Source organism: Prunus mume, linkage group LG6 (assembly GCF_029339155.1).
Source record: "Prunus mume cultivar Tortuosa linkage group LG6, ASM2933915v1, whole genome shotgun sequence".
In the NCBI taxonomy this organism is placed as follows: Eukaryota; Viridiplantae; Streptophyta; class Magnoliopsida; order Rosales; family Rosaceae; genus Prunus; species Prunus mume.
In genome coordinates this window covers 23,412,702-23,484,790 of record NC_142703.1, presented here as the reverse complement: position 1 = coordinate 23,484,790, position 72,089 = coordinate 23,412,702, and the positions used below count along the sequence as shown (strand labels likewise).

At 39.8% G+C, this 72,089-nt stretch overlaps 1 protein-coding gene, 2 non-coding genes and 3 pseudogenes across 3 annotated transcripts; 2 read left to right on the top strand and 4 right to left on the bottom strand.

Annotated features, from left to right (window-relative positions):
• Positions 1-26,025: 26,025 nt before the first annotated feature.
• On the top strand, positions 26,026-28,636 carry LOC103339139 (uncharacterized; annotated as a pseudogene).
• Positions 26,612-26,718, bottom strand: LOC148916511 (small nucleolar RNA R71). Its single transcript, XR_016128417.1, has one exon. It is a non-coding gene; the product is annotated as a small nucleolar RNA R71 (small nucleolar RNA).
• Positions 28,637-35,570: 6,934 nt separating the features above from the next.
• Positions 35,571-41,112, bottom strand: LOC148916510 (uncharacterized; annotated as a pseudogene).
• Positions 41,113-44,854: 3,742 nt separating this feature from the next.
• On the bottom strand, positions 44,855-45,295 carry LOC148916509 (uncharacterized). The gene is made up of 2 exons (XM_089055150.1): positions 45,100-45,295; positions 44,855-45,054 (listed from the first exon to the last, which is right to left on the bottom strand). The coding sequence occupies exons 1-2, from the start codon at positions 45,293-45,295 to the stop codon at positions 44,855-44,857; spliced, it is 396 nt and encodes a 131-aa protein (XP_088911276.1).
• A 2,271-nt stretch (positions 45,296-47,566) lies between these two features.
• LOC148916508 (uncharacterized) lies at positions 47,567-49,095 on the bottom strand (annotated as a pseudogene).
• Positions 49,096-49,625: 530 nt separating this feature from the next.
• LOC148916507 (small nucleolar RNA R71) lies at positions 49,626-49,733 on the top strand. Its single transcript, XR_016128361.1, has one exon. It is a non-coding gene; the product is annotated as a small nucleolar RNA R71 (small nucleolar RNA).
• Positions 49,734-72,089: the final 22,356 nt, after the last annotated feature.

The window sequence follows — 72,089 nt, the reverse complement described above, 5'->3', positions numbered from 1 at the left end:
TTGAAGAAATCCAATCTCTAGAACTATGGAATACACCTACCACTCCATTTCAAAACGAACTTCCTACGAACTCGAATTTCAGATTTCATGGACCAATCGATATTGGATTGAGTCCAAAACTTGGGGAACATGATAATATGGTGGGAGGAGTCATTTGGTTGGTTTTGAGTGGAATCCAATGGCTAAACTATGCAATACACCAACCATTCCATTTCTAACGAATTTCCTACGACCTCTTTGTCAGATTTGATTGTCCAAAACTTGGGAACATCATAATAGGTGAGGAGTCATTTGTCTGTTTTGAGTGGAATCCAATGGCTAAAACAATATAATACACCAACCACTCCATTTCGAACAAACTTCCTACGAACCTGAATTGTCCGATTTCATGGACCAATCGATATCGGATTGAGTCCAAAACTTTGGGAACATCATAATATGGTGGGAGGAGTCATTTGTCTGTTTTGAGGAATCCAATCTCTAAGAACTGGAATACACCAACCACTCCATTTTAGAACGAACTTCCTCACGAACTCAATTGTTCATTTTCCAACCGATATCGGATTGAGTCCAAAACTTGGGGAACATCATAATACGGTGGGAGGAGTCATTTGGTTTGTTTTTTGTGGAATCCAATACTAAAACTATGCAACACAACCACTCCATTTCGTAACGAACTTCCTAACTCAATTGTCCGATTTCAGGACCAATCGATATCGATTGAGTCCAAAACTTGGGGAACATCATAATATGTGGGAGGAGTCATTTGGTGGTTTTGAATGGAATCCAATGGCTAGAACTATGCAATACACCAACCACTCCATTTCGTAACGAACTTCCTACGAACTCAATTGTCCGATTTCATGACCAATCGATATCGGATTGAGTCCAAAACTTGGGGAACATCATAATATGGTGGAGGAGTCATTTGTTGGTTTTGAGGAATCCAATCTAGAACTATGGAATACACCAACCACTCCATTTCGAACGATCTTCCTATGAACCAATTGTTCGATTTCATGGACCAATCGACATCGGATTGAGTCCAAAACTTAGGAACATCATAATATGGGGGAGGAGTCATTTGGTTGGTTTGAGGAAATCCAATCTAGAACTATGGAATACACCAACCACTCCATTTCGTAACGAACTTCACTTCCTACGAACCTCAATTGTCGATTTCATTAACCAATCGATATCGGATTGAGTCCAAAACTTGGGGAACATCATAATATGGGGGAGGAGTCATTTGCTGGATTTTGAGTAAAATCCAATCTCTAGAACTATGCAATACACCAACCACTCCATTTTAGATGAACTTCCTACGAACCTGAATTGTCCGATTTCATGACCAATCGATATCGGATTGAGTCCAAAACTTGGGGAACATCATAATATTGTGGGAGGACTCATTTGGTTCAATTTGAGTGGAATCCAATGGGTAAAACTATGCAATACACCAACCACTCCATTTTAGAACGAACTTCCTACGAACTCGAATTCGATTTCAGACCAATCGATATTAGATTGAGTCCAAAACCTAGGGAACATCATAATATGTGGGAGGAGTCATTTGCTGGTTTTGAGTGGAATCCAATGGCTAAAACTATGCAATACACCAACCACTCCATTTAAAACAAACTCCTTTAACCTAATTGTTCGATTTCTGGACCAATCGATATCGGATTGAGTCCAAAACTTGGGGAACATCATAATATGGTGGGAGGAGTCATTTGTCTGGTTTTAGTGGAATCCAATGGCTAAAACTATGCAATACACCAACCAATTGCCGTAACGAACTTCCTATGAACTCAATTGTTCGATTTCACGGACCAATCGATATCGATTGAGTCCAAAACTTGGGGAACATCATAATATAGTGGGAGGAGTCATTTGGTGTGTTTTGAGGACAATCCAATTTCTAGAACTATAGAATACACCAACCACTCCATTTCAGAACGATCTTCCTATGAACCTGAATTGTCCAATTTCATGGACCAATTTATATCCGATTGAGTCCAAAACTTAGGGAACAACATAATATGGTGGGAGGAGTCATTTGTTTTTTTAGTAGAATCCAATGGCTAAAACTCTATAATACACCAACCACTCCATTTCGAACTAACTTCCTACTTAACCTCAATTGTCGATTTCATGACTAATCGATATTTGATTGAGTCCAAAACTTGGGGAACATCATATATGGAGGAGGAGTCATTTGGAGGATTTTGAAGGATAATAAAATTCCGAACTATTAAATACACCAACCACTCCATTTCAAAACGATCTTTCTATGATCCGAATTGTCCGATTTCATGGACCAATCGATATCGGATTGAGTCCAAAACTTGGGGAACATCATACCATGGTGGGAGGAGTCATTAGTTCGCTTTGAGAGGAATCCAATGGCTAAAACTATGCAATACACCAACCACTCCATTTCATAACGAACTTCCTACGAACCAATTGTCCGATTTCATGGACCAATCGATATCGATTGAGTCCAAAACTTAGGGAACATCATAATATGGTGGGAGGAGTCATTTGGTGGTTTTGATGAAATCCAATCTCTAGAACTATGGAATACACCAACCACTCCATTTCGACGAACTTCCACGAACCAATTGTCCGATTTCATGGACCAATCGATATTGGATTGAGTCCAAAACTTAGGGAACATCATAATATGGTGGAAGGAGTCATTTGGTTCATTTTGAGTGGAATCCAATGGCTAAAACTATGCAATACACCAACCACTCCATTTCAGAACGAACTTCCTACGAACCTGAATTGTCCGATTTCATGGACCAATCGATATCGGATTGAGTCCAAAACTTAGGGAACATCATAATATGGGGGGAGGAGTCATTTGGTTGGTTTTGAGTGAAATCCAATCTATAGAACTATGGAATACACCAACCACTCCATTTCGTAACGAACTTCCTACAAACTCAATTGTCGATTTCACAACCAATCGATATCGGATTGAGTCCAAAACTTGGGAACATCATAATATGGGTGGGGAGGAGTCATTTGGATTTTGGTTTTAGAGAAATCCAATCTCTAGAACTATGGAATACACCAACCACTCCATTTTAGATCGAACTTCCTACGCACCTGAATTGTCCAATTTCATGGACCAATCGATATCGGATTGAGTCCAAAACTTGGGAACATCATAATATTGTGGGAGGACACATTTGGTTTGATTTGAGTAGAATCGAATGGCTAAAACTATGCCATACACCAACCTATCCATTTAACAAACTTCCAATAACTCAATTGTCGATTTCATGGACCAATCGATATCGGATTGAGTCCAAAACTTAGGTAATATCATAATATGGTGGGAGGAGTCATTTGGTGGGTTCTCTGCGAAATCCAATGTCTAGAATGATTTAATACACCATCCACTAATCCAGAATGAACTTCAACCCGATATGGGGAGCTATTTGTTGGTTTTTGAGGAAATCCAATCTCTAGAACTATGGAATACACCAACCACACCATTTCGTAACGAACTTCCTACTTTACCAATTGTCGATTTATTGACCAATCGATATGGATTGAGTCCAAAACTTGGGGAACATCATAATATGGTGGGAGGAGTCGCTTATTGGATTTTAGTGAAATCCAATCTCAGAACTATGGAATACACCAACCACTCCATTTCGAATGAACTTCAAACTAACTCAATTTTCCGATGGATCAAGCCACATGTAGGTTAGTCTACCAGGCTGCACTTCTAGTAACTTCAGTGCCACGCATTCCTTCATGATCAAGCCACAAGCCCTTTTTCAGATCACCTGCTCCATATCAAATAAACCATTACATGAGCCATACAAATTCATACATTCTAGGATTTATCCATTCATAAAGAACTCACTCAAATACATCACAATATCACCTTCATACGACGTGATTTAATTTTACCAGATGGTCCTGCAACACACCGGCTATCCTAAGGTGACAAAGGACCAACATTAATAATAATATCAATTTCATACGGTACGGCATTTACCCGAACAGATGGTCTCACAACACGCTTGCTACTCCACGACACATGCGATTTCAACTTTGGGTCCGCTACATTCACCATTCCACACATTAATCATATCTCTCATATACGACGTGACGCACCTGCCTCGTGATGGGGTCTTGTCAACATGCCAATACTCTACGAACATCGGACCAACTTTGCCACAGCATTTTCACCAACAAGACACACCATATCTCTCATACGCTGAGACGCATTCTACCACGATGGGGTCCATAATATCCGGGAGGTACATGTGAAAAAGGAGGAAATCAAACTATATTCTATACTCTTAATACCTTTAATGTTACAACATAATTATAGTTCATCACATATAACTTTTTATATTTGTAAATCTCAACCTGTATAGCATCCGATAATTCCGCAATTTAAATCAATGAATTATCCTAAATTCTCATAACTCCATTATGAAACAAGACCGCCACATGGGTCATATTAACCTTCCAGATGTATCACTAAGGAATTCTCTCACGGCCAACCCTGTCGAATTACCCAACTCTTATCAACAATGAGGCCACACCGACGAAATACGCAATATGCGCGAGTATCCGCTGGGACTTAAAGGTATCCAAATTGTAACCGAGATACCTATGCGCCGGATAACGAGGATCACATTAGGACAAAAATGCCTCCTCACTTCATGTTCAATGCCGCCACACCACCTAATATCATGGTGGTGTCCGAAGCGATATCGATCATTTAAACTTCCAAATCGAGACAAGACCTACACCAGGTAATACACCAACGGAGTCACTTTTTGTTCTGGACGACCAAAACTACCGTAGTGGCTGAATCTCCTCAAACCTAATAAACCCACCAGATCGAGTTGCTCACGCTTACAAATTGATCAATTCCTACCCAATGTGCAGCTAGAGCTCCGAAAATAGGTGAGAAACCATACCACATGCCTGAATGGGTGGCCGGACATGAGAACAAAGCCTAACTAAGTTTCAAGTAAACTGAGCTTTTTCTTCGATTTTCTGGTGAAATGTCGACTACCGCTGTGGGACCAGACTAGGTGGGAAGAGGACTGCTGTCCGGTCATTTTTGTACGCTCCCGACGACTTATGCCGGATGAGCTGAACACAGCCAAAACGTGGCCGGTCAGGGGCGGTCGCAACTGGAGAGAGGACGGGGAGAGAGAGAGAGATCCGAGGGCATTTTCGGATTTTTATCAAAATCCCTTCCAAATAATTACGATCGCGGCAATCGAAGTTTCATTCGATCAGAATCCTCTGCATAACTCCGATTCGAAGCCACCACGGTCTACGATCATCCACTGCGGTTTCACGCATCTGCATGTACCGAATTCCCAATTTGCTTCCTGAAAGAAAATGACTAAAATAATTCTATCCCACGAGTATTCTCTTTTCGATCAAATTAATTAAAACAGGGATAATTTGAGTTAAAAGGCATGGTGGGAGGAGTCATTTGTTCATTTTGAGGAATCCAATGGCTAAAACTATGCAATACACCAACCACTCCATTTCACAACGAACTTCCTACGAACCTGAATTGTCCGATTTCAGGGACCAATCGATATCGGATTGAGTCCAAAACTTGGGAACATCATGACATGGTGGGCGGAGTCATTTGGTGTGTTTTGAGTACAATCCAATTTCTAGAACTATAGAATACCAACCACTCCATTTCAGAACGATCTTCCAACGAATCAGAATTGTCCGATTTCATGGACCAATCTATATCGGATTGAGTCCAAAACTTGGGGAACATCATAACATGGTGGGAGGAGTCATTTGTTCTGTTTTGGTGGAATCAATAGCTAAAACTATGCGATACACGCTAACCACTCCATTTTAGAACGAACTTCCTACGAACCTTAATTGTCCGAGGTTTCGTGGACCAATCGATATCGGATTGAGTCCAAAACTTGGGGAACATCATGATATGGTGGGAGGAGACATTTGGTGTGTTTTGAGTACAATCCAATTTCTAGAACTATAGAATACACAACCACTCCATTTCAGAACGATCTTCCTAAGAACTAGAATTGTCCGATTATGGACCAATCTATATCGGATTGAGTCCAAACTTGGGGAACATCATAATATGGTGGGAGGAGTCATTTTTGCTTTGAGTGAAATCCAACGCCTAGAACAATACACCAACCACTCCATTTCGAACGAACTTCCTACGAATGAATTTTCCGATTTCATGGACCAATCGTTATCGGATTGAGTCCAAAACTTGGGGAACATCATAACATAGTGGGAGGAGTCATTTGGTTCGTTTTGAGTGGAATCCAATGGCTAAAACTATGCAATACACCAACCACTCCATTTCAAACGAACTTCTGACGAACCTGAATTGTCCGATTTCATGGACCAATCGATATCGGATTGAGTCCAAACCTTGGGGAACATCATGACATAGTGGGAGGAGTCATTTGGTGTGTTTTGAGTGGAATCCAATGGCTAAAACTATGCAATACACCAACCACTCCATTTTAGAATGAACTTCCTACGGACCTAAATTGTCTGATTTCATGGACCAATCGATATCGGATTGAGTCCAAAACTTGGGGAACATCATGATATGGTGGGAGGAGTTATTTCATGTGGGTTTTGAGTACAATCCAAATTCTAGAACTATAGAATACACCAACCACTCCATTTTAGAAATTCCGACGAACTAGAATTGTCCGATTTCAGGGACCAATCTATATCAGATTGAGTCCAGAACTTGGGGAACAACATAATATCGTGGGAAGAGTCATTTGTTGATTTGAGTTAATGGAATCAATGGCTAAAACTATGCAATACACCAACCACTCCATTTCAGAACGAACTTCCTACGAACCTGCATTGTCAGATTTCAAATGGACCAATCGATATCGGATTGAGTCCAAAACTTGGGGAACATCATAAAATCGTGGGAGGAGTCATTTGGTTCGTTTTGAGTGGAATCCAATGCCTAAAACTATGTAATACACCAACCACTCCATTTCAAAACGAACTTCCTACGAACCTGAATTGTCCGCAATTTCATGGACGAATCGATATCGGATTGAGTCCAAACATTGGGGAACATCGTAATATGGTGGGAGGCGTTATTTTGTCTGTTTTGAGTGAAATCCAATGTCTAGATCTGGATCATACACCAACCATTCCATTTCAAAACGAACTTCCTACGAACCTGAATTGTCCGATTTCATGGACCAATGGTTATCGGATTGAGTCCAAAACTTGGGGAACATCATAATGTGGTGGGAGGAGTCATTTGGTGTCTTTTGAGTGAAATCCAATGTCTCCAGAACTATGGAATACACCAACCACTCCATTTTGAATGAACTTCCTACGAACCTGAATTGTTCGATTTCATGGACCAATCGATATCGGATTGAGTCCAAAACTTGGCGAAAATTATGATATGGTGGAGGAGTATTTGTGTGTTTTGAGAATCCAATTTCTAGAACTATAAATACACCAACCACTCCATTTCAGAACGAACTTCTACGAACCTGAATTGTCCGATTTCATGGACCAATCGATATCGGATTGAGTCCAAAACTTGGGAACATCATAATATGGTGGGAGGAGTCATTTGGTGGATTTTGAGAAATCCAATGTCTAGAACTATGGAATACACCAACCACTCCATTTCATAACTAACTTCGTGATTTAACCTAATTATCGATTTCATGGACCAATTGATATCTGGACAGTCAAAACTTGGGAAACATCATATATGGTCGGGAGGAGCCATTTGGAAGATTTGCAGTGAAATCCAATGCCTAGAACTATGGAATACACCAACCACTCCATTTCATAATCGACTTCAATGCCATTTCACTTAATCAATTGTCGTTGAGTCCATGGACAATCATAGTATGGTGGGAGGAGTCATTTTGGCATTTTGAGTATAAACCAATTTCTAGAACTAAAGAACACACCAACACTCCATTTCAGAACAAACTTCCTACGAACCTGAATTGTCAGATTTCATGGACCAATCGATATCGGATTGAGTCCAAAACTTGGGGAACATCATAACGTGGTGGGAGGAGTCATTTGTCTGCTTTGAGGAATCCAATGGCTAAAACTATGCAACACACCAACCGCTCCATTTCAGATCGAACTTCCTACGAACACTGAATTGTCCGATTTCATGGACCAATGGATATCGGATTGAGTCCAAAACTTGGGGAACATCATGATATGGTGGGAGGAGTCATTTGGTGTGTTTTGAGTACAATCCAATTTCTAGAACTATAGAATACACCAACCACTCCATTTCAGAATGATATTCCTCTCGAACTAGAATTGTCCGATTTCATGGACCAATCTATAACGGATTGAGTCCAAAACTTGGGAAACATCATAACATGATGGGTGGAGTCATTTGGTTCGTTTGGAGTGGAATCCAATAGCTAAAACTATGCAATACACCAACCACTCCATTTCAGAACGAACTTTCTACGAACCTGAATTGTCCGAATCGTTGACCAATCGATATCGGATTGAGTCCAAACCTTGGGGAACATCGTAATGGGGTGGGAGGAGTCATTTTTTCTGTTTTGAGTTAAATCCAACGTCTAGAACTATGGAATGCACCAACCACTCTATTTCAGAATGAACTTCCTACGAACATGAATTTCCCGATTTCATGGACCAATCGTTCTCGGATTGAGTCCAAAACTTGGGGAACATCATAACATGGTGGGAGGAGTCATTTGGTTCATTTTGAGTAGAATCCAATGGCTAAAACTATGCAATACATCAACCACTCCATTTCAGAATGAACTTCCGACAAACCTGAGAATTGTCCGATTTCATGGGCCAATCGACATATCGGATTGAGTCCCAAACTTGGGGAACATCATAACATGGTGGGAGGAGCCACTTGGTGTGTTTTGAGTACAATCCAATTTCTAGAACTATAGAATACACCAACCACTCCATTTCAGAACGATCTTCCCTACGAACCAGAATTGTCCGATTTCGTGGACCAATCTATATCAGATTGAGTCCAAAACTTGGGGAACAGCGTAATATCGTGGGTGGAGTCATTTGGTTCATTTTGAGTAGATTCAAATGGCTAAAACTATGCCATACACCAACCACTTCATTTTAGAACGAACATCCTACTAACTTGAATTGTTAGATTTCAGGGACCAATCGATATCGGATTGAGTCCAAAACTTGGGGAACATCATAACATGGTGGGGGGAGTCATTTGGTTTGTTTTGAGTGGAATCCAATGGCTAAAACTATGCAATACACCACTCCAATTCAGAACGAACTTCTACGACTGAATTGTCCGATTTCATGGACCAATTGATATCGGATTGAGTTAAAAACTTGGGGAATATCATAATATGGCGGGAGGAGTCATTTGGTGGATTTTGGAAATCCGATCTCTAGAACTATGGAATACTCGAACCACTCCATTTCGTAAGCGATCTTCCTACGAACTGAATTATCAGATTTCATGGACTAATCGATATCGGATTGGGTCCAAAACTTGGGGAACATCATATTATGGCGGGAGGAGTCATTTGGTAGATTTGCAGCGAAGTCCAATCCCTAGAACTATGGAATACATCAACCACTTCATTTAAGAACGATCTTCCAGCGAACCTGAATTTTCCGATTTCATGGACCAATCGTTATCGGATTGAATCCAAAACTTGGGGAACGTCATAACATGGTGGAGGAGTCATTTGGTTTGTTTTGAGTGGAATCCAATGGATAAAACTATGTGATACACCAACCACTCCATTTTAACGATCTTCATGAACCAGAATTGTCCGATTTCAGGGACCAATCGATATCGGATTGAGTCCAAAACTTGGGGAACATCATAACATGGTGGGAGGAGTCATTTGGTTCGTTTTGAGTGGAATCCAATGGCTAAAACTATGCAATACACCAACCGCTCCATTTCAGAACGAACTTCCTACGAACCTGAATTGTCCAATTTCATGGACCAATCGATATCGGATTGAGTCCAAAACATGGCGAACATCATGATATGGTGGGAGGAGACATTTGGTGTGTTTTGAGTACAATCCAATTTCTAGAACTATAGAATACACCAACCACTCCATTTCAGATCGAACTTCCTACGAACCTGAATTGTCCGATTTCATGTACCAATTGATATCGTATTGAGTCCAAAACTTGGGGAACATCATAATATGGCGAGAGGAGTGATTTTGGATTTTTGAAATCCAATGTCTAGAACTATGGAATACACACCACCCATTTGAAAGAACTTGTACGAACAATTGTCAGATTTCATGACCAATTGATATCTGATTGAGTCCAAAACTTGGGGAACATCATGATATGGGAGGAGTCATTTGGATGATTTGGTGAATTCAATGTTGATTCAACCTAACAACTAAATGAGTTATTAAAAACAGCAACTTTAATTCTCGCAAGTAACAACCGTTTATTATATAGCTTATGTAAATACGATCGATCCCAGAGAGAATGGTAAAATTTGGTTCAAGTTAAATTACTTAGAATGCTTGAAAACCATAGAACAAAGAAACTGACTAACTAGCAAAGGCAAGGTCGAATTCAACAATGCCTCTTGCTAATTACTCAAGGTCTAGGACAGAATCCAGCACCACACACACTTAAAATGGGGGTTTTGTTGTTGAAATGAAAAGAAGAACGTGAAATGAAAGTGCTCAAAAGTAAACACTGCAGCAATCAAGTTGTGAAACAAAGATTGAGAGGTGTTAGAGCCTTGGAATCTACCACTAGTCTTCCTATCCAAGTTATGAATGCATAGAAATTGACTCAAGCTTCATCAACAATAGATTATCGCATACATGCCTATGGTATCTAGGTGCAGGATGCATGATTCTCCTAAGGCATGTGCTTATGCATGGTATCTACACAACACGTAATCTCTAATATGCAACCTAAGCATGGTATCTACTTAGGATAAAGCATACAAGAGTCATTAAGCTCCTTGAGAATATGATAATCACACAAGTCCTAGAACATGATATCTGTCCTAGTCAACCTATGGTTATTAACCTCTTGAATGATTCTTAGGCCATTCATGTGTTGCTTGTGAAAGGAGAGTAGAATTGGTGAATTCGAACCACTCCAATCTCTGGAACTATGGAATACTCGAACCACTCCATTTCGTAAGAACTTTCCTACGAACCTCAATTGTCCGATTTCATGGACCAATCGATATCGGATTGAGTCGAAAACTTGGGGAACATCATAATATAGTGGGAGGAGTCATTTGGTGTCTTTTCAGTGAAATCTAAGGTCTAGAACTATGAAATACACCAACCACTCCATTTCAGAATGAATTTCCTACTGAACTCAATTGTCGATTTCTTGGACCAATCGATATCGATTGAGTCCAAACTTGGGGAACATCATAATATGGCGGGAGGTAGTCATTTGGTGGGTTTTCAGTGAAATACAATCTCTAGAACTATGGAGTACACCAACCACTCCATTTCAGAACGAACTTCCAACGAACCTAAATTGTCCGATTTCATGGACCAATCGATATCGGATTGAGTCCAAAACTTGGGGAACATCATAATATGGTGTAAGGAGTCATTTGGTTGGTTTTGAGTGGAATCCAATGGTTAAAACTATGAGTACACCAACCACTCCATTTCAGAACGAACTTCCTACGAACTTGAATTGTCCGATTTCATGGACAAATCGATATCGGATTGAGTACAAAACTTGGGGAACATCATAATATGGTGGGAGGAGTCATTTGGTTGGTTTTGAGTAGAATGCAATGTCTAAAACTATGCAATACACCAACCACTCCATTTCAGAACGAACTTCCTACGAACATGAATTGTCCGATTTCATGGACCAATCGATATCGGATTGAGTCCAAAACTTGGTTAATATCATAATATGGTGGGAGGAGTCATTTGGTGGGTTTTGAAAGAAATCCAAAGGTCTAGAAACACCGAATACACCAATCACTCCATTATAGATCGAACTTCCTACGGACCTGAATTGTCCGATTTCAGGGACCAATCGATATTGGATTGAGTCAAAGACTTAGGGGACACCATAATGTCTAGAACTATGGAATACACCAACTACTCCATTTCAGAGAACTTCCTACGAACCTGAATTGTCCGATTTAATAGACCGATCGATATCGGATTGAGTCCAAAACTCGGGAACAACATAATATAGTGGAGGAGCTCATTTGTGTGTTTTAGTGAAATCCAATGTCTAAAACTATGGTAGACACCAACCACCCATTTTAGAACGAATCTGCATTTAACTCAATTTTCCGATTTCAAGGACCAATCGATATCGGATTGAGTCCAAAACTTGGGAACAACATAATATGGTGGGAGGAGTCATTTGGTTCGTTTTGAGTGGAATCCAATGGCTAAGATCATGCAATACACCAACCACTCCATTTCAGAACAAACTTCCTACGAAATAAATTGTCCGATTTCATGGACCAATATATATCGGATTGAGTCCAAAACTTGGGGAACACGATAATATGGCGGGAGGAGTCATTTGGTTGGTTTGACTGGAATCCAATGTTTAAAACTATGCAATACACCAACCACTCCATTTAGAACAAACTTCCTACGAACCTGCAATACACACCAATTGTCCAAATTTCATGGACCAATCGATATCATTGAGTCCAAACCTTGGGGAACATCACAATATGTATGGAGGAGTCATTTGGTGGGTTTTGAGGAAATACTATCTCTAGAACTATGGAATACACCAACCACTCCATTTAACTAACTTCCTATTTGAACCCTGAGACACAGATTGTCCGATTTCATTGGCCAATTGATATCGGATTGAGTTCCAAAACTTGGGGAACATCATAATATAGTGGAGGAGCCGTTTGTTGTGTTTTTAGGGCAATCCAATGTCTAGAATTACGGAATACACCCACCACTCCATTTCAGAACGAACTCCCTATGAACCTGAATTGTCCGATTTCGTGGACCAATCAATATCGGATTGAGTCCAAAACGTGGGGAACATCATAATATGGTGGGAGGAGTGATTTGGTGGGTTTTGAGTGAAATCCAATCTCTAGAACTATGGAATACACCACCGCTACTTTTTAGAACGAACTTCCTACGAACCAATTGTCCGATTTTATGGACCAATCGATATCGGATTGAGTCCAAAACTTGGGGGACATCATAATATGGTGGGAGGAGTCCTTTGGTGTGCTTTGAGTGAAATCCAATGTCTAGAACTATGGAATACACCAACTACTCCATTTCGGGATGAACTTTCTACGAACATGAATTGTCTGATTTAATGGACCAATCGGTATCGGATTGAGTCAAAACAAAACGGGGAACAGATAATATAGCAGGAGGAGTCGGTTGGTGGTTTTGAGTGAAGTCCAATGTCTAGAACTATGGACTCTCATACACCGACTACTCCATTTCGCTAACGAATCACATTTGTTTAACCTGAATTTTCCGATTTTAAGGACCAATCGATATCGGATTGAGTCCAAAACTTGGGGAACAACATAATATGGTGGGAGGAGTCATTTGGTTCGTTTTGAGTGGAATCCAATGGCTAAAACTATGCAATACACCAACCACTCCATTTCAGAACGAACTTCCTACGAACCTGAATTGTCCGATTTCATTGGCCAATTGATATCGGATTGAGTTCCAAAACTTGGGGAACATCATAATATAGTACGAGGAGCCGTTTGTTGTGTTTTTAGGGCAATCCAATGTCTAGAATTACGGAATACACCCACCACTCCATTTCAGAACGAACTCCCTACGAACCTGAATTGTCCGATTTCGTGGACCAATCAATATCGGATTGAGTCCAAAACGTGGGGAACATCATAATATGGTGGGAGGAGTGATTTGGTGGGTTTTGAGTGAAATCCAATCTCTAGAACTATGGAATACACTGACCCTACTTTTTAGAACGAACTTCCTACGAACACGAAGTATCCGATTTTATGGACCAATCGATATCAGATTGAGTCCAAAACTTGGGGGACATCGTAATATGGTGGGAGGAGTCCTTTGGTGTGCTTTGAGTGAAATCCAATGTCTAGAACTATGGAATACACCAACTACTCCATTTCAGGATGAACTTTCTACGAACATGAATTGTCTGATTTAATGGACCAATCGGTATCGGATTGAGTCAAAAACTCGGGGAACAGTATAATATAGCAGGAGGAGTCGGTTGGGTGTTTTGAGTGAAGTCCAATGTCTAGAACTATGGAATACACCGACTACTCCATTTCGAACGAATCTGCGTACGAACCTGAATTTTCCGATTTCAAGGACCAATCGATATCGGATTGAGTCCAAAACTTGGGGAACAACATAATATGGTGGGAGGAGTCATTTGGTTCGTTTTGAGTGGAATCCAATGGCTAAAACTATGCAATACACGAACCACTCCATTTCAGAACAAACTTCCTACGAACATGAATTGTCCGATTTCATGGACCAATATATATCGGATTGGGTCCAAAAGTCAGGGAATATCATAATATGGTGGGAGGAGTCATTTGGTAGGTTTTCAATGAAATCCAATGTCTAGAAATACGGAATACACCAAGCACTCCATTATAGATCGAACTTCCTACGAACCTGAATTGTTCGATTTCAGGGACCAATCGATATCGGATTGAGTCCAAAACTGTGGGGACATCATAATATGGTGGGAGGAGTCCTTTGGTGCGCTTTGAGTGAAATCCAATGTCTAGAACTATGGAATACACCAACTACTCCATTTCAGGACGAACTTCCAACGAACCTGAATTGTCCGATTTGATGGACCAATCGATATCGGATTGAGTCGAAAACTTCAGAGAACATCATAATATGGTTAGATGAGTCCTTTGGTGTGTTTTGAGTGAAATTATATGTCTAGAACTATGGAATACACCAACCACTCTATTTCAGAACGGACTTCCTACGAACCTGAATTGTCCGATTTCGTGGACCAATCAATATCGGATTCAGTACAAAACTTGGGGAACATCATGATTTGGTGGGAGGAGTTATTTGGTTGGTTTTGAGTGGAATCCAATGGCTAAAACTAGGCAATACACCAACTACTTCATTTTTAACGAACTTCGTACAAACTCAATTGTCGATTTCATGACCAATCGATATCGGGATTGAGTCCAAAACTTGGAGAACAACATAATATGGTGGGAGGAGTCATTTGGTTCATTTTGAGTGGAATCCAATGGCTAAAACTATTCAATACACCAACCACTCCATTTCAGAACAAACTTCCTACGAACATGAATTGTCCGATTTCGAGGACCAATATATATCGGATTGAGTTCAAAACTTGGGGAACATCATAATATCGTGGGAGAAGTCATTTGGTTGGTTTTCAGTGGAATCCAATGGCAAAACCTATGCAATACGCCAACCACTCCATTTCAGAACGAACTTCCTACGAACCTGAATTGTCAGATTTCATGGAACAATCGATATCGGATTGAGTCCAAAACTGAGGGAATATCATAATATGGTGGGAGGAGTCATTTGGTCGGTTTTGGTGAAATCTAACCTCTAGAACTACTGGAATACACCAACCACTCCATTTTATTGAACTTCCGACGAACTCGAATTGTCCAATTCATGGACAAATCGATATTGGATTGAGATCAAAACTTAGGGAACATTATAATACGGTTAGAGGATTCCTTTGGTGTGTTTTGAGTGAAATCATATGTCTAGAATTATGGAATACACAAACCACTCCATTTCAAAACGAACTTCCTACGAACCTGAATTTGCCGATTTCATAGGCCAATCGATATCGGTTTGAGTCGAAAGCTTGAGGAACATCGTAATATAGTGAGAGGAGTCATTTCGTGGGTTTTTGTGAAATCCAATCTCTAGAACTATGGAAACTCCAATCGCTCCTTTTGAGAACGAACTTCCTACGAACCTGAATTGTCGATTTGATGGACCAATCGATATCGGATTGAGTCCAAAACTTGGGGAACATCATGATTTGGTGGGAGGAGTCAGTTGGTTGGTTTTGAGTGGAATCCAATGGCTAAAACTATGTCATACACCAACCACTCAATTTCAGAACAAACTTCCTACGAACATGAATTGTCGATTTCATGGACCAATATATATCGAATTGAGTCCAAAACTTGGGGAACATCATAATATGGCGGGAGGAGTCAATTTGTGGGTTTTCAGTAAAATCCAATCTCTAGAACTATGGAATACACTAACCACTCCATTTCAGAACGAACTTCCTACGAACATGAATTGTCCGATTTCATGGACCAATCGATATGGGATTGAGTCCAAAAATTGGTTAACATCATACTATGGTGGGAGGAGTCATTTGGTTCGTTTTGAATAGAATCCAATGGCTAAAACTATGCAATATACCAACCACTCCATTTCAGAACGAACTTCCAACGAACCTGAATTGTCCGATTTCATGGACCAATGATATCGGATTGAGTCCAAAACCTGGGGAACATCATAATATGGTGGGAGGAGTCATTTGGTTGGTTTTGAGTGGAATCCAATAGTTAAAACTATGCAATACACCAACCACTCCCTTTCAGAGCGAACTTCCTACGAACCTGAATTGTCTGATTTCATGGACCAATCGATATGGGATTGAGTCCAAGACTTTGGGAACATCATAATATGGTGGGAGGAGTCATTTGGTTGGTTTTGAGTGGAATCCAATGTCCAAAACTATGCAATACACCAACCACTCCATTTCAGAACGAACTTCCTGCGAACATGAATTGTCAGATTTCATGGACCAATCGATATCGGATTGAGTCCAAAACTTGGGGAAAATCATAATATGGCGGGGGGAGTCAATTGTTCGATTTCGTGAACCAAGCAATATTGGATTGAGTCCAAAACATGGGGAACATCATAATATGGTGGGAGGAGTCATTTGGTGGGTTTTGAGAGAAATCCATTGTCTAGAACTACGGAATATACCGACTGCTACTTTTTAGAACGAACTTCCTACGAACCTGAATTGTCCGATTTCATGGACCAATCGATATCAAATTGAATCCAAAACGTGGGGAACATCATAATTTGGTGGGATGAGTCATTTTGGCGGTTTTGAGTGGAATCCAATGGCTAGAACTATGGAATACACCAACTACTCCATTTTAGGACGAACTTCCTACGAACTGAATTGTCCGATTTAATGGACCAATCGATATCGGATTGAGTCGAAAACTCGAGGAACATTATAATATAGTGGGAGGAGTCATTTGGTGTGTTTTGAGGTGAAATCCAATGTCTTGAACTATGGAATACACCAACCACTCCATTTTAGAATGTACTGCTTCGAACACAATTTTCCGATTTCAAGGACCAATCGATATCGGATTGAGTCCAAAACTTGGGGAACAACGTAATATGGTGGGAGGAGTCAGTTGGTCTGTTTTGAGTGGAATCCAATGGCTAAAACTATGCAGTACACCAACCACTCCATTTGAGAACAAACTTTCTGAACATGAATTGTCCGATTTCATGGACCAATATATATCGGATTGAGTCCAAAACTTGGGAACATCATAATATGGTGGGAGGAGTCTTTGGTTGGTTTTGAGTGGAATCCAATGGCTAAACCTATGCGTATACCAACCACTCCATTTGAGCGAACTTCCTAACTGAATTGTCGATTTCATGAACCAATCGATATCGGTTGAGTCCAAAAGTCGGGAATATCATAATATGGTAGGAGGAGTCATTTGGTGGTTTTTAGTGAAATCTAATCTTTAGAACTGAATACACCAACCACTCCATTTGATTGAACTTCGACGAACTAGATTGTCCGATTCCATGGACAAATCGATATCGGATTGAGTCCAAAACTTAGGGAACATCATAATACGGTTAGAGGAGTCCTTTGGTGTGTTTTGAGTGAAATCATATGTCTAGAACTATGGAATACACCAACCACTCCATTTAAGCGAACTTCCCTACGAACTGAATTGTCCGATTTCATGGACCAATCGATATCGGATTGAGTCCAAAAGCTTGATGAACATCATAATATAGTGAGAGGAGTCATTTGGAGTGTTTTGAGTGAAATCAATGTCTAGAACTATGGAATACACCATCCACTCCATTTGAGCGGACTTCCTACGAAGAATTGTCCGATTTCATGGACCAATCAATATCGGATTGAGTCCAAAACGTGGGGAACATCATAATATGGCGTGGAAGAGTCATTTGGTGGGTTTTGAAATACAATCTCTAGAACTATGGAGCACCAACCACTCCATTTCGAGCGAACTTCTCTGAACTGGAATTATGTCCGATTTCATGGACCAATTGATATCGGATTGAGTTCAAAAACTTGGGGAACATCATAATATAGTGAGAGGAGTTATTTGGTGTGTTTTTAGTGCAATCCAATGTCTAGAACTATGGAATACACCGACCACTCCATTTCAGAACGAACTTCCTACGAACATGAATTGTTCGATTTCGTGGACCAATCAATATAAGACTGAGTCCAACACGTGGGGAACATCATAATATGGCGGGCGGAGTCATTTGGTGGGTTTTCAGTGAAATACAATCTCTAGAACTATGGAGTACACCAACCACTCCATTTCATAACGAACTTCCTACGAACCTGAATCGTCTGATTTCATGGGCCAATTGATATCGGATTGAGTTCGAAAACTTGGGGAACATCATAATATAGTGAGAGGAGTTATTTGGTGTGTTTTTAGTGCAATCCAATGTCTTGAACTATGGAATACACCGACCACTCCATTTCAGAACGAACGTCCTACGAACTCTGAATTGTTCGATTTCGTGGACCAATCAATATCAGATTGAGTCCAAAACGTGGGGAACATCATAATATGGTGGGAGGAGTCGTTTGGTGGGTTTTGAGTGAAATCCAATATCTGAAACTATGAAATACACCGGCCGCTACTTTTTAGAAAGAACTTCCTACAAACCTGAATTGTCCGATTTCATGGACCAATCGATATAAGATTGAGTCCAAAAGTTGGGGAACATCATAATTTGGTGGGAGGAGTCATTTGGTTGGTTTTCAGTGGAATCCAATGGCTAAAACTATGCAATACACTAACCACTCCATTTCAGAACGAACTTCCTACGAACCTGAATTGTCTGATTTCATGGACCAATCGATGTCGGACAAAGTCCAAAACTTGGGGAACATCATAATATGGTGGGAGGAGTCATTTAGTTGGTTTTGAGTGGAATCCAATGGCCAAAACTATGCAATATACCAACCACTCCATTTCATAATGAACTTCCTACAAACCTGAATTGTCAGATTTGATGAACCAATCGATATCGGATTGAGTCCAAAACTTGGGGTACATCATAATATGGCGGGAGGAGTTATTTTGTGGATTTTGAGTGAAATCCAATCTCTAGAACTATGGAATACACGAACAACTCCATTTCAGAACGAACTTCCTACGAACCTGAATTGTCCGATTTCATGGGCCAATCGATTTCGCATTGAGTCGAAAACTTGGGGAACATCATAATATAGTGAGAGGAGTTATTCGGTGTGTTTTGAGTGAAATCCAATGTCTAGAACTATGGAATACACCAACCACTCCGTTTAGGAACGAACTTCCTGCTAACCTGAATTGTCCGATTTCATGTACCAATCGATATCGAATTGAGTCCAAAATATGAGGAACATCATAATGTGGCGGGAGGAGTCATTTGGTTGGTTTTGAGTGGAATCGAATGGCTAAAACTATGCAATACACCAACAACTCCATTTCAGAATGAACTTCCTACGAACCTGAATTGTCGATTTCATGGACCAATCGATATCGGATTGAGTTCAAAACTTGGGAAATATCATAATATGATGGGAGGAGTCATTTGGTGGGTTTTCAGTAAAATCTAATCTCTAGAACTACTGAATACACCAGCAACTCCATTTCAGATCCTACGAACCTGAATTGTTTGATTTAATGAACCAATCGATATCGGATTGAGTCCAAAACTTGGGGAACATATAATATGGTGGGAGGAGTCATTTGGTTCTTTTTGAGTGGAATCCAATGGCTAAAACTATGCAATACACCAACCACTCTATTTCATAACGAACTTCCAACGAACCTGAATTGTCCGATTTCATGGACCAATCGATATCGGATTGAGTTGAAAACTTGGGGAACATCATAATATAGTGGGAGGAGTCATTTGGTGTGTTTTGACTGAAATCCAATGTCTAGAACTATGGAATACATGATAACTCATATATTTATACATTTATACCATCCATTTCTAGTTTATTTGTGATGTTTTTGAGTTAAACATGTTGCGTTTTACCCTATTTTGTGTTAGTATGCAGTTGCATCTACTTTAGGATCAAGTTGAAGGCAAAAGAAATGAAAACATTCCATTTTTGGGGCTGGTCCTTATTCAAACGTGGAAACAAGTTTTGTGACCTGTTTTGAAGTCCAAATAAAGAATCCAAGGCGAACCTGGCTTGTTTGAAGACTAAGAGCAGAATGGGAAAGCAATGGGGATTTCTAGCCTGATTTTGAGGTGCTAAATAAGGCAAAACCGTGCAAAATAAAGTCTGATTTATTAGGATATCTTTGGAATATCTGGCAGCCTCTTTTACCCCATAAAACTTGCCTTTTAGCCACTTAAACCCTAGCCGCCCATATATTTCCACCATCAAGACTCATTGCAGGAGGTGTTTCTTGGAGAAGTTCAAGATCGAATTAGTTCAAGGGTTTCCCCTCATGAATTTATTTTCACTCATGTTGTTTATTTTCGTTTTAATCTTTTTGAACATGATGTGTAACTAAATTCATAGCTAGGATTTTGATGTAGCCTTGCAACATTGATCTATGTTTCTAAGTTAAAGTATTCTGTTCATCAATCTGTTTCTTGTTTCATTCACCGAATCTATTGTTATATTTGTTTGTCAATTTTAATGTTTGATAACCATTAGGTTGCCTACAGATTATCTAGTCAAGGTTATTGTAAACATCATGCTTAATCTTGGTAGACATGTGAATGAGGGAAGAGAATGCTATGCAAACATCCTGCGTGTGTTTTCTTGGTTCTTTAACGTTTTCTTGCATGTTAATGACTCTTAACCTGGAACCAAAGTTGAACATCCCAATTAGGTTGCAGATTAGGAAAATTTTATCAAAACCACACATCATATGGCTGATCATATATATGTAAAACGAACTTTGGAAACAGGTTGGTAGTTAAATACGGTTTAACTTTATAAACATGGAATTGGTTTTGCAATGGTGAACTCGAAATCCCTGGTCTCATCCCTATTCTTCTTACATCAATATCTCATTCGCTGGTACATTCTTCTTGCATTTTAAGTTATTTTTCATTTACAACACAAACTACCCTCAATTTGTCACTTTCACTTTTAGTTATGGTTCTTTCAAAACTAGTAATTTCTAGATGTCTAATCGGTCCCTGTGGTTCGACACCCTTACATGTACCATTATACTAACAATATACTGGCACTTGAAAGGAACACAACAATACACCAACCACTCCATTTCAGTAACGAACCTGAATTTTACGATTTCAAGGACCAATCGATATCAGATTGAGTCCAAAATTTGGGGAACAACATAATATGGTGGGAGGATTTTGTTCGTTTTGAGTGGAATCCAATCGCTATAACTATGCAATACCCCAACCACTCCATTTAACAAACTTCCTACGAACCGAATTGTCGATTTCATGGACCAATCGATATCGGATTGAGTCCAAAACTGGGAATATAATAATATGGTAGGAGGAGTCATTTGGTGGGTTTTCAGTGAAATCAATCTCTCGAACTACGGAATACACCAACTACTCTATTTCAGATCGAACTTCCTACGAACAATTGTCCGATTTAATGGACCAATAAACATCGGATTGAGTCCAAAACTTGGGGAACATCACAATGCGGTGGGAGGAGTCATTTGGTTCATTTTGAGTGGAATCCAATGGCTAAAACTATGGAATACACCAACCACTCATTTCCGAACGAACTTCCTACGAACTGAATTGTCCGATTTCATGGACCAATCGATATCGGATTGAGCCTAAAACTTGGGGAATATCATAATATGGTGGAAGGAGTCATTTGGTGGGTTTACAGTGAAATCCAATCTCTCGAACTACGAATACACCAATCATTCCACTTCAGATTGAACTTCCTACGAACCTGAATTGTCCGATTTCATGGTCCAATCGATATCGATTGAGTCCAAAACTTGGGGAACATCATAAAATGGTGGGAGGAGTCTGTAGGTTGGTTTTTAGTGGAATCCAATGGCTAAAACTATGAAATGCACCAACCACTCCATTTCAGGACTTCCTCTTTGAATTGTCTTATTTCGTGACCAATCGATATCGGATTGAGTCCAAAACTTGGGTAACATCATAATATGGTGGGAGGAGTCATTTTGGTGGTTTTGAGTGGAATCCAATGGCTAAAACTACGCAATATACCAACCCCTCCTTTTCGTAACGAACTTCCTCTGATTCGATTGTCATTTCATGGACCAATCGATATCGATTGAGTCCAAAACTTGGGGAACATCATAATATGGTGGGAGGAGTCATTTTGGTGGTTTTGAGGAATCCAATGGCTAAAACTATGCAATGCACCAACCACTCCATTTACTTCCTACGAACTCAATTGTCCTATTTCATGGACCAATCGATATCGGATTGAGTCCAAAACTTGGGAAGATCATAATATGGTGGGGAGTCATTTTGGTGGTTTGAGTGAGGAATCCAATGGCTAAACTATGCAATATACCAACCTCCTTTTCGTAATGAACTTCCTACGACCTCAATTGTCCGATTCATGGACCAATCGATATCGGATTGAGTCCAAAACTTGGGAACATCACAATGCGGTGGGAGGAGTCATTTGGTTTGTTTTGAGTGGAATCCAATGGCTAAAACTATGGAATACACCAACCACTCATTTCCGAACGAACTTCCTACGAACCTGAATTGTCCGATTTCATGGACCAATCGATATCGGATTGAGTCTAAAACTTGGGGAATATCATAATATGGTGGAAGGAGTCATTTGGTGGGTTTTCAATCAAATCCAATCTCTCGAACTACGGAATACACCAACCCTTCCATTTCAGATTGAACTTCCTACGAACCTGAATTGTCCGATTTCATGGACCAATCGATATCGGATTGAGTCCAAAACTTGGGGAACATCATAAAATGGTGGGAGGAGTCTGTAAGTTGGTTTTTAGTGGAATCCAATGGCTAAAACTATGCAATGCACCAACCACTCCATTTCAAAACGGACTTCCTACGAACTGAATTGTCCTATTTCATTGACCAATCGATATCGGATTGAGTCCAAAACTTGGGTAACATCATAATATGGTGGGAGGAGTCATTTTGGTGGTTTTGAGTGGAATCCAATGGCTAAAACTGTGCAATATACCAACCCCTCCTTTTCTAAACGAACTTCCTACGACCCTGAATTGTCCGATTTCATGGACCAATCGTTATCGGATTGAGTCCAAAACTTGGGGAACATCATAATATGGTGGGAGGAGTCATTTTGGTGGTTTTGAGTGGAATCCAATGGCTAAAACTATGCAATACACCAACCACTCCATTTCAGAACAAATTTCTACTAACCTGAATTGTCAGATTTGATGGACCAATCGATATTGGATTGAGTCCAAAACTTGGGGAATATCATAATATGGTGGGAGGAGTCATGTGGTGGAGTTTCAGTGAAATCCCGTCTTTAGAACTATGGAATACACCAACTAGTCCATTTCAGAACGAACTTCCTATGAACCTGAATTATCCGATTTCATGGACCAATCGGTATCGGATTGAGTCGAAACTTGGGGAACATCATAATATATTGGGAGGAGTCATTTTGTGTGTTTTGAGTGAAATCCAATGTCTAGAACTGTGGAATACACCAACCACTCCATTCCAAAACGAACTGTGTCCGAACCTTAATTTTCCAATTTCAAGGACCAATAGATATAGGATTGAGTCCAAAACTTGGGGAACAATATAATATGGTGGGAGGAGTCATTTGGTTCGTTTTCAGTGGAATCCAATGGTTAAAACTATGCAACACCCCAACCGCTCCATTTCAGAACGAACTTCCTACGAACTTGAATTGTCCGATTTTGATCAGTTCACAGTTGCATATCATTTTGTACCTTTCTAGCTTATGATTTGGTTATGTTACTGAGTCAAACTTGTGCTTTTAATCCCTTTTCTGTTTATCATTCAGTTCATTGGGCCTTAGGTAGAATGGTTCCTTTGGATAAGAAAAGATGCAAAATGGTGCAAACACGGGCAGACTGAGTTAGCAACTCATTTCGGCCTTACCATCTTTTCCCTAACTTGGGTTGGCCCAAATAATATGTGGTTGGAAAGATGAGAGTCTGAACTTCAGAATGGACTATTCAAATGTATCAATTGATGAAATGGACCCCAATCCGTGGGCCCATCAAAATTCACATCAAATCAGCCACACATGGGAGACAAGACAGCATGGAAACTCATAAGGCATGGGCAGCTGACATTCCTAGAGGCATGGGCTACATATCAAATCAGCCAACATGGGAGACAAAGCAGCATGGGAACCTAATGGGCAGCTCAGGCAATTGGGAACAGCTAGGAATGGGTGTGCTTCACCAGCCAAAGGGGAGTACGAAATTGCTCTCTATAAATAGAAAGATGTACACTCATTCAAGACAGAGTCACTCCATTCAGCCTAAAATTCACTTCAGCCATCCTCTAACACTCCCATCCTTCCCCAAACACTCTATTCAGTCCCAAATCACCAAAACAGCTCCAACAAGCCTTCCTTCCATTTCCCTACGAATTTCCTCTTTCTCTACTGCCATCACCACTCACCCAAACTCATCTCAAATCACCTCTTTAGTTTCCATACTCTAGATGTGAGGAAGCTCTTGGAGCACCATTAGACGTGGAGAAGCACTTGGAGAAGTCTTGGACACCACAAGTAACTTTGAAATGGGTTTTTCCACTCTTATTGCATTCATTATGTTTTCTCATTTTTGTTTAAGTTTCATTTCCATTATGAGTAGCTAAATTCATAACTAAGACTTCGATGTAACCTAACATGAATATTCTGGGTTTATAAGTTGATGTTTTGAGTTTCAAGTTTGATTCATGATTCATGTTCTTATTCATTATGCTTATCAGTTAATATGCTTGTTTGGATAATTGATCACCATTAGAACTTGTATATTGGCTATCTTGGTTTGAATCAAGAGTAGACACCATGGTTTGATTCGAATTGAACTATGAATAAGAAAAGTATGTATGGACATTCGACAACAGGGATTAGATACATGCTTGGTTGTTTAAATTGTTCTTCTATGCTTAATGAGTTCCTAATGCTTAATTTAGGTTAGACAACAAATGATCAAGTTTGGGAATTAGGGACACAAGGTCAGGACCAGACACCATGGCCTAATCATACTTTAGCTAGAATCAATCTTTGAATCCGAATTAGACTTGTCACTTGACTCCTTATAACCCATAATTGAATTGTTATGGTGAATCGAATGCCCTAGTCTCCCAATCTGTTTTCCAGCCCACAAAAATACTCTTTGTTACATTCGCTCACTTTGCTTTTGTTTGAAATTTCGTTTTGCCTCATTTGTTCAACAATTACAATCACTCTTGCTTTAAATTTTATTTTAGACTTAACCTCCTACTTTCTTGAATTTGGTAATCTAAGTACATAACTAATTTTAACTTCTCAGTCCTCGTGGTACGAGCTCGTACTTGTCTTGCTGTATTACAAATTGGCCCGTACAATTGCTAGTTAACATTTTAACAACAAATTTTGGTGCCATTGCCGGGGACTGAATGAAAGTTCTTCCCTGGTTATGTGTCCAAGGTTACCCTATTCTTTAAGTAGTACTAATTAACTCAAGTTATTTTCTGTTTCAGGTAGTTTATGTCTAGAAATCCCTTACTTGAACAAGTGAGGTCTTCATTCCAACGTTCGAGATCTTTGAACATAGGACCATCTTTGCAACCAAACCGGGTGATCTCTGAAATTCAGAATTGTCTAGAAAGAGAGTTGGCAACTGCGAAAGAGGAAGCCATTACCACACTTGAAGGTCTTGCTATCCACACTGACCTCCTAGGTTCTTCACCTTCAAATTCGGAATCAAGTTCAGACCAAGAAGAAGAAGAAGAGGTGGCTGCCAATGAGTTCATGGGAGACCTTGATATCCCAACAATTCCAGCATCCCCTTCAAGCATCTTGCTGCCCACCGCAGCTTGAAACTATGAGCTTAAATCTTCTCATCTTAATATGTTGCCTTCCATTTGTGGTTTACCTAATGAAGATCCATTAACCCATATAAAGGATATTTTTAATGCTGTGAGCTCTTTTCCCTTGACAGGTGTGATGGAAGATCAACTTCGAATGAGAGTGTTTCCTCACACTTTGAAAGATAAGGCGAAATATTGGTTGATTTCATTGAAGACTGGTTCACTCATGACTTGGGGAGCCATTCCTACGCAAAAAAACTGACATGCTTAGGGACAAGATCTTACTATTTGCACAACAAGATGATGAGTCATTTTGTGAAGCATGGGAGAGATTCAATTGGCTGCTCAATCAATGTCCTCATCATGGGATTCCATTGAAGCTTCAGATGCATATGTTTTATAAAGGACTAACCCCCTCTAGCCATAATATTGTCACTAATTCTGCAGGTGGTTCTTATAAGACTAAGACTCCCGAAGAAACATATGAACTCTTTGAGGAGATAGCAATGGAGACCCAACACACCGATACATGAGGTAAACGTATTGCTGGTGGTTCTAATGATTCTTCCAGTGTGCAGATTTCCAAATTGGAACAAAAGCTAGATGCCCTCCTTGCATTGAACTCAAGAAACCCTTCGAAGGAAGTGTGTAGCATCTGGGAAACTCATGATCATCCTACCATTTCTTGTCCCCTTGGGGCTGCATATCCAGAATTTGTGCAAGAGCAAGCTAAGTTGGTGAATTCCTACAACCGAGGTCCAATAAATCATCCATATTCTCAAAGTTATAATCCAGTTTGGAGGAATCATCCAAACTTTTCATGGAGGAATACACAGAATCAAGTGAATCCCCCTTCACTCCAAAGGCCACAACAATCATCATCGTTGGAGGATATAGTGAAGCAAATAGCAATCAACCAATCCAATTTCCAGCAAACTACACAAGCTGCCATCTCCAAGTTGGAAGTCCAATTTGGCCAGATAGCTACTGAAATAGCTCAAAGAGAACTCGGGAAATGGCCAAGCCAAACCGTGATCAATCCAAAACCAAGAAGCCAAGGCCATTCATGTGCTCAGATCAGGTAATATTGTTGATAACAAAGTTGGTTCTGATCTATCAAATGATGTTGTGGTTGTAGAGGATGAAGATGAAGAGGAAACCACAGCTGTGGAAGCAGAACAACCCAAAACGTCCCAATCTGCTCCTAAGGCCAAATCTGATTCTCAGGAACCCAATCCATTTTCAATTGCATAAAAGAGATGACAAAATTTGTGCCATCACATCTTCATCAAGATAGATACATCCCACCGCCTCCATATATTCCACCGATTCCATTTCAGGCCGTTTGAAGAAAGCAAATCAAGATAAGGCTTTTAAAGAGATTTATGATATTTTGAGTGAAGTTAATATCAATTTGCCCTTGCTTGATGTTGTTAAACAGATTCCTGCATATGGAAAGTTCATCAAGCACTTGATGACTCACAAGCTCAATTTTGCTCCAAGTGAAGAAGTAAAGCTCAACAATAATGTGAGTGCTGTGTTGCAAAGGAAGCTTTCACCAAAACTAGAAGATCCTGCAGCTTTGACATTCCCATTAACATCGGAGATAAGATGGTTGGAAGAGCCATGTTGGACTTGGGAGCAAGCATCAATGTAATGCCATATTCAGTTTATCAGGAGCTTGGCTTAGAAGGGATAAAGAAAACCTCAATTCGTCTTGAAGTAGCTGATCATTCTATCAAATATCCAAAAGGTATTGTAGAAGATATTTTAGTTCAAGTTAATACACTCATTCTTCCGGCTGATTTTGTAGTGATGGATATGGAGGATAACCCATATGGAGACCGTGTTGATCCCATTCTCCTCGGGCGACCATTCATGGCCACTGCAGACATAGTTATCAAAGTGAAAGATGGCACCCTCTCGTTTTGGGTGAAACTGTTGAATTTAAAGTGTTTGATGTTCTCTCTCAACCTTCTATCACTCTTGATACTTGTTTTTCAATTGATGTTGTGGATCATGAGGTTTCTTCTAAAATTGTGCATAAAAAGTCTAATGATGCTCTAGTAGCAGTCCTAACACAAGAAGAGGAAGATCACTATGAATCAGAGTTCCAAGAAGTGATGGTTGCCTTAGAAGTGTTTCAGCCATACCCACCATCCTTTAGGCCACCACTTGAGCCTCTTGGACCATCCTCCACAAAACTGGAGCCATCCATTGTTACCCCACCAAAGCTAGAACTTAAACCTCTACCCAATCTTCTTCCATTGTTACCTCACCTCATATGAAGAGGACAGCTTAATTGAAGTTCTGAAAGAGCATAAAACAGCCCTTGGATGGACCATAGCAGACATGAAAGGAATTAATCCAAGCATGTGCATGCACCGAATTTTAATGGAAGAAGACAGCAAACCATCTCGTGGTGCACAAAGGAGGCTAAATCCCAATATGAAAGAGGTGGTTAGGGCTGAAGTTTTAAAGCTACTTGATGTGGGGATCATCTACCCAATTTCAGATTCTAAGTGGGTGAGTCCTGTGCAAGTTGTTCCAAAGAAGTCCAGAATCACCGTTGTAAAGAATGAGAAGAATGAGCTAGTTCCAACACAAACTATCACCAGTTAGAGAGTTTGCATTGATTACAGGAAGTTGAACACATCCACAAGAAAATATCATTTTCCCTTGCCTTTTATTGATCAAATGCTTGACCGTTTATCTGGCCATGCTTACTACTATTTTCTTGATGGATTTTCAGGTTATAACCAAATTCCCATTGCTTCGGAAGACCAGGAGAAAATCACGTTCACGTGCCCATTTGGTACGTTTTCTTATAGAAGGATGCCATTTGGTTTGTGCAATGCTCCAGAACTTTCCGAAGATGCATGATGGCAATCTTTTCTGATGTGGTGGAACGATTCATGGAGGTATTTATGGATGATTTTTCAGTTTTTGGATCATCTTTTGATGATTGTCTTCACCACTTGTCTCTAGTGCTTAAAAGATATCAAGAAACAGATCTGATTTTGAATTGGGAGAAGTGTCACTTCATGGTAAGACAAGGAATTTTGCTAGGCCATGTTGTTTCAAGCAAGGGAATTGAAGAACAAGCTTCCCCATGTGATTCATTATGCGAGCCGGACCTTGAATGATGCCCAACTCAATTACTCCACAACAGAGAAGGAGTTGCTTGCTGTGGTTTTGCTTTAGAAAAATTTCGTTCTTATCTTGTTGGTTCTAAAGTAATTGTTTATTCTGACCATGCTGCTCTTAAATACTTGCTCACTAAGAAGGATGCCAAATCACGCTTGATCGATGGATTCTCTTCTTGCAAGAGTTCGATTTGGAGATTCGAGACAAGAAGAGATGTGAAAATTTGGTGGCTGACCTTGAGCAGAATTGTGGTTGAAGAGCAAGGAGAAGCTGTACTACCCTTGAATGAGACTTTCCCGGATGAACAACTATATGTTGCCCAAGTCAAAGAGCCATGGTATGCTGATTTTGTTAATTATCTTGCTTGTGGTGTTCTTAGAAATGATCTAACTTATCAGGCCAAAAAGAAGTTCTTTTCCATGGTGAAACATTATGTCTGGGATGAACCTTTCTTATTCAAGCATTGCCCACATCAACTCATTAGAAGATGTGTTCCATAAGAAGAACAAGAAAGCATCCTTAGGCATAGACACGAATTGGCTTGTGGATGTCACTTTGGAGCTAAGAAAACAGCATTTCAAATTTTGCAATCAGGTTTCTTTTGGCCTACTCTATTCAAAGACACATTTAATTTTTGTGTTAAGTGTGACAGGTGTCAAAGGATGGAAACATAAGCCGCAGGAACGAAATGCCATTGAAGAACATACTCTTTGTGGAACTCTTGATGTATGGGGTATTGATTTCATGGGACCATTCCCATCTTCCTTTGGATATACCTACATACTTGTTGTTGTTGATTATTTGTCTAAATGGGTGGAAGCCATAGCCACCAAAACCAATGATCATAAGGTGGTGCTGAAGTTCTGAGGACAATATTTTAAGGTTTGGTACTCAAGTCATTCGTGATGAGGCAGCCATACTGCAACAAGATATTTGAAGCACTCATGAAGAAGTACAACATCACCCACCGAGTCTCTACACCATATCATCCTCAAACTTCTGGTCAAGTAGAAATAAGCAACAGAGAAATGAAGCACATCCTAAAGAATGTGGTGAATAGTACAAGGAAAGATTGGGCTGCCAAGCTCAATGATGTATTATTGGCTTATAGGACTGCATATAAGACTCCCATCGGAATGAGCCATATCGTCTTGTGTTTGGGAAAGCTGTCACTTGCCAATGGAGCTTGAACACAATGCTTTTTGGGCCATCAAGAAGTTGAATTTTGATTTGGACAAGGCCGGCCATGTTAGAAAGTTTCACTCAATGAATTGGAAGAAATTAGACATGAGTCCTATGAGAATGCAAGGCATTACATAGAATAAACCAAGAGTTACCGTGACAGGAACATTCAACGGAAAGAGTTCACCAAAGGTATGTCAGTTCTTTTGTTTAACTCACGCTTATGCGTCTCTTTCCAGGAAAATTGAAGTCTGGGTGGCTTGGCCCATTCACCGTGGTCAATGTTTCTCCCTATGGAGCTGTGGAGATTCAAAACCCTAAAGATGGCTCGACTTTCAAAGTTAATGGACAACGTTTAAAGCCATTCTATGAGGAGTGTCAGTTGGAATTCAAACTGGTCATGTGGTGGATCATCTTCCATTCATACAATCAAGTTAGCTAATCGCATAATGTCTTGCCAAGACATTAACTAAGGCGCTTTTTGGGAGGCAACCCATGTGTTCAAGAATAAGGTGCTTGGTAGCGGTCGACCTAATCGCATCAAGAGGGAGTTTCTCTAATCCTTGGTCTTAAACTTTCCCCTTATTATTTACATGTTCTCACTCATCTTTCTTATGCTTTAACATTGATGACAATGTTCAATTCATGTCTGTGGGTGAGGTTTTCAATTTTTGTTCATTTGTTTTTACAATTTTCGTTCGCTTGTCACTATTTTATTTATTTTTATTTTTATTTTTTATTTTATTCTTATTTTTTTAGAATTTCATACAATCAATGCTATGGAGCTGCCATTGAGATTTTCATATCAGAAATTTTACACTTCACAAAGCTTTTGCTCTTAGAATTCTGGTGGCTAAAGTACCATGCTCAGATTCTTGAAGGAGAATAGTGGAGACTACCCTAGTGAGCCATTTGGAGCCTAATTGCATTCTTGAGAGGGTTTAAAGTGTTTCTATTCCTCATCTCTACTTATTTTCTTCAATTCACTCTAAATGATCTCATTGTTCCATTTTGATTGAATACTAAGGATGATTCTCTTCGCAGATATCAGGTGCGTGCTCTCATTCATGAATGAACTCATTGAAGTGATGCTAGGCTATGTGTGTATAACCATTCTCTGTGCTTTCTTTTACCCTACCCATTTGTGTGTTCCATCAGCTCTCTTGCAGCCAAACACCTCAAGCCTTTTTCTTCTATCACCCTCATAATTCCCATAACCTTGTATCTCAATCTGAGATATTTAACCTATTATAGCCATACTCTATAGCTTATAAATATACCAAGGTGTGCCAAGATAAAGTTTGAAGCAAGGAAGTTGCTGCCACATGCCTAAATGTGAATTGGTGTGAATCTGTGCAATGAAGTTAAAGAAGAAGTAGATCAAGTCAGCAAATAAGAAAGATAAAGAGGAAGTGTTTTGATTTGATCTAAATATGAAATATAAGGTCTATACCATGATGCTATGAAATTGCAGCCATACCATTCTAAATCAATGATACCTTGCAGATCAATGAAGAATGCAACCTTGGTATGTTCTTAAGTTAATCGTGTTCCTTCCAACTCCTCATAATTCCCCTAACCTTAGCCTTTCATTACAACCTTGTGAAAGACCTAGCTGATCTTTGAGGATGTATTCATGAGTGCTGGTATGTATGTGGCGTGAGAAATAACTAACGCACAAATTAAACCCTATAATTTATGCAATCATAGTACGAGTAAGTAGGGATCGTTCTATTCCGGGGATTAGGAGGGATGCTAATCAACACAAATTAGACTTATTAAATTGGAAACTAAGTTAAGGGAACAATGATTGGGGGGAAATTGGATGATTTAGAATAAAGTAAAACTGACAGCAGCAAACAACTAAGTTGTGAATGAAATATGGATTAAGGGATAGCTAGAGGATTCTTCTCCACACATGGAACATATGCACACAAATCGATCTCCAGTTACTCTTTCTATAAAGTATGAACGACAAAGCCCCAAATTAATTGTGAATGCACTAATTAACTCTCAGATTTTCCTAAGTTCATTGAATTGGACTCAGCGACGCAATCAAATTATCCTTATCAAGTTCCCTATATGAACAGCATGATAGAGATACATATCAAAGATCATTAAGTTCTATGAAAATCATAAGCCTTGACAAGACAATTGTAACTATGAAAAGCATGATACTCCTGCCAAGAATTTACTTAACGCAATCATGACTAGTGACTTTCACTACTTATGAATATAAGTTCATAACGATTAGGTGAAATTCCCTTATATTCTAGCATCAAATCCCTGCATACAAACTAAGTATGCATCCTTAATAAACATGCAAGAATAAGTTCTCAATAAAACAGAAAAGTAAATCACATTCATACTTTATGAAACCATAACTGGAAGTAATCAATTCATGTAAAACATATGTCCATGGCTTCGAATTCACCTCTAACTAAGAAGAAATTCAGTTACACATGTTCATAATAATTGAAAAGCAATCTAGAATAAACATTTGAACTAATCAAGGGAAGAACTCTGAAAAACCCAATGGATGCAGCAGGTTCCGGCACCAAGTTCTTCTTCTCCCTTTCTCCTTTCTTGCTACGGCACCAAAAGAACTCCCTTCTCCTGCGGCAACCCCTCCTTTATATATGTGGTAGATCTAGGGTAAAAGGGCCCAGCAGAAACCCACGAAATTAGGGTTTTATTTGGCAGATTTCTTTAGGCATTATAGGGCCCAATAGAAACCCACGAAATTAGGGTTTTTAGGTTTCCTAATATGAAATTAATCCCCCCCTTTTCCAGCTGGAATTTAGGTCGAATAGGATTAGGATAAGGTAAAATAAAATAAAATCAGTTAGGGTTTTTACTTCCCAGAAGCTGATTCTTGAATTAATTTCCCCATCTTTTTAGCACATTCCTAGCCTATTCGAACTTCAAAAACGTCCATCCATCTTGGCCCATGCATATGCTATCCATTCCAAGTCCAAAACTGCTCTAAAATGCTCCAAAATGCCCTTTCTTGCCAATCTTGCCATTTGGACCTACAATAGTACGAAAATAAGCTAAATCACTCTAATAAATGGGAATTAACTAAGTAAATGCAAAGAAATAAGATAGCAAAGTCGCATAAATATGCTCCTATCAAATTCCCCCACACTTAGCTTCTGCTAGTCCCTAGCAGAACAAAGAAAACAAAACAAAACCTAAACCTTCCAACAATTGCCTCAGGGATTTCCAATGAAACATGACATGTTAAAAATCACTACTCACACAGATTTGAGCTATCCTTACCCTCGAGCTCATACTTAATCACAGTAAACACTCACTAGCTCACATTTAATCAATTAAAACAACATTTGAAAGTGGTAACATGCCTTAGAGAATTCACTCAATTCCTCACCCGATATACTCTCTATTTTCACACAGATTTTCTGACTACACTCCCTATACTAAGTATATGTGAGAAGATTGATGTAAATGTGTAGACTAGCACTCACATATGTTATAACAAAGAAAGCACTTTCTGGAATTATTAATACGAACGTGTATATGATCTCATGAATAGAATGCTACTACTTAGAAGCGAGAACCAGGGATTCCATAAGCTCATACCAATTTCAAACTCCACATATTGAAACACATAACAATCAAGATAGAAGTCTAAGGGTTGTATTGGGGCTAAGGTATTGGCTAACAAAGAAAGGTTGAGGATAAATAAATGGGAGATTTATACAACTTTAGGGTCAGATTCACATATCCCTTCTTCTTCTTTTTTCTCTCTTTTTTTGTTTTTTTTTTTTTTTTTTTTTTTTTGAACAACACTAATCCAAAGGAACAAATCCTTCCCCCACACTTGTTTTTTTTTTTTTTTTCTGCAAATCGTAAATCAAAAGGAATTCCCAACAAGTCATGCTTGACTATTCTTTAAGAACAAGGGTATGGATATTCTTATACTAGGCTTGGTAGGGATAATTGCAAGCTAACAAAGAAAATAAGCTAAATAAGGCTTCAAAAGGGTTAAACCTACAATGCATATGCAAGGGATAAGGCTTTTTGGCTCTAATGGTAACTAAACAACTTCATCTTGTTATTTGTTACGCAATCAATTTGATGCTTTGAATGGAACGGGCATGAGTTCTAGTATTTGGAACTAAAGAGATGAAAAAGCATTCTAAGTAGCAACCAAGCAAAGAAATAATGAGATCATGCAACGACTTTAGAAAACAAGAATATCAAGATTAATAACTCTCCAAACAAAGAACAGGCTCAAGTCTCTCAGGGTTGTAGCGTTAGTTTGAGTTCCTTCCTTCCAGCATGTTACAAAAACAGATGATCTTTTTTTTTTTTTTTTTTGGTGTGTGATTACATGTGAATTCGTAATTGACAACTATAACTAAGTATTAACCAAAGAGCATATCGGACTTCCACCCATGTTTGTAACTTTCTTTAAAAGTCATGCAATTAAAAACCAAATCCTCATCATTGTGTTGGAAGGTACCTAAGACACAAACAAACAACAAAAACGACTCTTGACTCTTTTGGTTTTTTTTTTAAAAATTTTAAATAAAGCACGAAAACACTTTTTAAAACAGTGAATAACAACATTAGTAGTGATAGGTGGTGAATTTTGAAAATAAATCACGAAAAGCACTCTGTTTACCCCCCCACACTTAAACTAAACATTGTCCTCAATGTTTCAAAAGAAAACTTTAAACAAGAAAGCAATGAGAGACAACTAGCAAACAAGACAATCATAGCAAAGTAAAAATAATAAAGAGAAGAGTAAAAGAGAGCAAATCTGGTTGTAGAGCCCGGAGATTCCGTTGTCTTTCTATTTGAACACATGGGTTGCCTCCCAAGAAGCACTTGCTTTAACGTCTTCCAGCCGGACGGTACCTCCCTTTAAGCTTCACTAGGGCCAATGGCATGGAGGGGTACATCCTCCACTACATGCTCCTCAAAAGACTCATAGTATGGCTTCAAACGGTGTCCATTCACTTTGAATTCATGTCCTGTCTTAAAACTTTGAATTTGGACTGCACCATAGGGAAAAACATTAGTAACAACAAAAGGACCAATCCATTTAGAACGCAACTTACCCGGAAACAAACGAAGGCGAGAGTTGAAAAGTAACACTTTCTGCCCCACAGAAAACGTTTTACTACGAATCATCTTGTCATGGGCAGCCTTTGTTTTCTCCTTGTAAATATGAGCGTTCTCATAAGCTTCAGTCCGAATTTCCTCAAGCTCATTCAATTGCAATTTCCTATGAAGTCCAGCGGCATCAATGTTCATGTTGAAAGTCTTGACTGCCCAATGTGCACGATGCTCCAACTCAACTGGAAGATGGCATGGTTTCCCATAAATGAGCCGAAAGGAGACATTCCAATTGGTGTTTTGTAGGCAGTACGATATGCCCACAATGCATCATTCAAACGCAAGCTCCAATCCTTTCGAGTTGGTCCAACTGTCTTTTCCAAGATCTGCTTGATTTCCGGTTGGAAACTTCGGCTTGACATCCACTTGTTTGGGGATGATAAGGTGTTGAAACCTTATGCGTGACATTATACTTCTTAAGTAGTGCCTCTATGGTCCGATTACAAAAGTGAGAGCCCCCATCAACTTATAAGTACTCGTGGCATTCCAAATCTTGCAAATATGTTAGTTTTAATAAAATCTGCAACCACTTTGGAATCATTGGTACGGGTGGCTTTTGCTTCCACCCATTTTGAAACATAATCCACAGCAAGTAGGATATAATTAAAACCATGTGAAGAAGGAAAAGGGCCCATGAAATCAATACCCCAAACATCAAAAATCTCAACAGAAAAGATAGGGGTTTGTGGCATTTGATCTTTTGCACCTATATTGCCCGTTCTTTGACAACGATCACAAGTCATACAAAAAATTCTAGCATCCTTAAAGATAGTGGGCCAATAAAATCCACATTCTAAAACCTTAAGTGCTGTGCGTTGTGTACCAAAGTGACCCCACATGCATAAGTGTGAAGGTTAAGATTGAATTAAACTCGAGAATCATGCACACATCTACGAATAATTTGATCAGGGCAATATTTCCACAAATAAGGGTCATCCCACACATAAAACCGTGCAATTTTTTTAAGTTTATCGCGTTGGTGCCTAGTTATGGTGCTTGGAACTTGTTTAGACACAATATAATTCACAATATCAGCATACCATGGCTCACTTACCTCAATGGTCAGCAATTGTTCATCTAGGAATGCCTCTGGAATAGGTAGAAGGTCTTCTTCATGTACCAAACGGCTCAAGTGGTCAGCCACTACATTTTCACATCCTCTTTTGTCCCTAATTTCCACGTCAAACTCCTGAAGAAGAAGCATCCAGCGAATAAGCCTTGGTTTGGCTTCTTTCTTTGTGAGTAAGTACTTCAAAGCTGCATGGTCAGAGTAAATTATAACTTTAGTACAAAGTAAATAAGAACGAAACTTATCTAAAGCAAACACAACAGCAAGAAGTTCTTTTTGGTGGTGGAGTAATTCAATTGAGCATCATTCAAGGTTCGGGATGCGTAGTAGATGACGTGTGGCTTCTTGTCCTTCCGTTGTCCCAAAACAGCCCCTAAAGCATAATCTGATGCATCACACATAAGCTCGAACGGAAGGCTCCAATCTGGTGGAACAATGATAGGTGCTGAAGTTAACAATTCTTTGAGGTGATTGAACGCCTTCTCACATTCGTCATCGAACACAAACGGCACATCCTTTTGTAGAAGTCGGCACAAGGGTGTTGAAATCTTCGAGAAATCTTTGATAAAACGTCTATAGAATCCTGCATGTCCAAGGAAAGAACGAACCTCTCTCACCGAAGTGGGAGAGGGTAAGTGGCGTACAAGACCTATTTTTGATTTATCAACTTCAATTCCCTTTTCTGAAACTATATGTCCTAAAACTATGCCTTGTTTTACCATGAAGTGACATTTTTCCCAATTTAAAACAAGGTTGGTTTCAATGCAACGTTTTAATATCAATGTGAGATTAGTTAAACATCCATCAAAAGAGTTCACCAAAGACACTAAAATCATCCATGAAAACCTCAATAATCTTCTCAACGAAATCGGAAAAGATACTTACCATGCATCTTTGAAAGGTGGCTGGTGCATTACATAAACCAAATGGCATTCGTCGATAAGCAAAAGTACCAAGCGGACAAGTAAAAGTAGTCTTTTCTTGGTCATCTGGGGCTATAACAATCTGATTATATCCCGAATAGCCATCAAGAAAGCAATAAAAAGAATGACCGGCTAACCTTTCAAGCATTTGATCAATGAACGGCAAAGGGAAGTGATCTTTCCTTGTGGTGGCGTTGAGCTTCCTATAATCAATGCAAACTCTCCAACCTGTTTGGATACGAGTGGGGACAAGTTCATTCTCTTCATTTTTTACCACAGGTGACTCCTGATTTCTTTGGTACAACTTGAACCGGTGAAACCCAACGACTATCCGAAATTGGGTAAATGACCCCACAATCAAGAAGCTTAATGATCTCCTTTTTCACAACTTCCATCATTGGAGGGTTGAGTCGGCGTTGAGCCTCTCGAGTTGGTTTAGCCCCCTCCTCTAGAAGTATGCGATGCATGCATGTTGTAGGACTAAGTCCCTTGATGTCGGCTAAAGTCCATCCAATAGCTGTTTTGTACTCTTGCAACACCCGAACTAGTTTTTCCTCCTCCACTGCCGTGAGTGATGAAGAGATTATGACAGGCAAAGTCTCTTTATCTCCCAAGAAGACATACTTCAAATGATTCGGTAACGGTTTAAGCTCGAGAGTGGGTGCACTGAATCACCGAAGGTAACAACTTGTTAGTAGAAGCGGGAATTGGGATTGGGATTGGAGACTTACCAACATATTGTGGCAGTGACTCAAGGGCAGCCACCATCTCGCCAATTTCTTCATGATTAGGTTCGGCCCCATTTTTGATGAGTTCAATTCCCTGAACAATGGTGGTTTCAAGGACATCCCTATCCAGGGATTCGAGATATTCCTGCGCCAAAGAATCAAATGCATCAATAGAGAAACAAAGTGATCATCAATAGGGTACCTTATAGCTTCAGAAATATTGAAATCAATGATATTGCCATCAAATTCCATTGTCAACGTCCCCTTGAACACATCGATCTTGGTTCGGGCTGTTTTCATAAAAGGTCGTCCAAGTAAGATTGGCAATGGTGTAGAATGGGCCGAATCCTCCATCTCAAGCACATAAAAATCTGCTGGAAATATCAAGTGGTTAACCTGCACCAAAACATCTTCCAAAACTCCTTTCGGATATGCATTAGAACGATCGGCTAATTGAATTATAACGCCATCATTTTTAAGCTCTCCTAAGTTCATAGATGCATAAATAGAGTATGGCATGACATTAATGGAAGCACCTAAATCTAACATGGCATGTTCAAACTTGGTGTTACCAATAACACAAGGGATTGTGAAACTACCTGGATCTTTGCATTTAGGTGGCAGTTTTCGTTGCAAAATTATGCGGAAACATTCTCACTTACCCTTACCACTTCTTTGTTTGAAATCCTCCTCCTTGTTGTACAAAGCTCTTTCAAGAATTTAGCATATCTTGGAACTTGCTTTATTGCGTCAAGAAGTGGGATATTGACTTGTACCTTCCTGAAAGTCTCTAAGATGTCTTTTTCATTCTCTTCTTTCTTAGATTGCATAAACCTGCGAGGGAAAGGCACATTTGGTGGGATAGGGTTAGAATGAGTTGAATTTGGAACAACCTTACCTGAGTTTGGTTGTGTAGGAGCTTTGGGGGACTGCAGCAAGGGTTGTTCCTCCCTTGCCGTGGCTTTGTCCACCTCCTTCTCTTTGAGCAGCAGCTTTTCGTTCTCTTTTGGGCTTTGTTTGGACATTTTGGGATTGGTTCCAATCTCTTTACCACTCCTCAAGATGATAGCTTTAGCCGTTTCAAAACCTCCTTTTGGATTGACAATGGTTGAGCTAGGTAGTTTGCCTTCTTCTCTAAACTGTCCCATGAACTCCGCCATCTGCCCAATTTGCTTCTTCACTTCGCTCATCTCTTTGGCTTGATTTTGTAAACCCTGAGTCAAAGAAGTTAGTACTTTAAGCATTTGATCATTATCCAATGGCGAACCTGAATTTGATTGGGCGGTTTGTGGTTGAGGCTGTGGTGGTGCGAGCGGCCTTTGATAGAGCCACAGAGGTGGCTGTCTATATCCGCCTTGTTGTTGTTGAGGCTCCCTCCACTTCAAATTTGGATGATCTCTCCAGCCCGGATTGTAGGTGTTTGAAAACGGGTCATACCTAGGTTGATTTTGGCCTTGATAACCTACGGCATTGGCACTTTCCCATCCCCCATTCTCTATTAATTGAGGACATTGATCAGTGGGGTGTCCATGCATAGAGCACACGCTACAAGTGGCTGCTTTGCACTTTGGATCCTTCAACAACCTGCGAAATAAGAGTAGAGAGATTAGCCATTTGAGATTGAAGTTCCGAAATAGCACTTACCTCATTAACCGGACTTGGCCGTGTATGATCTCTCCCTCCAACTCCTTCGTATTGTTGTGCATTCAAAGCTCGGTTTGCTATTAAGATCTTCACAGCAACTGGTGTTTTGTCAACCAAAGCACCTCCCGCTGAAGCATCAAGCATTTGTCTCTCCAGTGGAAGTAGTCCTTCATAGAAATATTGAATTAAAAGCTCTTCCTTCATTTGATGTTGTGGGCAGGATGCAACTAACGTCTTAAAACGCTCATAGTACCCTGGAAAGGATTCTCCCGGGCCTTGTTGAATTCCACTAATTTTCTTCCTCAAAAGAATGACTCTTGAAGTTGGGAAGAATTTCTCTAAGAATGCTTTCTTCATACTTTCCCAAGAAGTGACGGTTCCAGGTGCTAGTTCATAGAGCCAATCTTTAGCCTTGTCCATAAGAGAGAATGGGAAGGCTTTCATCTTCAAAATATTCCCATCCACGTTAATGGGTGTCATACTTGAACATACTACTTCAAATTCCTTCAAATGCTTGTTTGGATCTTCCATGGACAGCCCATGGTATTTGGGAATGTGATGTAGCAAACTTGACTTCAATTCAAACTCATCGGTCTTACCTGCAGCTGCCCTAGGGTATTGAATGCAAAGAGGGACTGCAGTGTCCAATCCTGAGGCTGAAAGTTCCTTGATTGTTCGATTGTCTACAGCCATGTCTTGTTCCTCTTCCAAGTCCGTTTCAGCTTCAGATTCAGGTTCGGAACTAGAACTAGAGGGATTGAGTTCTGGCTGCTTCCTCTTCCTTCTCAAAGTTCGTTCGAAATCGTCGTCAAAGTCCAATATATGCGCACGAGCAGGGTGTGAACTTCGAGTCATAAACTAGTACCTAAAACAAAGAAAACAAAACAAAACAAAATCAGAAACACAAGAAAAACGAAAACAAAAGGAAGATTAGCAATTTTGCTAATCCCCGGCAACGGCGCCAAAATTTGGTGAGAGAAATAACTAACGCACAAATTAAACCCTATAATTTATGCAATCGTAGTACGAGTAAGTAGGGATCGTTCTATTCCGGGGATTAGGAGGGATGCTAATCAACACAAATTAGACTTATTAAATTGGAAACTAAGTTAAGGGAACAATGATTGGGGGGAAATTGGATGATTTAGAATAAAGTAAAACTGACAGCAGCAAACAACTAAGTTGTGAATGAAATATGGATTAAGGGATAGCTAGAGGATTCTTCTCCACACATGGAACATATGCACACAAATCGATCTCCAGTTACTCTTTCTATAAAGTATGAACGACAAAGCCCCAAATTAATTGTGAATGCACTAATTAACTCTCAGATTTTCCTAAGTTCATTGAATTGGACTCGTGACGCAATCAAATTATCCTTATCAAGTTCCCTATATGAACAACATGATAGAGATACATATCAAAGATCATTAAGTTCTATGAAAATCATAAGCCTTGACAAGACAATTGTAACTATGAAAAGCATGATACTCCTGCCAAGAATTTACTTAACGCAATCATGACTAGTGACTTTCACTACTTATGAATATAAGTTCATAACGATTAGGTGAAATTCCCTTATATTCTAGCATCAAATCCTGCATACAAATTAAGTATGCATCCTTAATAAACATGCAAAAATAAGTTCTCAATAAAACAGAAAAGTAAATCACATTCATACTTTATGAAACCATAGCTGGAAGTAATCAATTCATGTAAAACATATGTCCATGGCTTCGAATTCACCTCTAACTAAGAAGAAATTCAGTTACACATGTTCATAATAATTGAAAAGCAATCTAGAATAAACATTTGAACTAATCAAGGGAAGAACTCTGAAAAACCCAATGGATGCAGCAGGTTCCGGCACCAAGTTCTTCTTCTCCCTTTCTCCTTTCTTGCTACGGCACCAAAAGAACTCCCTTCTCCTGCGGCAACCCCTCCTTTATATATGTGGTAGATCTAGGGTAAAGGGCCCAGTGAAACCCACTAAATTAGGGTTTTATTTGGCAGATTTCTTTAGGCATTATAGGGCCCAATAGAAACCCACGAAATTAGGGTTTTTAGGTTTCCTAATATGAAATTAATCCCCCCCTTTTCCAGCTGGAATTTAGGTCGAATAGGATTAGGATAAGGTAAAATAAAATAAAATCAGTTAGGGTTTTTACTTCCCAGAAGCTGATTCTTGAATTAATTTCCCCATCTTTTTAGCACATTCCTAGCCTATTCGAACTTCAAAAACGTCCATCCATCTTGGCCCATGCATATGCTATCCATTCCAAGTCCAAAACTGCTCTAAAATGCTCCAAAATGCCCTTTCTTGCCAATCTTGCTATTTGGACCTACAATAGTACGAAAATAAGCTAAATCACTCTAATAAATGGGAATTAACTAAGTAAATGCAAAGAAATAAGATAGCAAAGTCGCATAAATATGCTCCTATCAGTATGTGTGTATCTCTATTCTTAGTATTTGATTCCCTTCATGAGATCTAACCAAATATTTTGCTTCTATTTCATATACTCATTTGTGCTTGTTTGAGTGAATAAAACCATAGGTTCTGAGTGATTGAGTGCTATATGTGAGAATTAGAGTTGAAGCATGTTCTTCCTTCAAGATTTGAGTATGTTTACTTTGAAGCCGTGAAGACGTTAAGGCCGAAAGACGAAAGACGTTAAGGCCGAATTCACCACATATTATTTGGGCCAATCCAAGTTGGACGAAAGACGTTAAGGCCGAAATGAGTTGCTAACTCAGTCTGCTCGTTTTTGCACCATTTTGCATCTTTTCTTATCCAAAGGCACCATTGCTACCTAAGGCCCAATGAACTGAATGATAGACAGAAAAGGGATTAAAACCATAAGTTTGACTCAATAACATAACCAAATCATAAGCTAGAAGGGTACAAAATGATATGCAATTGTGAAGTGATCAAATACCCCCAGACCTAGATTTTGCTAGTCCTCGAGCAAAACAAAAGAAAACAAAGTTAAAAAATAAAACAAGAAGTTAACTAAACCACTTCTGCAGGTAACTCGATTGCATTGAGCGTATGCAACAAGCCTTTAAACCTCTAGGCATCCCTAGTAGGAGGAGTTGTGTCTCCTAAGGGTTTAATGAAACGATACCCTAACAAACGCTTTCTTGACTCTACAAAACAAAAGGTTAGAAAACTAACTTTGAAAACAACTAATGAAAATGAAAGAAAACTTTAATTATACCTCCAACACCATAGACTTGCCAAGATAGATGATCAATAAGTGTGTAAAGTGGAAGCTATAGCTCAAAGGCACACGGCTTCAAAATAAACATACTCAAATCTTGATGGAAGAACATGCTTCAACTCTAATTCTCACATATAGCACTCAATCACTCAGAACCTATGATTTTATTCTCTCAAACAAACATAAGTGAGTATATGAAATAGAAGCACAATATTTGGTTAGATCTCATGAAGGGAATCAAATACTAAGAATAGAGATACACACATACATACCAGCACCCATGAATACATCCTCAAAGATCAGCTAGGTCTTTCACAAGGTTGTAATGAAAGGCTAAGGTTAGGGGAATTATGAGGAGTTGGAAGGAACACGATTAACTTAAGAACATAGCAAGGTTGCATTCTTCATTGATCTGCAAGGTATCATTGATTTAGAATGGTATGGCTGCAACTTCATAGCATCATGGTATAGACCTTATATTTAACATTTAGATCAAATCGAAACACTTTCTCTTTATCTTCCTTATTTGCTGACTTGATCTACTTCTTCTTTAACTTCATTGCACAGATTCACACCAATGTACATTTAGGCATGTGGCAGCAGCTTCCTTGCTTCAAACTTTATCTTGGCACACCTTGGTATATTTCTAAGCTATAGAGTATGGCTATAATAGGTTAAATATCTCAGATTGAGATACAAGGGTGATAGAAGAAAAAGGCTTGAAGTGTTTGGCTGCAAGAGAGCTGATGGAACACACGAATGGGTATGGTGAAAAGAAAGCACAGAGAATGGTTATACACACATAGCCTAGCATGAATGAGAGCATGCACCTGATATCTGCAAAGAGAATCGTCCTTAGTATTCAATCAAAATGGAACAATGAGATCATTTAGAGTGAATTGAAGAAAATAAGTAGAGATGAGGAATAGAAACACTTTAAACCCTCTCAAGAATGCAATTAGGCTCGAAATGGCTCACTAGGGTAGTCTCCACTATTCTCCTTCAAGAATCTGAGCATGGTACTTTAGCCACCAGAATTCTAAGAGCAAAAGCTTTGTGAAGTGTAAAATTTCTGATATGAAAATCTCAATGGCAGCTCCATAGCATTGATTGTATGAAATTCTAAAAAAATAAGAATAAAATAAAAATTTTAAATTAAAAAAAAAATTAGTGACAAGCAAACGAAAATTGTAAACACAAATGAACAAAAATTGAAAACCTCCCCCCCAGACCTGAATTGAACATTGTCCTCAATGTTAAAGCATAAGAAAGATGAGTGAGAACATGTAAATAATAAGGGGAAAGTTTAAGACCACGGATTAGAGAAACTCCCGCTTGATGCGATTAGGTCGATTGCTACCAAGCACCTTATTCTTCAACACATGGGTTGCCTCCCAAGAAGCGCCTTAGTTAATGTCTTGGCAAGACATTATGCGATTAGCTAACTTGATTGTACGAATGGAAGATGATCCACCACATGACCAGTTTGAATTCCAACTGACACTCCCTCATAGAATGGCTTTAAACATTGTCCATTTACTTTGAAAGTCGAGCCATCTTTAGGGTTTTGAATCTCCACAGCTCCATAGGGAGAAACATTGACCATGGTGAATGGGCCAAGCCACCTAGACTTCAATTTTCCTGGAAAGAGACGCAAACGTGAGTTAAACAAAAGAACTGACATACCTTTGGTGAACTCTTTCCGTTGAATGTTCCTGTCATGGTAACTCTTGGTTCGTTCTTTGTAAAGCCTTGCATTCTCGTTGGACTCATGTCTAATTTCTTCCAATTCATTGAGCTGAAACTTTGTAACATGGCCGGCCTTGTCCAGATCAAAATTCAACTTCTTGATGGCCCAAAAAGCATTGTGTTCAAGCTCCATTAGCAAGTGACAGCTTTCCCAAACACAAGACGATAAGGGCTCATTCGATGGGAGTCTTATATGCAGTCCTATAAGCCCATAATGCATCATTGAGCTTGGCAGCCCAATCTTTCCTTGTACTATTCACCACCTTCTCTAGGATGTGCTTAATTTCTCTGTTGCTTATTTCTACTTGACCAGAAGTTTGAGGATGATATGGTGTAGAGACTCGGTGGGTGATGTTGTACTTCTTCATGAGTGCTTCAAATGGCTTGTTGCAGAAGTGGCTGCCTCCATCACTAATGACAGCCCTTGGAGTACCAAACGTTGCGAAAATATTGTCCCTCGGGAACTTCAGCACCACCTTATGATCATTGGTTTTGGTGGCTATGGCTTCCACCCATTTAGACAAATAATCAACAGCAACAAGTATGTAGGTATATCCAAAGGAAGATGGGAATGGTCCCATGAAATCAATACCCCATACATCGAAGAGTTCCACAAAGAGTATGTTCTTCAATGGCATTTCGTTCCTGCGGCTTATGTTTCCCATCCTTTGACACCTGTCACACTTAACACAAAAATTAAATGCATCTTTGAATAGAGTAGGCCAAAAGAAACCTGATTGCAAAATTTGAAGTGCTGTTTTCTTAGCTCCAAAGTGACATCCACAAGCCAATTCATGGCTATGCCTAAGGATGCTTTCTTGTTCTTCTTCTGGAACACATCTTCTAATGAGTTGATGTGGACAATGCTTGAATAGGAAAGGTTCATCCCAGACATGATGTTTCACCATGGAAAAGAACTTCTTTTTGTCCTGATAAGTTAGATCATTTCTAAGAACACCACAAGCAAGATAATTAACAAAATCAGCATACCATGGCTCTTTGACTTGGGCAACATATAGTTGTTCATCTAGGAAAGTCTCGTTCAAGGGTAGTACAGCTTCTCCTTGCTCTTCAACCACAATTCTGCTCAAATGGTCGGCCACTAGATTTTCACATCCCTTCTTGTCTCGAATCTCCAAATCGAACTCTTGCAGCAAGAGAATCCATCTGATCAAGCGTGGTTTGGCGTCCGTCTTAGTGAGCAAGTATCTAAGAGCAGCATGGTCAGAATAAAAATTACTTTAGAATCAACAAGGTAAGAACGAAATTTTCTAAAGCGAAAACCACAGCAAGCAACTCCTCTATTGTGGAGTAATTGAGTTGGGCATCATTCAAGGTCCGGCTCGCATTATGAATCACATGGGGAAGCTTGTTCTTCTTTTGACCTAGAACTGCACCAATAGCAAAGTCAGAGGCATCACACATTATTTCAAATGGTAAAGACCAATCTGGAGCTATGATAATAGGGGCTGAAGTTAGCTCTTTCTTCAAGGTCGTAAAAGCTTCCATGCAAGTTTCGTCAAACTCAAAAACAGCATCCTTAGCAAGGAGATTACACAATGGTCTTGAAATGCTTGAAATTTTTTTGATGAACCTTCAATAGTATCCGGCGTGGCCCAGAAAGTTTCTAACTCTTTTAACAGAGGAATGGGGTGGTAGATTTGAAATGATATTTATCTTGGCTTTGTCCACTTCAATTCCCTTGCTTGAAACAACATGGCCTAGCACAATTCCTTGTCTTACCATGAAGTGACACTTCTCCCAATTCAAAATCAGATTTGTTTCCTGACATATTTTAAGCACTAGAGACAAGTGGTGAAGACAATCATCAAAAGATGAACCAAACACTGAAAAATCATCCATAAATACCTCCATGTATCGTTCCACCATATCAGAAAGGATTGCCATCATGCATCTTTGGAAAGTTGCTAGAGCATTGTACAAACCAAATGGCATCCTTCTATAAGCAAACGTACCAAATGGACATGTGAACGTGGTTTTCTCCTGGTCTTCCGGAGCAATGGGAATTCGATTATAACCTGAAAATCCATCAAGAAAAGCGGTAGTAAGCATGGCCGGATAAGCGGTCAAGCATTTGATCAATGAAAGGCAAGGGAAAATGATCTTTTCTCGTGGATGTGTTCAACTTCCTATAATCAATGCAAACTCTCCAACTGGTGATAGTTCGTGTTGGAACTAGCTCATTCTTCTCATTCTTTACAACGGTGATTCCGGACTTCTTTGGAACAACTTGCATAGGACTCACCCACTTAGAATCTGAAATTGGGTAGATGATCCCCACATCAAGTAGCTTTAAAACTTCAGCCCTAACCACCTCTTTCATGTTGGGATTTAGCCTTCTTTGTGCATCACGAGATGGTTTGCTGTCTTCTTCCATTAAAATTCAGTGCATGCACATGCTTGGACTAATTCCTTTGATATCTGCTATGGTCCATCTAAGGGCTGTTTTATGCTCTTTCAGAACTTCAATTAATCTGTCCTCTTCATGTGAGGTGAGACCTGCAGCAATTGTAACAGGGAGAGTTTCATTAGCACCCAAATAAGTATGTTTAAGATGATTGGGTAGAGGTTTAAGTTCTAGCTTTGGGGGGGTAACAATGGATGGCTCCAATTTTGTGGAGGACAGTCCAAGAGGCTCCAGAGGTGGCCTAAAGGATGGTGGGTATGGCTGAAACACTTCTAAGGCAGCCATCACTTCTTGGAACTCTGATTCATAGAGATCTTCCTCTTCTTGTGTTAGGACCGCTTCTAGAGCATCATTGGACTTTTTCTGCACAATTTTAGAAGAAACCTCATGATCCACAACATCAATTGAAAAACAAGTATCAAGAGTGATAGAAGGTTGAGAGAGAGCATCAAACACTTTAAATTCAACAGTTTCACCCAAAACAGTCATGGAGAAGGTGCCATCTTTCACTTTGATGATTGTGCCTGCAATGGCCATGAATGGTCGCCCGAGGAGAATGGGATCAACACGGTCTCCATATGGGTTATCCTCCATATCCATCACTACAAAATCAGCCGGAAGAATGAGTGTATTAACTTGAACTAAAATATCTTCTACAATACCTTTTGGATATTTGATAGAATGATCAGCTAGTTCAAGACGAATTGAGGTTTTCTTTATCCCTTCTAAGCCAAGCTCTGATAAACTGAATATGGCATTACATTGATGCTTGCTCCCAAGTCCAACATGGCTCTTCCAACCGTCTTATCTCCGATGTTAATGGGAATGTCAAAGATGCCAGGATCTTCTAGTTTTGGTGAAAGCTTCCTTTGCAACACAGCACTCACATTCTTGTTGAGCTTTACTTCTTCACATGGAGCAAAATTGAGCTTGTGAGCATCAAGTGTTTGATGAACTTTCCATATGCAGGAATCTGTTTAACAACATCAAGCAAGGACAAATTTATATTAACTTTACTCAAAATATCATAAATCTCTTTAAAAGCCTTATCTTGATTTGCTTTCTTCAAACGGCCTGGAAATGGAATCGGTGGAATATATGGAGGAGGTTGGATGTATCTATCTTGATGAAGATGTGATGGCACAAATTTTTCATCTCTTTTATGCAATTGAAATGGATTGGGTTCACGAGAATCAGATTTGGCCTTAGGAGCAGATTGGGACGTTTTGGGTTGTTCCCCTTCCATAGCTGTGGTTTCCTCTTCATCTTCATCCTCTACAACCACAACATCATTTGATAGATCAGAACCAACTTTGTTATCAACAATCTTACCTGATCTGAGCACATGAACGGCCTTGGCTTCTTGGTTTTGGATTGATCACGGTTTAACAGCCATTTCGGAGTTCTCTTTGAGCTATTTCGGTAGCTATCTGGCCTAATTGGACTTCCAACTTGGAGATGGCGGCTTGTGTAGTTTGCTGGAAATTGGATTGGTGGATTGCCATTTGCTTCACTATATCCTCCAACAATGATGATTGTTGTGGCCTTTGGAGTGAAGGGGGATTTGCTTGATTCTGTGTATTCCTCCATGAAAAGTTTGGATGATTCCTCCAACCTGGATTATAACTTTGAGAATATGGATCATTTATTGGACCTCGGTTGTAGGAATTCACCAACTTAGCTTGCTCTTGCACAAATTCTGGATATGCAGCCCCAAGGGGACAAGAAATGGTAGGATGATCATGAGTTTCACAGATGTTACACACTTCCTTTGAATCTTGAGTTCAATGCAAGGAGGACATCTAGCTTTTGTTCCAATTTGGAAATCTGCATACTGGAATAATCATTAGAACCACCAACAATACGTTTACCTCTTGTATCAGTGTGTTGGGTCTCCATCGCTATCTCCTCAAAGAGTTCATATGTTTCTTCGGGAGTCTTAGTCTTATAAGAACCACCTGCAAAATTAGTGACAATATTATGGCTAGAGGGGGTTAGTCCTTTATAAAACATACGCATCTGAAGCTTCAATGGAATCCCATGATGAGGACATTGATTGAGCAGCCCATTGAATCTCTCCCATGTTTCACAAAACGACTCATCATCTTCTTTGTGCAAATAGTAAGATCTTGTCCCTAAGCATGTCGGTTTTTTGCGTGGAGAAGTATTTCTCCAAGAACTTCTTTTGAATGGCTCCCCAAGTCGTGAGTGAACCAGTCTTCAATGCATTCAACCAATATTTCGCCTTATCTTTCAAAGTGTAAGGAAACACTCTCATTCGAAGTTAATCTTCCATCACACCTGTCAAGGGAAAAGAGCTCACAGCATTAAAAATATCCTTTATATGGGTTAATGGATCTTCATTAGGTAAACCATAAAAGGAAGGCAACATATTAAGATGAGAAGATTTAAGCTCATAGTTTCGAGCTGCGGTGGGCAGCAAGATGCTTGAAGGGGATGCTGGAATTGTTGGGATATCAAAGTCTCCCATGAACTCATTGGCAGCCATCTGTTCTTCTTCTTCTTGGTCTGAACTTGATTCGAATTTGAAGGTGAAGAACACAGGGAGGTCGTGTGGATAGCAAGACCTTCAAATGTGGCAATGGCTTGCTCTTTCGCAGTTGCCAACTCTCTTTCTAGATGATTCTGAATTTCAGAGATCACCCGGTTTGGTTGCAAAGATGGTCCTATGTTCAAAGATCTCGAACATTGGAATGAAGACCTCACTTGTTCAAGTAAGGGATTTCTAGACATAAACTACCTGAAACAGAAAATAACTTGAGTTAATTAGTACTACTAAAAGAATATTATAACCTTGGGCACATAACCAGGGAAGAACTTTCATTCAGTCTCAACATGCGCCAAAATTTGTTGTTAAAATGTTAACTAGCAATTATACGGGCCAATTTGTAATATAGCAAGACAAGTGCAGTCGTACCCACAGTGAGAAGTTAAAATTAGTTATGTACTTAGATTACCAAATTCAAGAAAGTAGGAGGTTAAGTCTAAAATAGAATTTAAAGCAAGAGTGATTGTAATTGTTGAACAAATGAGGCAAAATAAAATTTCAAACAAAAGCAAAGTGAGCGAACGTAACAAAGAGTGTTTTTGTGGGCTGGAAAACAGATTGGGAGACTAGGGCATTCGATTCACCATAACAATTCAATTACAGGTTATAAGGAGTCAAGTGACAAGTCTAATTCGGATTCAAAGATTGATTCTAGCTAAAGTATGATTAGGCCATGGTGTCTGGTCCTGACCTTGTGTCCCTAATTCCCTGACTTGATCATTTGTTGTCTAACCTAAATTAAGCATTAGGAACTCATTAAGCATAGAAGAACAATTTAAACAACCAAGCATGTATCTAATCCCTGTTGTCGAATGTCCATACATACTTTTCTTATTCATAGTTCAATTCGAATCAAAGCATGGTGTCTACTCTTGATTCAAACCAAGATAGCTAATATTCAAGTTCTAATTGTGATCAATCATCCAAACAAGCATATTAACTGATAAGCAGAATGAATAAGAACATGAATCATGAATCAAACTTGAAACTCAAAACTTCAATTTATAAATCCAAAATATTCATGTTAGGTTACATCGAAGTCCTAGTTATGAATTTAGCTACTCATAATGGAAATGAAACTTAAACAGAAATGAGAAAACATAATGAATGCAATAAGAGTGGAAAAACCCATTTCTGAAGTTACTTGTGGTGTCCAAGGCTTCTCCAAGTGCTTCTCCACGTCTAATGCTGCTCCAAGAGCTTCCTCACATCTAGAGTATGGCAACTAAAGAGGTGATTTGGGATGAGTTTGGGTGAGTGGTGATGGCAGAGAAAGAGGAAATTCATAGGGAAATGGAAGGGAGGCTTGTTGGAGCTGTTTTGGTGATTTTAGGCTGAATGGAGTGTTTGGTGAAGGATGGGAGTGTCAGAGGATGGCTGAAGTGAATTTTAGGCTGAATCGAGTGACTCCCTTTGAATGAGTGTACATCTCTCTATTTATAGAGTGCAATTTCATGCTCCCCTTTGGCTGAGGAAGCACACCCATTCCTAGCTATTCCCAATTGCCTGAGCTGCCCATTAGGTTCCCATGCTGCTTTGTCTCCCATGTGTGGCTGATTTGATGTGTAGCCCATGCCTCTAGGAATGTCAGCTGCCCATCCTTCTGAGTTTCCATGCTGTCTTGTCTCCCATGTGTGGCTGATTTGTGGGCCCACGAATTGAGTCAATGTAATCAATTGATACACTTGAGTATTTTTAAGATCAGAATCTCATCTTTCCATGCTGTCTTGTCTCCCATGGGAGAAAGACTTTAAGGACGAAATGAGTTGCTAACTCAGTCTGCTCGTTTTTGCACCATTTTGCATCTTTTCTTATCCAAAGCCACCATTGCTACCTATGGCCCAATGAACTGAATGATAAACAGAAAAGGGATTAAAACCACAAGTTTGACTCAATAACATAACCAAATCATAAGCTAGAAGGGTACAAAATGATATGCAATTGTGAACGGATCAAGAACGAACTTCCTACTGAACCTGAATTGTCCGATTTCATGGACCAATCGATATCGGATTGAGTCCAAAACTTAGGGAACATCATAATATGGTGGGAGGAGTCATTTTGGTTGGTTTTGAGTGGAATCCAATGGCTAAAACTATGTAGTACACAAACCACTCCATTTTAGAACGAACTTCCTATGAACCTGAATTGTCAGATTTCATGGACCAATCGATATCGGATTGAGTTCTAAACATGGGGAATATCATAATATGGTGGGAGGAGTTATCTGGTGGGTTTTGGTGAAATCCAATCACTAGAACTACGGAATACACCAACCACTCCATTTCAGATCGAACTTCCTATGAACACAATTGTCGATTTCAGGACCAATAGATATCGGATTGAGTCCAAAACTTGGGGAATATCATAATATGGAGGGAGGAGTCATTTAGTGGGTTTTCAGTGAAATCCAATCTATAGAGCTACGGAATACCCCAACCACTCCATTTGGATCGAACTTCCTACTGAACCTGAATTGTCCAATTTCATGGACCAATCGATATCGGATTGAGTCCAAAACTTAGGGAACATCATAGTATGGTGGGAGGATTCCTTTGGTGTGTTTCGAGTGAAATCCAATTTCTAGAACTATGGAATATACCAACCACTCCATTTCAGAATGAACTTTCTACTGAACCTGAATTGTCCGATTTCATGGACCAATCGATATCGGATTGAGTCGAAAACTTGGGGAACATCATAATATAAAGGGAGGAGTCATTTGGTGTGTTTTGAGTGAAATCCAGTGTCAAGAATTATGGAATACACCAACCACTCCATTTCAGAACGAACTTCCTACGAACCTGAATTGTTCGATTTCATGGACCAATAAATATCGGATTCAGTCCAAAACGTGGGGAACATCATAAGATGGTGGGAGGAGTCATTTTGTGGGTTTTGAGTGAAATTCAATCTCTAGAACTATAGAATACACAAACCATTCCATTTCAGAACGAACTTCCTACGAACCTAAATTGTCCGATTTCATGGACCAATCGATATCGGATTGGGTCCAAAACTTGGGGAACATCATAATATGGTGGGTGGAGTCATTTGGTTGGTGTTGAGTGTAATCCACTTGCCAAAACTATGCAATACCCCAACCACTCCATTTCAGAACGAACTTCCTACGAATTTGAATTGTCAGATTTCATGGAGCAATAGATATCAGATTGAGTCCAAAACTTTGGGAATATCATAATATGGTGGGAGGAGTCATTTAGTGGGTTTTCTATGAAATCCAATCTCTAGAGCTACGGAATACCCCAACCGCTCCATATCAGATCGAACTTCCTACGAACCTGAATTGTCCGATTTCATGGACCAATCGATATCGGATTGAGTCCAAAACTTAGGGAAGCTCATAGTATGGTGGGAGGAGTCATTTGGTGTGTTTTGAGTGAAATCCAATGTCTAGAATTGCGGAATACACCAATCACTCCATTTCAGAACGAACTTCCTACGAACCTGAATTGTCCGATTTCATGGACCAATAAATATCGGATTGAGTCCAAAACGTGGGGAACATCATAATATGATGGGAGGAGTCATTTGGTGGGTTTTGAGTGAAATCCAATCTTTAGAACTATGGAATACACCAACCACTCCATTTCCGAACGAATTTCCCACCAACCTAGATTGTCCGATTTGTGGACCAATCGATATCGGATTCGGTCCATAAATTCAGAACACCATAATACGGTGGGAGGAGTCCTTTGGTATGTTTTGAGCGAAATCCAATGTCCAGAATTATGGAATACACCTACCAGTCCATTTGAGCGAACTTCCTATGAACTGAATTGTCCGATTTCAAGGACCAATCGATAACGGATTGAGTCAAAAACTTGGGAACAGCATAACATGGTGGGAGGAGTCATTTGGTTCATTTTGAGTGGAATCCAATGCCTAAAACTAAGCAATACACCAACCACTCCATTTGAGCAGACTTCCTACTGAACGTGAATTGTCAGATTTCATGGAACACTTCATATTGGATTGAGTCCAAAACTTGGGGAACATCATAATATGGTGGGAGGAGTCATTTGGTGGGTTTTGAGTGGAATCCAATGGATAAAACTATGCAATACACCAACCACTCCATTTCAGATCGAACTTCTTACGAACTTGAATTGTCAGATTTCATGGACCAATCGATATCAGATTGAGTCCAAAACTTAGGGAACATCATAATATGGTGGGACGAGTCATTTGTTTGGTTTTGAGTGGAATCCAATGGCTAAAACTATGCAATACACCAACCACTCCATTTCAGGAAGAACTTCCAACGAACCTGAATTGTCCGATTTCTTGGACCAATCGATATCGGATTGAGTCCAAAACTTAGGGAACATCATAGTATGGTGGGAGGAGTCCTTTGGTGTGTTTTGAGTGAAATCCAATGTCTAGAACTATGGAATACACCAACCACTCCATTTTAGAACGAACTTCCTACGAACCTGAATTGCCCGATTTCATGGACCAATCGATATGGGATTGAGTCAAAAACTTGGCGAACATCATAATATAGTGGGAGGAGTCATTTGGTGTGTTTTGAGTGAAATCCGATGTCAAGAACTAAGGAATACACCAACCACTCCATTTCAGAACGAACTCCCTACGAACCTGTATTGTCCGATTTCATGGGCCAATAAATATCGGATTGAGTCCAAAACGTGGGGAACATCGTAATATGATGGGAGGAGTCATTTGTTGGGTTTTGAGTGAAATCCAATCTCTAGAACTATGGAATACACCGACCACTCCATTTCTGAACTAATTTCCCACCAACATGGATTGTCCGATTTCATGGACCAATCGATATCGGATTGGATATAAAAATTGGGGAACACCATAATACGGTGGGAGGAGTCCTTTGGTATGTTTCGAGTGAAAAAAATGTCTAGAACTATGGAATACACCTACCACTCCATTTCAGAACGAACTTCCTATGAACCTGAATTGTCCGATTTCAAGGACCAATCGATATCGGATTGAGTCGAAAACTTGGGGAACAGCATAATATGGTGGGAGGTGTCATTTGGTTCAGTTTGAGTGGAATCCAATGCCTAAAACTATGCAATAAACCAACCACTCCATTTCAGAACTAACTTCCTACGAACGTGAATTGTCCGATTTCATGGAAAACTTGATATCGGATTGAGTCCAAAACTTGAACATCATAATATGGTGGGAGGAGTCATTTCGTTGGTTTTTAGCGGAATCCAATGGATAAAACTGTGCAACACACCAACCACTCCATTTGAATGAACTTCTTACGAACTGAATTGTCCGATTTCATGGACCAATCGATATCGGATTGGGTCCAAAAATTAGGGAACACCATAATGCGGTGGGAGGAGTCCTTTGGTATGTTTCGAGTGAAATCCAATGTCTAGAACTATGGAATACACCAACCACTCCATTTCAGAATGAACTTCCTCGAACCTGAATTGTCCGATTTAGTGGACGATCGATATCGGATTGGGTCCAAAAATTAGGGAACACCATAATGCGGTGGGAGGAGTCCTTTGGTAAGTTTCGAGTGAAATCAATGTCTAGAACTATGGAATTCACCAACCACTCCATTTCAGAACGAACTTCCTCTGAACTTGATTGTCGAATTCAAGGACCAATCGATATCGGTTGAGTCGAAAACTTGGGGAACAGCATAACTTGGTGGGAAGAGTGATTTGGTTCGTTTTGAGTGGAATCCAATTCCTAAAACTATGCAATACACCAACCACTCCATTTCAGGACGAACTTCCAACGAACGTGAATTGTCTGATTTCATGGAACACTTGATATCAAATTGAGTCCAAAACTTGGGGAACATCATAATATGGTGGGAGGAGTCATTTGGTTGGTTTTGAGTGGAATCCAATGGCTAAAACTATGCAATACACCAACCACTCCATTTCAGAACGAACTTCCTACGAACCATAATTGTCTAATTTCATTGACCAATCGATATCGGATTGAGTCCAAAACTTAGGGAACATCATAATCTGGTGGGAGGAGTCCTTTGGTGCGTTTTGAGTGAAATCAATCTCTAGAACTATGGAATACACCAACCACTCCATTTAAGAATGACCTTCCTACGAACTGAGTTGTCAGATTTCATGGACCAATCGATATCGGATTGAGTCCAAAACTTGGGAACATCATAATATGGTGGGAGGAGTCATTTGGTAGGTTTTGAGTGGATTCCAATGGCTAAAACTATGCAATACATCAACCACTCCATTTCAGAATGAACTTCCTACGAACCTAAATTGTCAGATTTCATTGACCAATCGATATCAGATTGAGTCCAAAGCTTGGGGAATATCATAATATGGTGGGGGAGTCATTGGGTGGGTTTTGGTGAAATCCAATCTCTAGAACTATGGAATACACCAACCACTCCATTTCAGCGACCTTCCTACGAACCTGAATTGTCCGATTTCATGGACCAATCGATATCGGATTGAGTCCAAAACTTAGGGAACATCATAGTATGGTGGAAGGAGTCCTTTGGTGGGATTTGAGTGAAATCCAATGTCTAGAACTAAGGAATACACCAACCACTCCATTTGAGCGAACTTCCTACGAACTGAATTGTCCGATTTCATGGACCAATAAATATCGGATTGAGTCCAAAACGTGGGGAACATCATAATATGATGGGAGGAGTCATTTGATGGGTTTTGAGTGAAATCCAATCTCTAGAACTATGGAATACACCAACCACTCAATTTCAAGCAATTTCCCTGGAGATTGTCCGATTTCATGGACCAATCGATATCGGATTGGGTCCAAAAATTAGGGAACACCATAAGACTGTGGGAGGAGTCCTTTGGTATGTTTTGAGTGAAATCCAATGTCTAGAATTATGGAATACACCTCCACTCCATTTCAGAACGAACTTCCTCTGAACCTGAATTGTCCGATTTCAAGGACCAATCGATATTGGATTGAGTCGAAAACTTGAGGAACAACATAACATGGTAGGAGGAGTCATTTGGTTCATTTTGAGTGGAATCCAATGTCTAAAACTAAGCAATACACCAACCACTCTATTTCAGAACGAACTTTCAACGAACGTGAATTGTCGATTTCATGGAACACTTGATATCGGATTGAGTCCAAAACTTGGGGAACATCATAATACGGTGGGAGGAGTCATTTGGTTGGTTTTGAGTGGAATTCAATGGATAAAACTATGCAATACACCAACCACTCCATTTCAGAACGAACTTCCTACGAACCTGAATTGTCCGATTTCATGGACCAATAAATATCGGATTGAGTCCAAAACGTGGGGAACATCATAATATGGTGAGAGGAGTCATTTTGTGGGTTTTGAGTGAAATCCAATCTCTAGAATTACGTAATACACCAACCACTCCATTTCAGAACGAACTTCCTACGAACCTGAATTGTCCGATTTCATGGACCAATAAATATCGGATTGAGTCCAAAACTTGGGGAACATCATAACATGGTGGGAGGAGTCATTTTGTGGGTTTTGAGTGAAATCCAATCTCTAAATTACGTAATACACCAACCACTCCATTTCAAAAGCGAACATCCTACGAACCTAAATTGTCCGATTTCATGGACCAATAAATATCGGATTGAGTCCAAAACGTGGGGAACATCATAATATGGTGGGAGGAGTCATTTTGTGGGTTTTGAGTGAAATCCAATCTCTAGAATTACGTAATACACCAACCACTTCATTTCAAAACAAACTTCCTCTGAACTGAATTGTCGATTTATGGACAATCGATATCGAATGAGTCCAAAACTTGGGAACATCATAATATGGTGGGAGGAGTCATTTGGCTGGTTTTGAGTGGAATCAATGGCTAAACATGCAATACACCAACCACTCCATTTGAGCAGACTTACTACAAACTCAATTGTCGATTTTGTGGACCAATGGATATCAATTGAGTCAAAACTTGGGAATATCATAATATGGTGGGAGGAGTCATTTAGTGGGTTTTGTGAAATCCAATCCTTAGAACTATGGAATACCCAACCACTCCATTTCAGATCGAACTTCCTCTGAACTGAATTGTCCGATTTCATGGACCAATCGATATCGGATTGAGTCCAAAACTTAGGGAACATCATAGTATGGTGGGAGGAGTCATTTGGGGTGTTTTGAGTGAAATCCAATGTCTAGAACTAAGGAATACACCAACCACTCCATTTGAGAACGAACTTCCTAAGAACCTGAATTGTCCGATTTCATGGACCAATAAATATCGGATTGAGTACAAAACGTGGGGAACATCATAATATGATGGGGGGAGTCATTTGATGGGTTTTGAGTGAAATCAATCTCTAGAACTATGGAATACACCAACCACTCCAATTTCGAGCAATTTCCCACAAACTAGATTGTCGATTTATGGATCAATCGATATCGGATTAGGTCCAAAATTAGGGAACACCATAATATGGTGGGAGAAGTCCTTTGGTATGTTATAAGTGAAATCAATGTCTAGAATTATGGAATACACCTACCACTCCATTCAGCGAACTTCCTACGAACCTGAATTGTCCGATTTCATGGACGAATCGATTTCGGATTGAGTCAAAAACTTGGGGAACAGCATAACATGGTGGGAGGAGTCATTTGGTTCATTTTGAGTGGAATCCAATCTCTAGAACTACGGAATACACCAACCACTCCATTTGAGCGAACTTCCTACGAACTGATTGTCCGATTTGATGGTCCAATAAATATCGGATTGAGTCCAAAACGTGGGGAACATCATAAGATGGTGGGAGGAGTCATTTTGTGGGTTTTGAGTGAAATCCAATCTCTAGAACTACGGAATACACCAACCACTCCATTTGAACGAACTTCCTACGAACCTGAATTGTCCGATTTCATGGACCAATCAATATTGGATTGGGTCCAAAACTTGGGGAATATCATAATATGTTGGGTGGAATCATTTGGTTGGTGTTAAGTGTAATCCACTCGCTAAAACTATGCAATACACTAACCACTCCATTTGAGCAATTTCCTACGAACCTGAATTGTCAGATTTCATGGACCAATTGATATCGGATTGGGTCCAAAAATTGGGGAACACCATAATACGGTGGGAGGAGTCCTTTGGTATGTTATGAGTGAAATCCAATGTCTAGAATTATGGAATACACCTACCACTCCATTCTGAGCGAACTTCCCACGAACTGAATTGTCCGATTTCAAGGACCAATCGATATCGGATTGAGTCGAAAACTTGGGGAATAGCATAACATGGTGGGAGGAGTCATTTGGTTCATTTTGAGTGGAATCCAATCTCTAGAGCTAAGGAATACCCCAACCGCTCCATTTCGGATCGAACTTCCTACGAACCTGAATTGTCGATTTCAAGGACCAATCGATATCGGATTGACTCGAAAACTTGGGTAACAGCAACATGGTGGGAGGTGTCTTTTGGTTCATTTTGAGTGGAATCCAATGCCTAAAACTAAGCAATACACCAACCACTCCATTTCAGAACGAACTTGCTCTGACGTGAATTGTCCGATTTCATGGAACACTTGATATCGGATTGAGTCCAAAACTTGGGGAACATCATAATATGGTGGGAGGAGTCATTTGGTGGGTTTTGAGTGGAATCCAATGGATAAAACTATGCAATACTCCAACCACTCGATTCCAGAACGAACTTCGTACGAACCTAAATTGTCAGATTTCATGGACCAATCGATATCAGATTCAGTCCAAAACTTGGGGAACATCATAATATGGTGGGACGAGTCATTTGGCTGGTTTTGAGTGGCATCCAATGGCTAAAACTATGCAATACATCAACCACTCCATTTCAGGAAGAACTTCCTGAACGTGAATTGTCCGATTTCATGGACCAATCAATATCGGATTGAGTCCAAAACTTAGGGAACATAATAGTATGATGGGACGTGTCCTTTGTTGTGTTTTGAGTGGAATCCAATGTCTATAATTATGGAATACACCAACCACTCCATTTCAGAACGAACTTCCTACGAACCTGAATTGTCCGATTTCATGGTCCAATAAATATCGGATTGAGTCCAAAACGTGGGGAACAACATAAGATGGTGGGAGGAGTCATTTTGTGGGTTTTGAGTGAAATCCAATCTCTAGAACTATGGAATACACCAACCACTCCATTTCAGAAAGAACTTCCTACGAACCTGAATTGGCCGATTTCATGGACCAATCGATATCGGATTGGGTCCAAAACTTGGGGAATATCATAATATGGTGTGTGGAATCATTTGGTTGGTGTTGAGTGTAATCCACTCGCCGAAACTATGCAATACACCAACCACTCCATTTCAGAACGAATTTCCTACTGAACTGGATTGTCCGATTTCATGGTCCAATAAATATCGGATTGAGTCCAAAACGTGAGGAACATCATAAGATGGTGGGAGGAGTCATTTTGTGGGTTTTGAGTGAAATCCAATCTATAGAATTATGGAATACACCAACCACTCCATTTGAGCAGAACTTCCTCTGAACCTGGAATTGTCAATTTCTTGGACCAATCGATATCGGATTGAGTCCAACACTTAGGGAACATCATAGTATGGTGGGAGGAGTCCTTTGGTGTGTTTTGAGTGAAATTCAATCTCTAGAACTATGGAATACACCAACCACTCCATTTCAGAACGAACTTCCTACGAACCTGAATTGTCCGATTTCATGGACCAATTGAGACAGGATTGAGTCAAAACCTTGGAGAACATCATAATATAGTGGGAGGAGTCATTTGGTGTGTTTTGAGTGAAATCCAATGTCTATAACTGAGGAATACACCAACCACTCCATTTGAGAAGTCCCTACGAACCTGAATTCTCCGATTTCATGGACCAACAAATATCGGATTGAGTCCCAAACTTGGGGAACATCATAATGTGGTGGGAGGAGTCATTTGGTTGGTTTTGAGTGGAATCCAATGGATATAACTGTGCAATGCACCAACCACCCCATTTCAGAATGAACTTCCTACGAACCTGCATTGTCCGATTTCGTGGACCAATCGATATCAGATTGGGTCCAAAATTTAGGAACACCATAATACGGTGGGAGGAGTGCTTTGGTATGTTTAGTGAAATACAATGTCTAGAACTATGGAATACACCAATCACTCCATTTCAGAACGAACTTCCTCTGAACCTGAATTGTCTAATTTCAAGGAGCAATCGATATCGGATTGAGTCGAAAACATGGAGAACAACATAACATGGTGGGAGGAGTGATTTGGTTCGTTTTGAGTGGAATCCAATGCCTAAAACTATGCAATAAACCAACCACTCCATTTCAGAATGAACTTCCTACGAACGTGAATTGTCCGATTTCATGGAACACTTGATATCGGATTGAGTCCAAAACTTGGGGAACATCATAATATGGTGGGAGGAGTCATTTGGTTGGTTTTGAGTGGAATCCAATGGATAAAACTATGCAATACACCAACCACTCTATTTCAGAGCGAACTTCCTACTGAACCGGAATTGTAAGATTTCATGGACCAATCGATAGCAGATTGAGTCCAAAACGTTTGGAACATCATAATATGGTGGGAGGAGTCATTTGGTTCGTTCTGAGTGGAATCCGATGGCTAAAACTATGCAATACACCAACCTCTGCATTTCAGAACGAACTTCCTATGAACCTGAATTGTTAGATTTCATGGACCAATCGATATCGGATTGAGTCCAAAACTTGGGGAATATCATAATATGGTGGGAGTAGTCATTTGATGGGTTTTCAGTGAAATCCAATCTTTAGAACTACTGAATACACCAACCACTCCATTTCAGAACGACCTTCCTATGAACCCGAATTGTCCGATTTCATGGACCAATCGATATCGAATTGAGTCGACAACTTAGGGAACATCATAATATAATGGGAGGACTCATTTGGTGTGTTTTGAGTGAAATCCAATGACTAGAACTTCCTACAAACCTGAATTGTCCGATTTCATGGACCAATAAATATCGGATTGAGTCCAAAACTTAGGGAACATCATAATATGGTGGGAGGAGTTATTTGGTTGGTTTTGAGGGGAATCCAATGGACAAAACTATGCAATATACCAACCACTCCATTTCAGAACGAACTTCCTTGAACCTGAATTGTCAGATTTCATGGACCAATCAATATAGGATTGGGTCCAAAACTTGGGGAACATCATAATGTGATGGGACGAGTAATTTTGTTGGTTTTGAATGGAATCCAATAGCTAAAACTATGCAATACACCAACCACCCCATTTCAGAAAGAACTTCCTACGAACCTGAATTGTCCGATTTCATGGACCAATCGATATCGGATTGAGTTCAAAACTTAGGGAACATCATAATAGGGTGGGAGGAGTCCTTTGGTGTGTTTTGAGTGAAATCCAACGTCTAGAACTATGGAATACACCAACCACTCCATTTCAAAACGAACTTCTTACGAACCTAAATTGTCCGATTTCATGGACCAATAAATATCGGATTGAGTCCAAAACGTGGGGAACATCATAATATGGTGGGAGGAGTCCTTTGGTATGTTTTGAGTGAAATCCGATATCTAGAACTATGGAATACACCAACCACTCCATTTCAGAACGAACTTGCTGCGAACTTGAGTTGTCCGATTTCATGGAACAATCGATATTGGAATGGGTCCAAAACTTGGGGAACATGATAATATGGTGGGACGAGTCATTTGGTTGGTTTTGAGTGGAATCCAATGGCTAAAACTATGCAATACCCCAACCACTCCATTTCAGAAAGAACTTCCTACGAACCTGAATTGTCCGATTTCATGGACCAATCGATATCGGATTGAGTCCAAAACTTAGGGAACATCATAGTGTGGTGGGAGGAGTGATTTGGTGGGCTTTCAGTAAAATCCAATCTTTAGAACTACGGAATACACAGCCACTCCATTTACGATCGAACTTCCTCTGAACTGATTGCCGATTTCATAGACCAAGCGATGTCAGTTGTGTCCAAAACTTAGGAACATGACAATCTGTGGGAGGAGTTTTTGGTGTGTTTTGAGTGAAATCCGATGTCGAGAACTATGGAATACACCAACCACTCCATTTGAGCGAACTTCCTACAAAAGCTGAATTGTCCGATTTCATGGACCAATCGATATCGGATTGAGTCGAAAACTTTGGGAACATCATAATATAGTGGGAGGAGTCATTTGGGATGTTTTGAGTGAAATCAATGTGTAGAACTATGGAATACACCAATTGCTCCATTTGAGCGAACCGTGCAGAACAGAAATGTCGATTTCGTGGACCAATCAATATCAGATTGAGTCCGAAGCGTGGGGAACATCATAACATGGTGGGAGGAGTCATTTTGTCGGTTTCGAGTGAAATCCAATCTCTGGAACTATGGAATACACCAGCCACTCCATTTTAGAACGAACTTCCTACGAACTTGAATTGTCCGATTTCATGGACCAATCGATATCGGATTGAGTCCGAAGCGTGGGGAACATCATAACATGGGGATGAGTCATTTATTGGGTTTTGAGTGAAATCCAATCTCTGGAACTATGCAATAGACCAACCACTCCATTTCGAGCGAACCGTGCAGACACAAATGTCCGATTTCGTGGACCAATCAATATTCAGATTGAGTCGAGCGTGGGAACATCATAACATGGTGGGAGGAGTCATTTTGTCGGTTTCGAGTGAAATCAATCTCGGAACTATGCAATAGACCAACCACTCCATTTGAGCGAACTTCCTCTGAACTGGTATCCGATTTCATGGACCAATCGATATCGGATTGAGTCGAAAACTTCGGAAACATCATAATATGGTGGGAGGAGTCGTTTGGTTCGTTTTGAGTGCAATCCAATGGCTAAAACTATGCAATACACCAACCATTCCATTTCAGAACGAACTTCCTATGAACCTGAATTGTTAGATTTCATGGATCAGTCGATATCGGATTGAGTCCAAAACTTGGGGAATATCATAATATGGTGGGAGGAGTCATTTGGTGGGTTTTAGTGAAATTCAATCTTTAGAACTACGGAATCGCCAACCACTCCATTTGGATCGAACTCCCTGAACTGGATTGTCAATTTCATGGACGGTCGATACCGGATTGAGTCAAAATTTAGGGAACATCATAATACGGGGAGGAGTTCTTTGGCGTGTTTTGAGTGAAATCAATGTCTAGAACTGTGGAATACACCAACCACTCCATTTGAGCAGAACTTCCTCTGAACTGAATTGTCCGATTTCATGGACCAATCGATATCGGATTGAGTCCAAAACTTGGGGAATATCATAATATATTGGGACGAGTCATTTGGTGTGTTTTGAGTGAAATCCAATGTCTAGAACTATGCAATACACCAACCACTAAATTTCAGAACGAACTTCCTACGAACTGAATTGTCCGATTTCATGGACCAATCGATATCGGATTGAGTCGAAAACATGGGGAACATGATAATATAGTGGGAGAAGTCATTTGGTGTGTTTTATGTGAAATCCAGTGTCTAGAAATATGGATTACCCCAAACGCCCCATTTCAGAACAGACTTCGTCGAACTGAATTCTCCGATTTCATTGAACAATCGATATCGGATTGAGTCCAAAACTTGGGGAACAGCATAATACGGTGGGAGGAGTCCTCTGGTTCATTTTGAGTGGAATCCAATAAATAAAACTATAAAATACACCAACCGCTCCATTTCAGCGAACTTCCTCCGAAGCGTGAATTGTCCGATTTCATGGACCAATCTATATCGAATTGAGTCCAAAACTTGGGGAATATCATAATATAGTGGGAAGAGTCATTTGGTGGGTTTTCTGTGAAATCCAATCTTTAGAACTACGGAATACACCAACCACTACATTTCGGATCGAACTCCTACGAACTGAATTGTCGATTTCATGGACAGTCGATCGGATTGAGTCCAAAACTTAGGAAACATGATAATACGGTGGGAGTAGTCCTTTGGTGTGTCTTGAGTGAAATCCAATGTCTAGAACTGTGGAATACACCAACCACACCATTTGAGCGAACTTCCTCTGAACTGAATTGTCGATTTCATGGAACAATCGATATCAGGTTTAGTCGAAAACTTGGGGAACGTCATAATATGGTGGGAGGAGTCGTTTGGTTGGCTTTGAGTGGAATCCAATGGCTAAAACTATGCAATACACCAACCACTGCATTTCATAACGAACTTCCCATAAACCTGAATTGTCATATTTCATAGACCAATCGACATTGGATTGAGTCCCAAACTTGGCGAACATCATAATATGGTGGGAGGAGTCATTTTGTTCGTTTTGAGTGGAATCCAATGGCTAAAACTATGCAATACACCAACCACTCCATTTCAGAAAGAAATTCCTAAGAACCTGAATTGTCAGATTTCATGGACCAATCGATATCGGATTGAGTTCAAAACCAGGGGAATATCATAATATGGTGGGAAGAGTCATTTGGTGGGTTTTCAGGGAAATCCAATCTTTAGAACTACGGAATACACCAACCACTCCATTTCAAATCGAACTCCTAGGAACCTTAAATATCGATTTCATGGGTGGTCGATCTTGGATTGAGTCCAAAACTTAGGGAACATCATAATACGGTGGGGGGGAGTCCTTTGGTGTGTTTTGAGTGAAATCAATGTCTAGAACTGTGGAATACACCAACCACTCCATTTGAGCGAACTTCCTCACGAATTTGAATTGTATCGATTTCGTGGACCAATCAATATCGGATTGAGTCCAAAAGCGTGGGAATATCATAACATGGTGGGAGCAGTCGTTTGGTGAGTTTTGAGTGAAATCAATCTCTAGAACTATGGAATACACCAACCACTCCATTCCAGCGAACTTCTCGACTGGGAATTGTCCGATTTCATGGACCAATCGATATCGGATTGAGTCCAAAACGTATCATAACATGGTGGGAGGAGTCATTTGGTGGGTTTTCAGTGAAATCCAATCACTATAACTACGGAACACACAAACGACTCCATTTCAGATCAAACTTCCTACAATCCTGAATTGTCCGATTTCGTGTACCAATCGACATCAGATTGAGTCCAAAACTTAGGGAACATCATAATACGGTGGGAGGAGTCCTTTGGTGTGTTTGAAGAGAAATCAAATGTCTTGAACTATGGAAAGGAGTCATTTTGTCTTGAGTCCGAAGCGTGGGGAACATCATAACATGGTGGGAGGAGTCATTTTGTGGGTTTCGAGTGAAATCCAATCTCTGGAACTATGGAATACACCAACCACTCCATTTTAGAACGAACTTCCTACGAACTTGAATTGTCCGATTTCATGGACCAATCGATATCGGATTGAGTCCGAAGCGTGGGGAACATCATAACATGGGGGATGAGTCATTTATTGGGTTTTGAGTGAAATCCAATCTGTAGAACTATGTAATAGACTAACCACCCCATTTCAGAATGAACTTCCTATGAACCTGAATTGTCAGATTTCATGGACCAATCGTTATCAGATTGAGTCCAAAACTTGGGGAACATCATAATATGGCAGGAGGGGTCATTTTTGGATATTCCGTGAAATCCAATGTAATAACCCAAACCCAAAATTAATTTTTAATTATTAATTTATTTGAGAAAAAGACTAAAATACCCCTAGAATATTTTATTAGTTTAAAAGTTGACTTTTTGACCAGGAAGGAATTTGGGGATTTTAGCTGTACCTTTGCGTAGAGCGCGACGAAATGAGTTCTTAGACATGTAATGGACTCAAATCGGAATTGTAACGAAGGAGTTACGATCAAAAGAAGTTGATGGCATAACCAGTTAATATTTTGAAGTTCAGATTTTATAAACCCGAGTTTTCTTCTCCTCATCCAGTGCGACCAGCCGACTTTGGGAGCTGTTTTCTCTCAGCTCCGACCTCCGATTCAGGCAATACTAGTGCCAAAGGAACCATCAAACTCCCCTCTTCCAACCCCAACCCTTCGCCGCCTCGATCCGCCGCCATCGTCGCCGGAAACAGCCAAAGCAGGCGGTGCTGGACGAGTTTTTGGACAAAACTTCCAAGCTTTCATTCTCCGTCGTCCGGCCACCAAATCAGACGAGTGAGGTATGGATTTCTAGCTATTTTTCATGCTCTAGCTGCTGGTTGGGTAGGATTTCAGAAATTTCCAGCGTAGATAGCTCAATTTACGAGCTAGGTTTCAACAGATTTTCGGGTCACTGTTTCGGCCACTTCCGGTCAGTTTTTGGGGTAGGTCCAAGAACAAAAGTGGCTCCAAATAGGGTTTTTTACCTAGGATAGGAGTCTTGAGCCGAGATGTTGAGATTTTCTGGCGAAGTGTTATGGCTTTAGGCACCATGGCGGTAGCGTGGGCGGCGCGTGAGCGAGTAGGGTGGAGAATACAGATCAGTCATAGAATGATCTCCTACTCCTCACGAGCACGTAGGATTTCGCGAATCTTAATTCGGATATCGTTTGGACCCCGAACGGGTCTCGCCTCTGTGCGATTTCCGGGTTCAATACGTTTGAACCGTTAGATTGTAGTTCATTCCAAGTATGTTAATCTAGACTTTCCCGAGGATCGTATAGTATTTGACGGATCGTAAGCGAGTCGGATACTCGAATGGTCAGCCCTAAGCAGATTTCATAATGATTCGATTCTGGTCAAAGCAGAGGAAAGAACTTCATTAATGCGACCTCGATTATCGGGCAATTTGGTGATTCGACCCATAGTTACGAGTTGTCGATTTTAAGCGAGTTCGACCGGATCTCAAAGTGGAATTTGGGTCGGTCGTTTCAATTGGTATCAGAGCAGTAGGTTAACTTCCTGTAAACACACACTACATGTGCATCCTTATTTTGAGAATTGTTTGTGACAGTTGCTTCGTTATTTTATTTCATTGGCGTGGGTGAGTAAACAGACACCTAGAAAGATTTGAAAAATTTGTTGAGGTTTTCATATATAAATCATGTTATACATGTTATACATGTTATTGTATATACACACCTATGTCGAGAACTGAGGTTTAGCAAGATGAGTATTTAATTATCTGTTTCTTTATCACCTATTTATATTTGTTCATATAATTCATTGTGTTGTCAGAGTATAAATTTAATATTGGAATGATATGCTAAGCAGAGAGCAATGTGGTTAACCAGCTAGCTAAGTAGTTAATGCATATATTCAGGAGTTGAAAAGGAAGAAATTTAATTTTTGGTTTTCATCAGATTTTGGTATATATAAATATATGTATATATTTATGTATATATGAATATATTTTAAGTTCAGTTGAAAACCAATTTATTGAAAGTTGTGTAAATAGCAGATTATGGTTTTCAAACCCCTTTGTAAGGTACCCCGATTGCCTTGAGGCAGTTATTACCTTACGAGTTTAGGGCGCTGAGCCGTGTGGTAATGTCTGATTAGTTATTTTGCGCCACGAGTTTGGGGGCCTTTGGCCGTGTGGTGCCGATTTGCGGCTTCGGATTGAGAGAGTGTCTCGAGACCGCGATTGCGGATCAGTGACTACGGTCCACTGAATCCTGCGATTTGCGGCTCGGATTGACTTTGTGTCACGAGACACTGCGAGAGTGTGAATATCGAGGTGTGGATCAAATATGGGGGTACACCTAGGTGGAAAGGATTTCAATTTGAGATGCTTTTAAACTAAATTAAGGATTTTATACAGTTATCATTATTTTCTTTCAGCATCACAAGTACTATATGGAAATATGTATATATATATACACATGGTTACTTACGAATTTTTAATGAGTCCAATACAAGAGCTTGTCTATTTTGTTTTAATTAAGTTTGCTTTAATTTACCTTATTTTATTTTATTTAAGTTGCTGATATTCATCTTTTTATTATTAAATATGGTATTAAGCAGCTCAAGTATTTCTAGCATATTTTGCCCCACGAGTCTTATAGTTATCGGACCGTGGGAGGAGCGAGATTCAGTCATGCGTGTCACCTTTGGTGTCACGAGGAATTGATGGTTATGGTTTTACGAGCATGATTACTTGATATAAATGTTTTTAGTTCTTCGTTTAAATTATGTTATCGAGTGGGATATCGTTTATGGATACAGGAAAAAGGAAATTCTAGCTAAATAGCAGATTAATGGCAGCATAGTTTTAAATTTATTAGATCTGTTGAGTTTGTTTATTTCATTTTATTTTAATCCAGTCTGCTTTTAGTTATTTTATTTCAGTTTATTTAAATTGTTGACCTGAAATTCTTATTATTGAACACGATAGTAAACAGTTCCAGTATTTCCAACATATTTTGCCCCACGAGTTTTACAATTATTGGACCGTGGGAGCAGTGCGGATCAGAGTTGACGGATGTCTCACGAGTCAGCTAGGATTCAGAACATGATGAGTTTTACATTCAGTGTTTTTCACAGAATTACTATTTGATAAGTCGTGCATAAGTAAGAATGCATGAGTCAGGATGTTTGAGATTGTCAGAGTATCATTGCTAATCTAAAAGGTGACATGAATTTCATTAGTAGATCGAATTATTTGTATTGTTGTGGCCTGATGCCAAAATATTATGATGTTTGATTGCTTGGATATGATTTAATGCATGCTGACAGATGAGTTATATAAATATACATACTTGTTTTACAGATAAAATGTTTTTGGGATACATACTTGTTTTACAGATAAAATGTTTTTGGGAAATGCTCGATTTACAAGGAGATTTTGCGAATTTTCGGTAGAAGTCACACTTGAATTTCAGATAATTTCAGTTAAAAAGGGCAAATTAGTGTTTTATGGCAGCATTAGCAGTGTCGGACACTTAGAGGAAGAAGGGATTTTTAGTTAAATATCGAGTAATAGCAAAGACAAAGTTCTAGATTTAACAAAATTCATTATTACCAGAGATTTGAGAGTTTTTATATATTTTCTTAAGCCACTCAGGTATTCAAATATAAATGTGTGGCCCTCAGATTTTATTGATTGCCTTATAGATACATTATTAAAATACAAGTGGTGAGTGCGATACTAGAAGAAGCAGACTTGAGAACCCAAATAGCGATCGTATGTCCAGTACCCTCACCCCTCTAGTGAAGTGTAAGTAAAATTTCGAGGACGAAATTTTTGTAAGGGGGTAGATTGTAATAACGCAAACCCAAAATTAATATTTAATTATTAATTTATTTGAGAAAAAGACTAAAATACCCCTAGAATATTTTATTAGTTTAAAAGTTGACTTTTTGACCAGGAAGGAATTTGGGGATTTTAGCTGTACCCTTGCGTAGAGCGCGACGAAACGAGTTCGTAGACATGTAGTGGACTCAAATCGATTATGAAGGAGTTCTGATCAAAAGAAGTTCAGTGGCATAGCAGTAAATATTTTGAAGTTCAGATTTTGAAGTTCAGTGGATTTCTAGCTATTTTTCATGCTCTAGCTGCTGGTTGGGTAGGATTTCAGAAATTTCCAGCGTAGATAGCTCGATTCTGAGCTAGGTTTGACAGATTTTTGGTTCCTTTGTTTGACCACTTAGGTCAGTTTTGGGGTAGGTCCAAGAACAAAAGTTGTTCCAAATAGGATGTTTTACCTAAGATAGGAGTCTTGAGCTGATATGTTGAGATTTTTTGGCGAAGTGTTATCGCTTTAGGCACCACGGCGTGGTGGGCGCGTGGCGATAGGGTGGAGACTACGATCAGTCCTAGAATGATTTCCTAGTCCTCACGAGCGGCGTAGGATTTGCGGATCTTAATTCGGATATTGGTTGAACCCGAGCGGGTCTCGCCTCTTGTCGATTTCCGGGTTCAATACGTTTGAACCGTTAGATCGTAGTTAATTCCAAGTATGTTAATCTAGACTTTCCGGAGATCGTATAGTATGTGACGGATCATAAAGCGGAGTCGGATACTCGAATGGTCAGCCACGGGCGATTTCACTGTCATGATTCGATTCTGGTCAGAAGCGAGAGGAAAGAACTACGTGTGGCAGATCCCTCGATGAAAGTGCGTGGCGACCTACGATTATCGGCGCAGCCAAAGTTAGGGGCTCGGGGTTTATGTCACTTTTTTGAGCATTTTGGTCGATTCTGACCCATAGTTACAGTGTCAATTTTAAGCGAGTTCGACCGGATCTCAAAGTTGAATTTCCTCGAACCTAAATTGTCGATTTAGTGAAACAATCGATATCGGATTGAGTCCAAAACTTGGGGAACATCATAATATGGTGGGAGGAGTCATTTGGTTGGTTTTCAGATTGAATCAATGGCCAAAGCATGCGATACACCAACCACTCCATTTGGAACAAACTTCCACGAACTGAGATTGTCGATTTCATGGACCAATCGATATCGGACTGAGTCCAAAACTGGGGGAACATCATAATATGGTGGGACTAGTCATTTGGTTCGTTTTGAGTGGAATCCAATGGCTAAAACTATGCAATACACCAACCACTCCATTTGAGAACGAACTTCCTACGAATCTAGATTGTCGATTTCGTGGACCAATCGATATCGGATTGAGTCCAAAACTTGGGGAACATCATAATATGGCGAGAAGAGTCATTTTTTGGATATTCAGTAAAATGCAACCTCTAGAACTGTTGAATACACCAAGCACTCCATTTCAGAACGAACTTCCTATGAACATGAATTGTCCGATTTCATGGACCAATCGATATCGGATTGAGTCGAAAACTTGGGGAACATCGTCGTATAGTGGGAGGAGTCATTTGGTGTGTTTTGAGTGAAATCCAATGTCTAGAACTATAGAATACACCAACCACTCCACATCAGAATGAACTACCTACGAACCTGAATTTTCAGATTTCAAGGACCAATATATAATGGATTGAGTCCAAAACGTGGGGAGCATAATAATATGGTGGGAGGACTCATTTGGTGGGTTTTGAGTGAAATCCAATCCCTAGAACTACGGAATAC

What these genes read in the sequence shown, in the direction of transcription:
- LOC148916509 (XM_089055150.1), bottom strand. Translation starts at nt 45,295, where the DNA reads ATGGAGCTTGAACACAATGCTTTTTGGGCCATCAAGAAGTTGAATTTT. An exon ending in ACGGAAAGAGTTCACCAAAG is followed by an intron (nt 45,055 to 45,099) that starts GTATGTCAGTTC and finishes GTCTCTTTCCAG; the next exon opens with GAAAATTGAAGTCTAGGTGG.